The sequence below is a fragment of the Danaus plexippus genome, unplaced genomic scaffold, assembly GCF_018135715.1.
Source record: "Danaus plexippus unplaced genomic scaffold, MEX_DaPlex mxdp_38, whole genome shotgun sequence".
NCBI classification, from domain to species: Eukaryota; Metazoa; Arthropoda; class Insecta; order Lepidoptera; family Nymphalidae; genus Danaus; species Danaus plexippus.
In genome coordinates this window covers 420738-492826 of record NW_026869859.1, presented here as the reverse complement: position 1 = coordinate 492826, position 72089 = coordinate 420738, and the positions used below count along the sequence as shown (strand labels likewise).

General features: G+C 36.4%; 3 protein-coding genes across 3 annotated transcripts; 1 reads left to right on the top strand and 2 right to left on the bottom strand.

The window, feature by feature from the left end:
- Positions 1–5475: 5475 nt before the first annotated feature.
- On the bottom strand, positions 5476–11078 carry LOC133320597 (uncharacterized). The gene is made up of 2 exons (XM_061529247.1): positions 6531–11078; positions 5476–5595 (listed from the first exon to the last, which is right to left on the bottom strand). Exons 1-2 carry the CDS (start codon positions 11076–11078, stop codon positions 5476–5478), a joined length of 4668 nt encoding a protein of 1555 aa, XP_061385231.1.
- Positions 11079–22547: 11469 nt separating this feature from the next.
- Positions 22548–29031, top strand: LOC133320596 (uncharacterized). The gene is made up of 2 exons (XM_061529246.1): positions 22548–22633; positions 28548–29031. Exons 1-2 carry the CDS (start codon positions 22548–22550, stop codon positions 29029–29031), a joined length of 570 nt encoding a protein of 189 aa, XP_061385230.1.
- A 33190-nt stretch (positions 29032–62221) lies between these two features.
- Positions 62222–68540, bottom strand: LOC133320595 (uncharacterized). Its single transcript, XM_061529245.1, has 2 exons — positions 68455–68540; positions 62222–62705 (listed from the first exon to the last, which is right to left on the bottom strand). The coding sequence occupies exons 1-2, from the start codon at positions 68538–68540 to the stop codon at positions 62222–62224; spliced, it is 570 nt and encodes a 189-aa protein (XP_061385229.1).
- Positions 68541–72089: the final 3549 nt, after the last annotated feature.

Sequence of the window (72089 nt, the reverse complement as noted above, 5' to 3'; positions counted from 1 at the left end):
ACGTTTGTCTGGTAAAATTACATACTATTATTATCCAATAGCCAGTTATAATTAATTATTAGATGTCTATATGGCAAGGAGTATTCTTAAATTTCATCATTATATTCAGGCATATATAACATGATATGCAAAATATAGCATAGAGGAGCCTCTCGATATCCCCTCCTTAAATACCAAATTTTTCCGTAAATCGTTCGCTGTCCAAGGTGCACAGCTTTGGAACTCACTCCCACCTTCTGTTTACAAAGAGAGACCAAGTGCACCTGCATTTAAACATTAACTTAAGTGACATCTTCTGTCACTTTTACCTTCTGATATGTAATGTTTATTTATTCATACTATTTGTATATATTTATGTGAATATTTATGTATATATCTATGTAGGTATAATATCAAAATTTTCTATTATTATAATTTTTTTTGTTTGCTTATCTATATATAAATCTCTATATTTTTTTGCCTTCACTCTTTTTATTGTACCTATGTACACCACGCTTCTTTATGTAGTTTCCTTTATGAAAAGAGTTTCTCGTAGAGGTCTCTTTTAAGAGATAAGTTATCCTTTGTGCATCACATGTCTTTTATAATTAATTATGTAACTATTTCTTCTCTTGTTATATAAATATATAAATAAATAAATATTAAATGCTGTGAGTATAATAAATGGGGACACATGAGTGCATCATGCAGTAATAAACGGCCTAAACCTGACATTCGGTCCATTAAATTACCGATTAATATCATATCCGATTGTACGGTAGATTTGGATCTTCATTCTATTAACACGTCACCGTCATAAAATTAGGTTTTATGTCGGTTGTCACAGTGACCATATTAAATCCACTTATGTTTTATTAAAATAACAACAGATATCACCGATGCGTAAGAGTCTGTCAACGACCAAGACTTTATGATTTTCTAATGTCATGGTTATGGAAAATGTAACTGTGTGCTTCATTAATAATACTATCCGACTATGTGGCTGTGTCAATGACTAAAAACTGTGTGATCATATGGGTATGTATGTGGGTATGTAATTAATCATGTTTTGTATGCAATACTGAACGACGATCGTCCACTGCTCTACGAACTTGAAAATAATTCAAATTATTTTATGAAAGCAAAATTCACTTCCATAATGCAAGATTTTAGGAACACGCAAAAGAAACTTATATATCACAAGAACAAAATTATATTCATAAGAATAACGGGAAAAAATTAATAAATAAATAAGCTCTTATTAATGTAAATTAGGCCATGACACACGAACACACACAAACAAATAAATATCAATATATATTGATATGAAATATTTAAAACACACGTCCGTCCCAATATGTTCATATAGCACAAATTTCACTCTCAATTCATAGTGAAACATCACCTTCATAGATTTATGTTTCCCTGGTACGATGGTATGAGTTGCGGTACGAGACCAGTAAAAAAAATTTACTTTCGAAGCGGGCATTTCTTTTTCTATAAATGATAAGGCACTAAGTTCGTACAGCCACTTTCGTCTCTCTACTTCGAAATATACACTTAATCAATTTTGACTAAAATTTACTGAAAAAAAAACATATATAACGGCGTAGTTCTTATTATTCAAAAAACTAATAATTGTCGGTAGTTGAAATAATCAGGTGTTAGCCGCATAACCACCTGCGTAGCCACCTGTGTAAGTGTAGTCACAACAATGTTGGTCTACAATTAAGAATAAAGTCATTGATGACGTCAGTTATGCTGGCGTCACTCTTTTTAAAAACCACGGCCTGGACCGTACTTCGACATATACTCGTATGTATTTTCTGATTAGAAAATATGTATATGATTTCATTTTCATCTCGTCTGTCAATTGATCATGGTTGCTTGCTACAAAGGAATCACCAGAACTTCGAAAATTGGTCACGTTCGTTTCATAGTGCGGGAACCAGGACTTCATAAGTCTGAAGGAGTTGTACAATATGTTTCATGATTGCTGTGAAAAGTAAAACTTTATTGACCTGACTACAGTTACGTATAAATACATAATATGGGACTCACGTTTTTGATAACGTTGCATACTAGGAGAACAGACTTAAGTATTCTGATTTGTATACAATACTGATACGACTACCCACTGCTCTTAAATTTCAAGATATGTATGTAAGGCAGACTTTTAAGATTGACAAAATACATTGTTACAAAATGTATGTCTAAGAAAATCTCAGAAGAAAAAAAACTGTTTTTTACATTAGTTTTCAGTAAGCCTGATACAATTGCCCTTTATGGTCTCTGATTTTAGATATCTTAGTTTGATTTAATTTTGAAAACGGGAATTCCTTTCTTCATGATAGCCGACACTAAAATATAGTTTCGCCTTAGTTCGTGCATGCATGTTTGTCACAACGTCTGCACTATTAACCCTTTGAAATGCATATTTGTCTGTTTATCGTAGAACCAATTCTCTGGGTTTTCGTAGCATCCCCGTAGCAAATTGTGTAATAGTATTCTGTAACTTTATGAACACCTGGTACTTCATAATACGCAATAAACGTGACTTGAAACTACGGTTCACAATTTGTTTCTAAATTTAAACTTATTTTTTAAAGGAACGTGCATTATCCAGTAAAAAGTAAATAAAAGTAAAGATAGACAGGTAGTTTTATAAAGTAAAGGCAGAGATAAAAAACCATCTCTTATTTACTCATTAAATATTTCATACTTCATGTATGATTAAAAAATTAAAAATTAAATCCATACTATATACTATATACTATTATACTATATACTATATACTATTTTACTATATACTAATATTTTATTATTATTATTGCTGTTATTATTATTATTATTATATTATAAATGCGATAGTAACTCTGTCTGTCTGTCTGTTACGCTTTCACGCCTAAACCAGTGAACCGATTTTGATGAAATTTGGTATTTATCGCAAAAAATGGGGGAATGGGTAAAAAGAGGGGATGACTGTTCGTATGGAAAATCGTCATTTTTGAAGATATAACAGTGAAACTTTGTATTTAGACACTTTATTAGGAATGAAAGAACATAGGCTACTTTTTATAGCGAAAATTGGGGTAAAAACAGGTGATGAATGTTCGTATGGAAAATTGTCATTTTTAGAAATATAACAGTGAAACTATGTATTTAGACACCGCTTGTGTCGCTCTTAGTCTATCCCCTCACCCCAGACCCGTCCGGTATGGTAGTACCTGCCGGTAAAGCCCTGGGGATCACTGGAGCACTCAAGCCCCCCACCACGACAAGTTGACAGCCCCCGGGGGATCGTCGAATTAACCTACCCTAATCTACAATCATGTAATAAAGTGATGAAATACACATGTATTTCATCACTTAATATTTTCCAACCCGACCCCAAAAAAAAAAGATATAAATTTAATAAAACTCATCTGTCCCATATCGGTTTTTTTTCAATCTATAGTGTAAAATCACCCGCAAAGATCTATGTTCTCCTGGTAAGGTGATATGAGTAGCGTTGGAGCTACGAGAAATAAAAAAAATCTTTTTAACTTGCAAAGCTGGGAAATAACGATATTATTTTTAGACAAATGCCTTTAGTTTGTGAAGTCTATTTCGAGTCTCCACTTTCTTAACTACTAGATTTGGTAATAACTCCTTTTTGCTGATTCGCCTGAAACTAACCGAAAAAATCTATCGCTTTGATGAACATTAATTAATAAATAAATGATTATTATTTTTCTGATTTATTTATTTAGAATAACAATATAATATATTTTTTTAATTCTGTTTTTCTGCCTCTTATACATTTAATTAATCATTATTGTTTTAAATTAATTTTCTCGTTCTTTTTAAAACAAAACAAAACAAAGTTCAAGTCAGGTTTATTTCATAATATAATGTACCAGGTATTCATAAAGCTCCAGAGTACTGTGCTACGATTTGATACGAGATTTTTATGTAAAATAAAAAAAAAGTATATTGATCTCACTACAGATTAATGTATCATAGTATGGGAGTCACGTTCTTGATAGCGTTGCATACTAGAAGATCAAATTTAAGTATTCTGGTTTAATTATTAGGACGGCCCACTGTGGCTAATGTTCAATATAAAAAAGGAGGCTTTTAAGGTATACATAATATGTAGTTACAAAATGTATTCCTAAGAAGATTAAAAAACTTGTTTTTTTACATTTTCTTTCAATAATCGGAACAAGAAAAATGATTTAACTTATAGTCTTCTTAGTCTTAGTCTTAAATATTTATATATATTTTTTTTATATATTATATGTATATATTACTCCTTCCTTACTTACTTCCATTGTATTTAACTTTTATTTACTTGTTTGTTTCCTCTTGTTCATTAGGATTTCTCAGCACTTTCAAATGCTAATGTCATTAAATTATAGTTTGTTTCTTTAAAACTATTTGTACGCTATTAAAATTCCTAAAACCTTAAATTAAAAGAAGAAAAATGTTTAACTTTAAACACATCATTTTCTTTTATGAAGATTTTCAATATCTTACAATTATAATTCCGTGTAGAAGACTATAAGTTAAATCATTTTTCTTGTTCCCATTATTGAAAGAAAATGTAAAAAAAAAGTTTTTTAAACTTCTTAGGAATACATTCTGTAACTACATATTATGTATACCTTAAAAGCCTCCTTTATTTATATTGAACATTAGCCACAGTGGGCCGTCCTAATAATTAAACCAGAATACTTAAATTTGATCTTCTAGTATGCAACGCTATCAAGAACGTGACTCCCATACTATGATACATTAATCTGTAGTGAGATCAATATACTTTTTTTTTTATTTTACATAAAAATCTCGTATCAAATCGTAGCACAGTACTCTGGAGCTTTATGAATACCTGGTACATTATATTATGAAATAAACCTGACTTGAGCTATGTTTTGTTTTGTTTTGTTTTAAAAAGAACGAGAAAATTAATCCAAAACAATAATGATTAATTAAATGTATAAGAGGCAGAAAAACAGAATTAAAAAAATATATTTTATTGTTATTCTAAATAAATAAATCAGAAAAATAATAATCATTTATTTATTAATTAATGTTCATCAAAGCGATAGATTTTTTCGGTTAGTTTCAGGCGAATCAGCAAAAAGGAGTTATTACCAAATCTAGTAGTTAAGAAAGTGGAGACTCGAAATAGACTTCACAAACTAAAGGCATTTGTCTAAAAATAATATCGTTATTTCCCAGCTTTGCAAGTTAAAAAGATTTTTTTTATTTCTCGTAGCTCCAACGCTACTCATATCACCTTACCAGGAGAACATAGATCTTTGCGGGTGATTTTACACTATAGATTGAAAAAAAACCGATATGGGACAGATGAGTTTTATTAAATTTATATCTTTTTTTTTTTTGGAGTCGGGTTGAAAAATATTAAGTGATGAAATACATGTGTATTTCATCACTTTATTACATGATTGTAGATTAGGGTAGGTTAATTCGACGATCCCCCGGGGGCTGTCAACTTGTGGTGGTGGGGGGCTTGAGTGCTCCAGTGATCCCCAGGGCTTTACCGGCAGGTACTACCATACCGGACGGATCTGGGGTGAGGGGATAGACTAAGAGCGACACAAGCGGTGTCTAAATACATAGTTTCACTGTTATATTTCTAAAAATGACAATTTTCCATACGAACATTCATCACCTGTTTTTACCCCAATTTTCGCAATAAAAAGTAGCCTATGTTCTTTCATTCCTAATAAAGTGTCTAAATACAAAGTTTCACTGTTATATCTTCAAAAATGACGATTTTCCATACGAACAGTCATCCCCTCTTTTTACCCATTCCCCCATTTTTTGCCATAAATACCAAATTTCATCAAAATCGGTTCACTGGTTTAGGCGTGAAAGCGTAACAGACACACAGACAGAGTTACTATCGCATTTATAATATAATAATAATAATAATAATAATAACAGCAATAATAATAATGATAAAATATTAGTATATAGTAAAATAGTATATAGTATAATAGTATATAGTATATAGTATGGATTTAATTTTTTGTTTTTTTATTTTGTTTTTAATTATTTAATTTTTTATTTTTTATTTTTTAATCATACATGAAGTATGAAATATTTAATGAGTAAATAAGAGATGGTTTTTTATTTCTGCCTTTACTTTATAAAACTACCTGTCTATCTTTACTTTTATTTACTTTTTACTGGATAATGCACGTTCCTTTAAAAAATAAGTTTAAATTTAAAAACAAATTGTGAACCGTAGTTTCAAGTCACGTTTATTGCGTACTAGCTTTTGCCCGCGACTTCGTTCGCGTGGACTTCAGGTTCGTCCCGTCTAGTCTAGTAATAAGTAAGAAATACGGTAACTAAGCACTGCAGAGCCCTAATCATAGGCCTATAGGTAGCTACTGCAGTATGCTCCTATAAACTACATTTAACGATCTTTTTCCTTCAGCATAAACATGCAGATTCTTCGTTTTGGAAACACGTGAGCAAGCCACATAGAGCTGACCGTGAGAAAAACATGGCGTGCCCAAATGTAGGCCTGCTACCTTCAAGGTTTGACCCTGCGATTTGTTGATCGTCATTGAAAATGCGACTTTTAATGGGAACTGCAGGCGTTTAAAATTGAATGGCAAGTTGTTGGGTATGATTGGGATGCGCGGTATAAGAACATTGTCTCCCTTGGCTTCTCCAGTTAAAATTGTAGCCTTCACTATATGCCTTCCTAATTCGGTAACTCGCAACCGAGTACCGTTGCATAATCTTGGCGCACCCAGGTTACGCATTAACAAAACGGGTACACCTACCTTTAATTCCAACTTGTGTGATGGCACCCCGGACAACTCTAAAGAGTTTAGGAACTCTACGGGATAACTTGTAGTGTCATCGGATGACATAACTGTGTCAATGGAATTATACACTGATGTTTCGCTGTTTATTTCGGCCAAGATTTTTTTATTTATTTTCGCAACAATCTGATTTTTTGGTGCCAATATGGTTCTTTCACACAACCAATTTTCGTCAAGAATATTTTGTTGCAGATTCGGAAAAACTTGTTCAATAAGTTCGTTTTCTGTCTCCACAGCATGACAAAATTGCTGTGTGAAAAGAACCATACCTACTTGGTCGGTGTTTAGGTGGCCTTCACCAATTTCTAGCAGTTTTTGAGCATATGCTCCTGATTCGACATCGCTGAATAACTGGACTCGCATGTTAGTGGTAAGATAAAGCTTTTCAACTTTAGACCACAGATATGAGGCTTTTAGACATGCGTTAATTTCATCTGCTGCAGTGCCTCTCTCGATAATAGGTAAAGTCTGTCTAAAATCCCCTGCCAATAACACTACCACACCACCCATCAACTTTCGATTGCTGTGAATATCTTGTAGACAGCGATCAAGCGCCTCAATGGCGCGTTTGTGTGACATAGTGCACTCGTCCCACACGATCAGCATACATTGTTGCAAGAGGGCGCCACGGGCACTGCTCTTACTGATGTTGCACGTTGGGGTTTCTTCGCTCGCCAGATTAAGAGGTAATTTAAAAACCGAATGTGCCGTTCGTCCACCGCTCAGCAATGTTGCAGCGATCCCAGAGGAAGCCACCGCTAATGCAACTTTACGGTCCTTACGAATTTTTGCTAGAAGCAAATTAAGCAAAAATGTTTTACCTGTACCGCCCGGGGCGTCAAGAAAGAAAAGGCCGCCTTTGTCAAGCTCAACTCGTTGTAATATTTTGTTATAAATGTTTTTTTGTTCGGGTAGCAGGCGTGGTTCAGTTTCGCTGACCTGAGCGTCTAATAAAGCAATATCGTAGCTTAGCTCTTTGATCAAATCGGTCGACAACTCTCCTCGACGCTCTGGTGTAGGCATACCGAAGTCAGACAATTTCTTACCGGAAATCGTTATTATTTTGTCCTCTATATGTCTCAGTGCTTCATTGAAACATAGATCATTGTTGACTTGATCCATCCTTTCAAATCTTTGCAAGATATCCTCCGATAATGCAGATTTATACTTATCCCATAGTTGAAGAGGATTGGATAAACCGCAAGTGCATATCAATATTGCAAATAGTTCTCTTATTTGCGAAGGAGAGCGACACAGCACTGCCTCTTCCATTGTGGCATCCCAGTGGTTGTCATCTTCCAACAACCCCAACTTCTCACACGCTTGTCGAAAAGTTTGAAGTTCTTGGCCGTCAACTGTTTTTAGATCCAAAAAGCTAGTGGGGCCCTGTACTACATTCAGCAGCATTCGCAAACAGTAACATTCGAAGTTACTAACATGCACTGTGTAAATGCGCCCAAGAGCATCTCCTGCCTTCACACCTGGCCAGCCGTCGACAGGTGTGCCTTGTAAACGACGTTTCCATTCTTTCGACGACACGTTCCATGTATAGTAGCGGGGTACGTCAACATAAAGTAATGTTTTTGCAAATGCGTCATTTTGGCAAAGCAGGAAAAATGCAGTTAGTGTCGTCTTAGGTGGTGCGGCCATTCTCTCTCTAAAATTGTTTTCAGTGAAGTAAATCCGCTGACCATTAGGCAGATGAACCGCAAGGTGAGTGACTGTTGGGTGTCTTTCATGCAGAGGCAGACCCAAGATCCGCCACGCTGCTTCGTTACTACTAACATATCTACCGGCTCGATACGTTTGCACCTCATCTCTCGGGTCAATATTAACATTCCCTTGCTGTCGAATGTTAAAAATAGCCTGGTCGCTGCCTTTGTTTATATATTTACAAATATATTTTATCGCCTGTACCGTATTGCAGAACTCTACATTTATGTGACAGTTATAAATTTTAGACAGAAGAGGAGAATATGGGACAATCCAGCTATTGTCAACCAATACTTCCTGTGTTCCACCTCGGGTTTTTAGAGTTATCGTACGGCCGCCATCTCCTGGTGTTCTACGCCTGTACAAAGGATAGCCTTTGTCGTTAGTTTGAGTATCTTTCAAAAGCGCCCTTGGATACTTTTTGGTGCATTTTCCTTCTTTCATGCATGGTGATGACGGATTTAGTGCACCACAGGGACCGTGAATCATATTTTTGGTTACAGTATCGTAGAGTTTTCGATCACTTTCTGGATTTGGTATCTCCGCACTTATGACTTCATCAATTTGGTTGGGGCGTAATTTTTCCGTCAACCACAGCAGTAAGTGCACGTGAGGCAGACCTCTTTTTTGCCACTCGATCGAGTACATGAAACACTTCATATCTCCAAATATTTTACCTTTTGTAAGTAGAGCAACCAATTTTTGTACTTTTATTTTAAATAACCTGGCTGTTAAGTCATGTCTGTCTGTTGCATTTTGACCTGGAATGAGCTCTTTAGTAATTTCTGGCCAAGCGGGATTACATGTCATTGTAATAAACAGATCAGGCCTCCCGTAGTTACGCACGTATGTGAACGCATCCTGCGTGTACTCATGAAGATATCTCGGGCTATTTACAAATGACGATGGGAGTATTACCAATTGACCCAAATTGTTTGGATCTAAATCCGCATCATTCCTGACCGCGTCTTGTAAATGTATATAGTTTTCTGCTCGCAGTTTTGTTTGGTTTAAAGCAATAAACCTTAAGCGCTCACTCTCCACTTTGACATACATGTCCACCAAAAACTGAAGCAAGAGAAGCCTACATCGAAGCAATAAATTAAAATTGTTGCGACGTACCATCATATGATATGCATAAAAGTCTTTGCACGACACTTTTTTGTTCGGTATAGGCTGTTTTGTAACTGGGTTTGTCTGAGGAATATCAAAACTGTACCCCTCTTGTCCTTTCCAAAAAATTATCGGGTACTCGAGAGCATCATAAAATCTATGAGTGTCCGGAACTCTAGTAAGCCGGCCATCGTGCGCCTGAATAACAATGTCCCGAGACGCAGTTTGTTCAGTACTAACTACTACGGCAGCTATTTCGTTTGTGGTCGGGGCATTGAATCGTCTTTCGTGTTCACCACGTGGTACACGATCTGGGTGTATCACGACCTTGTAATTATCGCTAGTCACTCTATCTTTAGCCATTTTAAATTCATGCACTAAAACGTTGTGATCATGTAGAACTTTTTGTATTTTTTGAACTGTGTTTCTTTCCACACCTGGTACGTACTCAGAACGCCTATCAACTTGTGCTTCCTCATCACCCATGAAATAAACTTGCAAAAATTTTGGTTGCGTATTAGCAGCAGGAAGCAAAGAGCCAATTGTGTGGTATATTTGCCCTTGGATTGTAAAAGTCGGGCAAAATCCTGGCATCGACACAATGTTATCAGCTCCAAAAGATGTCATATGGAAGCATGTATTGTATTTTCTTATGTTTTTTAAAAAACGGCGAGACTCATCTGTTTCATTTGAAAAAAGTTCTTTAAGAGGTTCAACACGCTCGTCTATTGAAGGAAGAACTACTTTTCCTCCCGAACAACACATGCCTGCAGCTTCCTCTTTCCATTTAAGAGCACCGCAAAATCTGCATTCTTTATTCATCGCTTCTATTTTTATAAGCTTGTGGCTTTCGTAATCAAGAGTTTCATCGTACTCAAATGCAGCTTTATCAAATACTCCCCACGCGTTTCTTGTAAATATTAATCGTCGCTGTTGTGCCCTTTCAGCAACAGCGCATCTGCAAGCTTCAGCAGCTTCAACAGTTTCAGTAGCTCTTTGGGACCCTATGTAAGTCGCTTGCTGAAGACGCCGAGCTTGAGACTGTTCGGGTGTCTCAGAAGCCCGTTGAGATGCCAGATATTCAGCGTTCTGTTGACGTCGAGCTTGAGACTGTTCGGGTGTCTCCGCAGCCCGTTGAGATGCTAGATACTCAGCATGCTGTCGACGTCGATCCTGGGACTGTTCGGGTGTCTCAGAAGCCCGTTGAGATGCCAGATATTCAGCGTTCTGTTGACGTCGAGCTTGAGACTGTTCGGGTGTCTCTGCAGCCCGTTGAGATGCTAGATACTCAGCATGCTGTCGACGTCTATCTTGGGACTGCTCTGGTGTCTCAGCAGCTCTTTGAGCTGCCTCACGCTCTGCTTGTTTAAGCCTTCGCAGTTCGGCTTGTGGAAACGTCTCGTTAAGTCTAGCTACTTTCATAGTTCGAGCTTTATTAGAGCTTTGGGAAAGATTAGACTTACGCTTTCGCGGCATAATTCTTAAGTACGTGTTGTTTCTATACTTCCAAAAAATACAGTACGGTAGTTATTGTTATGATTGTACTTTAATGCAATCCTTGCCTAATTAATTAACCTATCTATATAGTAATTCAATTATCAATGAAGTAATTCGTTATAATTAACCTATTTATATAATTTGTTATAATTAACTGTAAGTAACCTATCTATATAGTAATTGAATTATCAATGAAGTAATTCGTTATATAATTAACCTATTTATATAATTTGTTATAATTAACTGTAAGTAACCTATCTATATAGTAATTGAATCATCAATGAAGTAATTCGTAAAAATGAAGTATCTTTTTGTACGTGTAACTCCTAACCAAAAAGAAACCTGGCAATAACTAATCTTAGGCCTATATTACTTAAAGTAGGCGACCATACGTTTTTATCAAATCGCTAGTGCCTTGAAAATTCGCAAAACGGACACAACCGTCAACGACGTCTGCCCTCACGCGTCTGCCCGCGTTCGGGTCGCGCACTCAGCGATGAGCCACTTCTTCCCCACCGCACCTACCCCGCTCCCCCCACGCCCCGTTCGCCTGGCGCCGCTGCCGGTATTTATCACCGAAACGGTATTTATCGCCGAAATTGCTATGACTCTGCATTTTAAATCTGTGATATCTTCGAAAATATTTATTTAATTTACATGCTGTAAAAAGCCATATTGATCTTTATTAAATGCACAATGTATTTAAGATACTTAATTGGATAAGGATTAATACTGTATTGCTTAAAATCGCTTCGTAAATAAGCCATTATTTCTCGTACAAAGTAAAGGATAAAAAATGGTTATTGTGGGTTATTCCTAAGAGATAAACATATACCATACATAGACCTTTTTAAATTGTACAATACTGTAGTAAATTGTTTTGATCTATCTTGTAGGATTCAGTCAGCGTTTGCAATGTAAGCGCAAAAAATGTGGTTTTTTTTACGACCTCACATTAAAAACCTCAAAAATTGTAGCCTATGTGTTATTCTGATGTATAAGCTATATTGTGGTAAAGTTTCATTCAAATCCATTCAGTAGTTTTTATGTGAAAGAGTAACAAATATCCATACATCCATACTTACAAACTTTCGCCTTTATAATAGTAGTAGGATTATGAAGTACCAGGTGTTCATAAAGCTACAGAATACTATTACACAATTTGCTACGGGGATGCTACGAAAACCCAGAGAATTGGTTCTACGATAAACATACAAATATGCATTTCAAAGGGTTAATAGTGCAGACGTTGTGACAAACATGCATGCACGAACTAAGGCGAAACTATATTTTAGTGTCGGCTATCATGAAGAAAGGAATTCCCGTTTTCAAAATTAAATCAAACTAAGATATCTAAAATCAGAGAGCATAAAGGGCAATTGTATCAGGCTTACTGAAAACTAATGTAAAAAACAATTTTTTTTCTTCTGAGATTTTCTTAGACATACATTTTGTAACAATATATTTTGTCAATCTTAAAATTCTGCCTTACATACATATCTTGAAAACTATGAGCAGTGGGTAGTCGTATCAGTATTGTATACAAATCAGAATACTTAAGTCTGTTCTCCTAGTATGCAACGTTATCAAAAACGTGAGTCCCATATTATGTATTTATACGTAACTATAGTCAGGTCAATAAAGTTTTACTTTTCACAGCAATCATGAAACATATTGTACAACTCCTTCAGACTTATGAAGTCCTGGTTCCCGCACTATGAAACAAACGTGACCAATTTTCGAAGTTCTGGTGATTCCTTTGTAGCAAGCAACCATGATCAATTGACAGACGAGATGAAAATGAAATCATATACATATTTTCTAATCAGAAAATACATATATGTCGAAGTACGGTCCAGGCCGTGGTTTTTAAAAAGAGTGACGCCAGCATAACTGACGTCATCAATGACTTTATTCTTAATTGTATACCAACATTGTTGTGACTACACTTACACAGGTGGCTACGCAGGTGGTTATGCGGCTAACACCTGATTATTTCAACTACCCACAATTATTAGTTTTTTGAATAATAAGAACTACGCCGTTATATATGTTTTTTTTTTCAGTAAATTTTAGTCAAAATTGATTAAGTGTATATTTCGAAGTAGAGAGACGAAAGTGGCTGTACGAACTTAGTGCCTTATCATTTATAGAAAAAGAAATGCCCGCTTCGAAAGTAAATTTTTTTTTATTGGTCTCGTACCGCAACTCATAACATCGTACCAGGGAAACATAAATCTATGAAGGTGATGTTTCACTATGAATTGAGAGTGAAATTTGTGCTATATGAACATATTGGGACGGACGTGTGTTTTAAATATTTCATATCAATATATATTGATATTTATTTGTTTGTGTGTGTTCGTGTGTCATGGCCTAATTTACATTAATAAGAGCTTATTTATTTATTATTTTTTTCCCGTTATTCTTATGAATATAATTTTGTTCTTGTGATATATAAGTTTCTTTTGCGTGTTCCTGAAATCTTGCATTATGGAAGTGAATTTTGCTTTCATAAAATAATTTGCATTTCAGTTCAGTATTGCATACAAAACATGATTCCTGAATTAATGTTCATCTGTAATACAAGGTTATAAGGTCAGGGTATATAAAACTATCAAGGTGACCTTTCTCCGCTTTAATCTCATGCTTATGTTTGCCCGTTGTTTAATTTTTTTGGGTAATTTAAGTGTTGCATTTTTTTTTTAGCAAAATGATTTTTCTTTAAAAACATAAAAAACAAAAGAAACTTTAATAAGCTAACATAAGAAGCATATATATAATATGTATTTCATAACTTTATTACATGATTGTAGATTAGGGTAGGTTATTTAGACGATCGACCTCACAGAGGCACTCCTTTATCTTATACCTTGAAAGATTTCAAGTTTTGTAGATAAAAAGGATAAGAGATCATAAATTCTTAAAATTAATTTAGAGTCATCTCAGAGTCTCAGAATTCCAAAGCACCGAGAGAATTTTTTCAGCTTTGTCTAAAAAAGCCTGATTATAAATATAAATTATAAATACGTACACATTTACATACATATATACTTATATATTAATATTATACATAATATCTCTACAAAATATTTGAAGCGTAGTAGTACTCTTTTCCTTTAGTGACTTTACTAGTGCCCTTATTACTAAAATAAACGTGAGTACCTAATAATATCTTGCATTCACATTCATAGACGATTCACGACGAGCAATTTTTTTATATTCTCAAGGTATTTTTTTTTATTTTGTAAACCTTGATCAGAAAGGAATTTTATACAAAAATAACCAATCGGACCATACTTTCTACAAAAAGAATTAATCCAGAAAAATTTCAATGTAATTTTCAAACTGTCTGTTTAATGCAGAGATGATTCTCAATAAAAATAATTAATCAATCTAGAAAAGAAAAGTCGATGGATCTCCTTCACAAAGCTGATTTTGATTTATTGATTGATTTCATAACACCGCCGCAACTCACTAACTAACTCACTAACATCTTACCAGGAGAACATAAAACCAAGCCGATGATGCTTCACGGGAAGATAAAAGTGAAACTTTTCATTCATATGTATTTATTACACATTAAACTTATGTTTGTGGGTCGGTCATTATTATGTTTCTGTGAGCTTGGGCTGACTGGCTTTATCGATTTTTCATCCTATTGCTTTTAAAATGTAGTGATTCACAGCGATACGCTAGTCACAATCAGCTGACTCTCACTGCTATGGAATGTCTGCCTCCATCTGCCGCTAGAAGATTGAGGTCATAATTAAAAGAAAAAAAACAAATATTTACAATTATCTCTACTTGTACTATGTATCAGTCTAACATCGTATTTGCCATTAAACTTAATAAATACTCCATTGCATAGTAATTTCATAAAAAAAAAAAATTCAAACAAGAAAATTCAAATTTTCGAGAAAAAGAAACAAAAAATTCAAAGAAAGTTTTCTGAACCATTGCCTCTCAATTTATGTTCTCCTGGTTGACAGTGTTATGAACAACGTGACTGTTACGTTCTGTTACCTAACTCGAAACATCTTACCAGGAGAACATAAAACTGTGTAGTTAGTTCTATAGTGTGCTTTTGCTACGAAATACTCGTGTCTTATGATTTCCTGGTTTCCCATCCGCTGAGATAAACGTGACTGACTGTGGCTTGTTTGTTTGTTTGTTTGTTTGTTTGCTTGCTTGTTTCGTTTGCACAACAAACTACGTGAAGTTTGTTACGTACGCGCTACATATTATAAAATAAATGAACATCGCCGGGGCAACATCGTTGTATGGATAAGATATCATATAACAAGTAACGCCGCTGACTCCGCGGAACGAACCCCAAGCCGTGTGAACCAGAAGATTCCTGATACCAAACAAGCTATGGAATGGGATTGCTATCCTAACATCGGGGCAATCATGTAGTTTTAGGTATAGGTTATAAGTTTTAATATGTAATTTTTATTATAATATACATATAAGTAAGTTTCGTAGTTTTCCTGGAACCTCCGGTTGCCACCTTATATAATTAGTTACTTCTTTATTTGGTGACTGGGGAGTTGGTTTAAAACGTAAAATAAACCGTTTTGAAATTTTGTGAGTAACTTTATTTTATAAATTTAAACTACTTACTTTTTTTAAAATAATACTGTGGAATATTTGATTATTTCATAATAGAAGGCAAATTTCGTCTCAACTTCCATATTAAATAAATAATAAATTAATGAGAAAATATTATCTCCTTGAAAATCATCTGCTCACAGGCATTGCATTTAAATGAGGGCTTGCGAAAAAAAAATTGTCTCAAGTATCATGAAGAAAAGGAATTCCCGTATTCCCGTATAATTAACTCAAAAAAAGGGTGAATAAGACCGAATGACAAACTCCAAAATTCTGTTTACCACGAGACTTCACATTGGCTCCTTTCTATAAATAAAATGATCGTTTTAAATCTTTAAAGACTTACTAAATAATTCTTTAAAAATTTTAAGGATATTTTCACTATAATATTGTTTAACAAAGTTTTCTAAGTAGATCTTAATCCAACAAATGACAACTAAAAGGATGTGCAGTCTTGTCAATTTGCAGCTATTATAAGTTTCGAATTACTTGTGGTATTAGAAATCGGTGGCGGGAATAGGGGTTGTTTTATTTCAACAAAATTATATTCATTTATACGTTGAAGCAATCGCATGAAAAGCTTCTTAAAAGCGATATCACATGGCATAAAGGGCAATTGTACCAAGCGTGGTGGTTTCAGTGTGGTCATAATTTTATATTTCTTCACAACTGGAAAAATACATATGTGAATATACTTATATATATGTTCTCTTTGTTTTCGTAGTATTCTCGTACCACTCTCGTAGCATTGTGCCTTAAGATTATGAATACCTAGAACTTCATTTTATGAAATAAAGTTTGTTTCTTCGTAGTTTTTTTTTCTTATGAAACGAATAAAACAAAGAAAAAATATATATTTTTAAAATTTTAAAAACTATAAATATACTTTTATATATAACAAAACATGTATATGAATGATAAATAATAAAAATAAATCAAAAGGGTTATACGTAGAAAAAGTGAATTGTTTGAAATATACATACACAGATTACTTTCAACTAAAGCAGAAAGAAGCTTGTTTCAATAGTTATTCTGTCTGGTGACTCTGAGTTCCCACTGAATTTACTATCGGAACATAAACAGAACAAGGATATTCTATTATTTCTTTTATTTCGGTTTAAGGAGTTTGACAATGTGTAAATTTTAATGATATGAAGTGTACATTGAAGTTGTACGAGTACATATTCTTATGAATTCTTAGATTTCGAAGCGTCCTCGTATCAATTGATACCATAGTACTTTACCTTTATAAAACTACATGGTGCTCCTTACTAAAGGTAGTCTGTTAAAGTAATCGTAAAACACGTCACGTTTCTACATCGCGGTATCAGTTAACACAGAATGTCTGGAGGTGTTTTAGTTCATATTGCACATAAATGTAATAAATAAATAATAATAAATATTATAATACTAAATATAAATATTATAATATATTGTAATACTAAATATTGTACTAAAATCCTAAATATTAAACAGTCTCAAAATACTAGCTATAGTTTGTATTCGCAAATTTTTGTAGATCTCCGAAATGGATCTGATAAACACGTCTTATTATGAACTAAACGTGAATATTGGCTTCGAGATTGCCATGACAGCGTCGTGACGCCACGAGAGCGACTTAATGCTTTTCCTAGTATAGACTCTATAGTTACTTTATTGAGTAATTGGCCCCATGCTGTAAAGAAAAAAAAAAAATTCAAATAATTTAATCTAGTAAAATTTTGATATGGTTTTGAAAGCGTTTTTGGTTTTTGGTTTCTGAAAGTCATTTCAAACAAGCTAATGATGTCAGTAGCAGAAAATTTTGTAATAAAATAATTTCAAAATAAAATCAACTATTTAATCATTTATATTTTGCATTGTATTTCGAGTCTTCAATCCAAATTCTTTCACTCAATTAATATTCACGGCTTAAAAACTACTCTTTCCAAATATAACTCAAAACTTGTCCGACGTTGATAAATTTGTTAATTTGTAATTTTTTTAATCATACATAAAGTATGAAAATATTTAACACCTAAATAAGATTCGGTTTTTTATCTTTATAAAACCACCTGTCTTTCTTTATCCCTATTTACTTTTTGCTGGATGATGCACGTTCCTTTTAAAACAAGTTAAAATTTAAAAACAAATTGTGAACCGTAGTTTCAAGTCACGTTTATTGCGTATTATGAAGTACCAGATGTTCATAAAGCTACAGAATACTATTACACAATTTGCTACGGGGATGCTACGAAAACCCAGAGAATTGGTTCTACGATAAACATACAAATATGCATTTCAAAGGGTTAATAGTGCAGACGTTGTGACAAACATGCATGCACGAACTAAGGCGAAACTATATTTTAGTGTCGGCTATCATGAAGAAAGGAATTCCCGTTTTTAAAATTAAATCAAACTAAGATATCTAAAATCAGACAGCATAAAGGGCAATTGTATCAGGCTTACTGAAAACTAATGTAAAAAACAGTTTTTTTTCTTCTGAGATTTTCTTAGACATACATTTTGTAACAATGTATTTTGTCAATCTTAAAAGTCTGCCTTACATACATATCTTGAAAACTAAGAGCAGTGGGTGGTCGTATCAGTATTGTATACAAATCAGAATACTTAAGTTTGTTCTCCTAGTATGCAACGCTATCAAAAACGTGAGCCCCTACTATGTATTTATACGTAACTGTAGTAAGGTCAATAAAGTTTTACTTTTCACAGCAATCTTGAAAAATATTGTACTACTCCTTCAGACTTATGAAGTCATGGTTCCCGTACTATGAAACAAACGTGACCAATCTTCGAAGTTCTGGTTGGTTCCTTTGCAACCATGATCAATTGATAGACGAGATGAAAATGAAATCATTCATATACATGTTTTCTAATCAGAAAATAAATAATAAAATATTTAATTAATTAATATAATATTAATTGATTTAGATTATAATTAATCAATGTTTTTCAAATACACGTATGTCGGAGTAGGGTCCAGGCCGTGGTTTTTAAAAAGTGTGACGCCAGCATAACTGACGTCATCAATGACTTTATTCTTGATTGTAGACCAACATTGTTGTGACTACACTTACACAAGTGGCTACGCAGGTGGTTATGCGGCTGACACCTGATAATTTCAACTACCCTCAATTATTAGTTTTTCAAATAATAAGAATTACACCGACATATGTTTTTTTTCAGTTAATTTTAGTCAAAATTGATTCGAAGTGGAGGGACGAAACTAAGTGCCATTATCATTTATAGAAAAAGAAATGCCAGCTTCGAAAGTTAAATTTTTTGTACTGGTCTCGTAGCTCCAACGGAACTCATAACATCCTACCAGGGAAACATAAATCTATGAAGGTGATGTATCACTATGAATTGAGAGTGAAATTTATGCTATATGAACATATTGGGACAGACGTGTGTTTTAAATATTTCATATATTGAATATATATTGATATTTATTGATATTTATTTGTTTGTCTATGTTCGTGTGTCATAACCCAATTTACATTTATTAGAGCTTATTTATTTATTAATTTTTTCCTGTTATTCTTATGAATATATTTTTGTTCCTATCATATATAAGTTTCTTTTGCGTGTTCCTGAAATCTCGTTTTATGGAAGTGAATTGAATTCATAAAATAATTTGCATTATTTTCAAGTTCGTAGAGCAGTGGACGATCATCGTTCAGTATTGCATACAAAACATGATTCCTCAATTAATGTTCATCTGTAATACAAGGTTATAAAGTCAGGGTATATAAAAATTTTAATTATTATTATAAAACTATTAACTATTATTATTTATTATCACTAAGGTGATCTTTCTCCCCATTAATCTCAAGCTCTAGTTGGTTTGTATAATTTTAAGTTTCATATATTTTTTTATTAAAATTATTAATAAATGCTAGATTTATTAATAATTTTATTCAATGCTTCCAATTTGCGTGTAACTTAATTATAACTGTAATTAACTGTATGATGATAACTTTAATAAACTCAGTTTAACGTATGAGAAGAAATGTGGGAAAAATTCCTCTAGCTAAGCTGTATTGGTTGCATAACACCAACTCATAACATCCTACTAAGAGAACATACAACCGCGTAGGTGATGTTTCACAAGGGGGTGGAAGTGAAACTATCTATCTATATTTAATATAGTCTACTTGTTTGTGTGATGGTTGTCTTTTATGTATGTGTAAGTTTGGTATGACTGGCTTGCTAGCTGGCTCTTTGATAATTACGAATATTGACATCGCACTATTATTTATTCTTACTTCAAAGTTAAATTCATAACGAGGGCAAAGTGGACAGAAAATTCAAAATAGTTTAGTTTTTCCCTGAGTTATTCACTAAACACAAATTGTATTCAAAATTTTGAAGCTTCTATATAAACTAGAAGCGCCTTACAGTTTGGATGATGGGTCAGTCAGTGAATGAAAAAATTTAACAAAACTAAGAACTTTGTCTAGTTGTAATGCTTGAGCTACTTTTTTCTTGCTTACCAGAAATATAGGCGTCAAGTTTAATGCGAAATGTACTTATAGGTCGAAAATGTCCCGAAATAATTTGAGAAAAGTGTAATACGGCCATGCCGCTTTTTTATTTTTGCTCGACTTGGCGGTTCACTATCGTACAAACAGGTAAATTTTACAATTCATTTTTCAGACAATATCGAATTTTATCTATAGTAACAAAATAGTTTTAAATCCAATCACCACTTCATTAAGTCAATATATATTTTTAGTTATAATTATTTAAAATAATTTAAATTGTGATATTCTTGATGATTCTAAGCTTAACGATATTTATATTCTAATATTTATTGGAAACTCTTATGATGGTTAAACTAGCGCCATCTGTATATTTGTTATAATAGTGTAAATTAATGTTAATAATGTTTCTGTACAGTAATTTAAATGTCCAAATACTTGACAATTGGTTTTATAATTTATAATGAGAGCTTCTGCATGTTTTACGTAATGTTCAGTGTTTTATAAAAAAGCTTGGATCTACGATAATTATCTAACTTCACGTTTAAATTGGCCTTTCCTCGTTTATGATTTTAATAAAACCCTTTTGTCAAAGTTAGATGCAGGCGTCATAAAGATGTTGAAGTTGTGGCTCGGGCTCGCGCTAACGGCTGATTCATCGGCTTTATTTAGGGATCGCAATAGTTTTGGGATGAGTCTAAAAAGGCCATCGGAGCTCTATAAACACCTGAGAGTTTCCAAGAGGTACATCTTGGGGAAATCCCAGGATGACGTCGTTACATCGCTCCCAAAAGACAAAGATGCCCCAGAGCTAGAGTCAAGGCTTCAATTCCACAAGCAGTTTATGATAGGAGCGCAAAGTAACAGAGTAGGGTTAGGATCAAGTAGGAAGGTCCAAGATACGGATATATTGAAGTCTTTTATTCGACAAGACGAGAATGATAAATATAAGATCCATGCAATAAGTTTAGAAATGCAGAACGAGTGGTTAGACATAGGAGATTTTTGCATCCCATTAGCACTAAAATGGCGCACCTTAATCCATGATTGGTCGCCAGCATTGCTAAAATTCTATCTCAATGCATTCCAGATGACTCTCCCAGATCAGAGTAATTTAGTAAGATGGGGTAAAGGTACCGAAAAGACTTGCTATATCTGTGGGAAGGCAGTTGGAACTGCTAGGCACTTGTTAGTGGGATGTAAGGTACTCCTCGATAGCGGTCAATACTCGCGTCGTCACGATAGGGTTCTGGAAATCATACGTGAAGCGGTTAGTGTTTCGGTAGCCAGAGCGCAAAAAGGAATAACCACAAACGAGCGATCAGTAGGTTTTGTGAGAGAGGGCATTAGGACTATAAAAACAAATGTCAAGCCTTACTCCATCCTTAAAGCGGCTACGGATTGGACTATAATGATGGATACGTGTGAAAAACAATACAAAATCCCCGAGGATATTTGTGCGTCGGCCTCCAGACCGGACATATTCATGTATTCGCGAATCTTAAAGCGCGTTGTGATGATAGAGCTTACGGTTCCTTGGGAAACCAACATCCCAAAGACCATACCATCAAGGTCAACAAATATTACGAGCTCACAAACGAACTCACTCGAAATAGGTTCGTCGTGGATTTATATGCGGTAGAAGTGGGAGCGAGAGGTATAACGGCTAAATCTCTCTACAACCTACTAAAAGACTTGGGCCTGTCCAGAACTCACATCAATTCTTTCTTGGAACGTACTTCGAAGGCAGCCCTAGTAGGTTCTTGTCAAATATGGTTAGGTAGGGAGAGGAGCTTGGACAGTGGAGGTGAGCGTTTAACGCGCGTTAGTTAGGGGCCCCTTAAACCTACACCTGGGTCGCAAGTCCCAGGCGCTGTTAAAGCTCCACTCCCTGCAACGCAATGGACCCGGCACCCGCACGGTGAATCCATTGAATGCTAAGAGGTTTCGTCTCTTCGTCTTATGGAAACTCTTATGAGGGAAACTAGCGCCCTCTGTATGATATTGTAACTTACCCTCACCTAAAAATGTTACCTTTGAATATTATAAATAGGATGTAAGTGCTAGACTGGGGGATTTCTGGTACGAGTTGTGGAGCAATAGACATCTAAGTGGAAGTACTGCCTTATTTATTTTTAACAAGTCAGAAGTATACGGATCGTTCGCGAGATATCCTGTCAACTGGAAATAATGAAGATGAACCGCTGCCACATGTCACAAAGAAGCCTGAAGAAAAAAGAAACAAGAAAACCTCTCCGATCTACAGATACCTGAACGTTTAGACCACCTGGAGAAAATGATTGAAGTTACTAGCCAGTGTGAGATGGCAACGCAATTACAACCTGGACCCTATACAAATAACAAGGAGATGCTGAAGCTCAAGTAAGAAGCTTAAATATGATGATAAAAAAAGAGCTTTAATATACAACATGACAAGCAACTTGGAAGGAAACTCTCTGCTACGGTTTGAACACTAATAAAACATCGATGTGACCTGGAGCGAGTGGAAAAGACTTTTCCCTCTCAAGCGCGGATTCGCTGCGAAACTACACGACATGGTTGCAACTAACAAACGTCAGGATGCACAGGTGATACTTTTATTTTTCAAAAAGCCAGCTCTTGGAGAGTCATGTGAGTTAAGTGATCATATAATCTGCCACGTAATTTGAAAGCTGGAACCCGAGGCACAGGTTCTAAAGCCACCGGTTCTTAAGATACTTAATTATTTAACGGATACTATAGTTGAACCCTCACAATTAACAAATAATTTAACTTTTGATAAAGTTCAGGGCCTAAATGTTTTTCATGTGGACTCACATCGTCCCAATGTATATCATCCCAATGTAGGGAAAACGTCCGATGTAATAATTATAATAAAATTGTTCATAAAACGGAATATTGCAGATTTAAAAAGTCCGATCACTGTGGTAAAGTAGGTTATGAAGAGAAAGACTGTTATTTTAAAAATCTATCGGCTCCAAATAGTTCTTATGTCAAACCTAACAATAAATTCGATGAAAAGAAATCTAAATTGTTAGCCCGATTGATGTGGATCACCAAAATTTCGTAAAATTATTATTGCTAACGGTTTTAAATTGACTGCATATATTGACTTTAATAATACTATAACAGTATCAGCGGCTCTAAAAAATCAATTTAAAATATAATATATGTCAAACAAGCATAAAAGGTTATGGGCGTCAAATTATAACACCAGAAGGTGAAACTCTATAGTAGCTTTTGAATTTTGAATTTGAACATAGATGGCGTCGGGGCTAGCACATCGGTTTTGATAGTCTTGTGATAACCTACAAGACACCGACATGATAATAGGGCGGGCCTTTAGTGAATTACCGGGAATATGTGTTATGATAGCGACGGATACTTTAACATTTTCCTACAATAATAGCACTGTTAATATGGAACTACCATTTTCAAATCATAATGACGTCCATCTATCAAAAATAGAATTAAGGGTACCTCATGACCTGAAAATTGTTAATGGATTAATCAAAATTTTAGTTTATACGGACCAATTTGTCGACAATATGTCGATGGTGTTCTGTGAAACTTGAACGGTCTGAATATAGGTGCCTTGGTAAAGAAATTGATATTCCAGAACAAATAACTGAAATAAATGGTAACCGGGGGTATATCGACGTAAACGACTTAATATATTAACCGATAACATTATTTGCTACACTTTGCATTACTCGAGGTTCTGAATATAAATCGGGTAATATTAAAATCGATACAGATGTGTCAAGATCGGACCTAGACAATCTTCAAAATCTTAAATAAATTTGATCATTGTTTTGATGATCATGCAGGGGTAGGAGATTTGATATAGAAATAAAAATTGAACTAACCACTTAAGTTCCCTTTTATCATCACCCGTATCGTATGTCAATAAAAGAGTGATGAATTTTATGCTGAATAAGTATAGATTTGAATTCGCTTCCTCATTATCAACGATATTTTATTATTTTCAAAAACTATCCCGCAGGCGTTGGAAAATTGAGAACTAATTTTGATTTTATTGAGCAAATATGGTGTAATATTGCGTCGGGACAAATGTTCATTCTTAAAAGCAAGTATCGATTACTTAGGTCACATCATATCGTGTGGAGAGATCCGACCATAGCCAAATAAATTAAAAGCACTAAATGAATTTAGAGAACCAAATAATATTCACGATTTAAGAAGATTTATTGGGTGTAAGCTGGTTACTTCCGTAAATTCATTAAATCTTTCGAGAATAGAATTCGTCCGCTATGTATTTTACTACGAAATACCAATTGTGGAAATGGGGGGAAGAAGAACAAAATTCGTTTATTGGTATAAACGAGCTTTAAAATCTGAACCAGTACTGGCTGTATATAATTCCGAACTTGAAACACAGTTAAACATATATGCATCAAGTCATGGAGTTGGTGGTATTTTATTTTAAAAACAGTTGAAAGGTGAATTAAAACCTATAGCATATTTCAGTAAACAAACCACATCCATAGAACAAAAATATCACTCGTATGAACTTAAAGCAATGGCAGTTGTGTTTAGTATTAGAAAATTTCGTGTATATCTCTTGGGTCGACCTTTTAAAATATTTACCGATTGTCAGGCTCTCAGTAGTTACCAAGGATAGGACGATGATGGCTAGAACTACAAAGTTACAATTTTGAAGTGCAATATAGACCAGAAATACAAATTCGACACGTAGACTCGCTGAATCGCAATGCTCTACCTTTACAACATATTACAACAGAAAATTGGATTATAGCAGTGCAAAATGATGATCTTGAATTACAAGTCATTATTAACATAAATAATTATGAATATAAGGAGTTGTATCTATTAAAAGACGGTATTCTGCATAGAAAAGTAGACGAGAATAAAATCGCAAAAATGTTTCATGATAATGGTCACATGAATGCAACCAGGGTTATTGAGATTGTTCAGAGACAATATTAGTTCGAAAAACTAAAATGATTTGTTACTAAATATGTGAAGGTATGCATTCCATGTCAATTTGCCAAAAAAAAAAACCATTTGGGAAACGAGGCTTTTTAAATCCCATTGAAAAACGGAATATTCCGTGGCATCTCAATAATTTGGTCCCTTGTGTAAATTCGTTAAACCAAAATTGTTACTTATTGGTAGTAATAGACGCTTTCAGTAAATTTGTTTGACTGCAACCTGTTCCTAATACTTTTACAATTCACGTAATACATACAATGAATTTTCTTACGCTCGTTTTCGGACTGCCTACTCGACTAATAACAGACCGTGGGAAGGCTTTTACCAACCAAGAGTTTTCAAACTATTGCACCCTTAAACAAATTCGGAATATATTAAATGCAGTTCCCTGTCTAAGAGCAAATGGGCAAGTCGAACGTAGTAATCGCACCATTCTTCAATCATTAACAGCGTATACTGGTGAAAATGAGATAGACTGGGAACAATTTATTCCATAAGTGGAAAAGAGGCATCCATTACAGCATAAACAGCAGTACCCAGAAATGTCCTTTAGAATTACTATATGGATATAAGCCTCGATTTGAACTGCATTTTATACTGTAAAACAAAAAACAAAACTCAAATATCCGAGTTGCGTTCTCAAGCTCAAAAAAATAATATTAACGTTTCTATAAAAAGTAAAGAGGGGTACGATAGAAAAGACTTAATTATACAAAATTCTTTTAGGCGATTTAGTACAAATTCAGCGTAGCATAATAATAATAATAAAAAAAGGATCACGATGGAAAACTTGTCAACAGATATGCCAGATTTTATAAAGTTGCAAAATATATGATAACGATCATTATAGGGTGACATCCTTGAATAAAGGCGGATAAGATATTATAATGTTATAGCGGGGGACAAAATGAAAAGTTTCTAATACAACATGTTAGTAGTGGTGATAATACGGACAAAGAAAGTTGAAAGAAATAAGTAAATAATGGTGCATGGTGTAGGTAGATATGATGAAGAATTTTAACCATCAAATGTAATTATTTTCGAAAATTATTTATAATTTTATTAAACCATATTAAAAACTGACTGTCAATATACAATTATTACATAAAAACGATGAAACGAACAGTAAAATATATACTAGTATGTATATACACAAAATCACTTACCGCGTACTGTTCCAGATTTCACATAAAACGACGCACAAAATGAATTTAAACTTACTGCTTGCACTAAAACCCACATACAAAATGAATCTAAAAATTGAAACTTTACATGGACTACATGTACTACAATAACATGCTACCTACAAGTAAAAAAAAAGTACTTGATTATGTAAAGTCATGAATTAAAAGAATATTTGAATTATCGTTATAAAAATATATGTATATCTTAAATTAATATAGAATTTAAATATAAAATATTTAATAAAAATACAAAATATTTAATACAAATAATTAAATACAAATGTCATTATTCTGTATAGTGAATCTAATGATGATGATATTTGACTAAGAAAGAAAATGTTTCAGCTATCTAATGTAATTGATATTTTTCTTTTCATCAAAGGTTAAATCCAAAGTAAATCACTTACAATATGGAGAGTAAGTGATATATATTTACGCTTTATAAAGTGAAAATTCAATGTGTAATCATAATAATGATGTTAAAACATAATTGAATATGTTGAGTCGCATACCATGCAAGAGTAAAAATTATGAAATACTAATACTTGGCAAAAATTTGTTAATACCAAGCTGGTGTGTCCCATGGAAATAAGAGTTCTAACTGGTTTGTCCAGTATTAAAAGCATCCAGGGGTGTCCGGTGCTAAGAAAAAGAGAATCCATGTAGGTGTGTCCCATGGAAATAAAATTAATTAATCCATATTGGCCCTATCGTGCTTTCCGCTACTGGAGTCATTCCTAAACACTCACACCAAAGTCAAAAATTCTGGATTTACCACCACTCGCATACATCACCATGCAAAAAGCTGCTATTTTGAATACCTGTCGAATAGTACGTGAATTTTTGGAATCTGTTAATGAGTTGACTGACATTTTCACTTCCCAGAAACACTTGGTCACTGACCCGTGTGACTGGAATATTTGCCCCATTATTAGGGAGATTAATATTTTAAAATAAAAATAGTTTAAATAAATAAAATTGAAGAGTATCATGGTGTATCCAGTGCTAAATAAAATGAATAGCCATGATGGTGGGTCCCATGGTATTGAGATCAAATTGTTTTGTCCAGTGAATAAAGTTCTAAAAAAAAGGGCTTTATGGTGTGTCCATTATGATAAGTCCAGTGCCAAGTTAAACAAGAAAAATAGCCATGTTGATGTGTCCCATGGAAATATAATCACTCTTGTTTTGGTTTTATAAGCATCCTGGTGTGTCCGATGCTAAGAAAAAAAAAGAGTCCATGTAGGTGTCCCATGGAAATATTATCGAATTGGTTTGTTCATTGATCTAGTTTCAAAAGCATCTTGTGTGTCCGGTGCATAAAACAGAAATAGATAAATTAAGGTTTATTGAGAACTTTGTACTGCTGTATTGTTATAATTCTATTACGAGGACGTAATATGCTGTCAATATGGCCGATCGTTTAATTAATTTTTTGGGGAATCTTCTGTAAAGTAGCACATTAATATCATGAAGTTTGTACTATACATGCAGTAAAATATTTTTGGAAAATAAGTTGTTATTTACAGTTATAAAATTTCTTCAATAAAAACAACCTCAATTTTTGATTCTAGGACTTTTACAAACCTGGAAATTGATATTTTAAATTGTAACATAGTTCACAATACCATTACGAGGTCGTAAATTTGTGAATCAGGAAAGGCCGAGTGTTAGTTATAATTATTTAAAATAATTTAAATTGTGATATACTTGATGATTCTAAGCTTAACGATATTTATATTCTAATATTTATTGAAACTCTTGTGATGGTTAAACTAGCGCCATCTGTATATTTGTTATAACAGTGTAAATTAATGTTAATAATGTTTCTGTACAGTAATTTAAATGTCCAAATACTTGACAATTGGTTTTATAATTTATAATGAGAGCTTCTGCATGTTTTACGTAATGTTCATTTAAATTTATGGAACACTTATAGGAAACTAACGCCCTCTGTATGACATGTAACTTACCCTCACCTAAAATGTTACCTTTGAATATTATAAATAGGATGTAAGTACTAGACTGGGGGATTTCTGATACGAGTTGTGGAGCAACAAACATCTAAGTGGAAGTACTGCCTTATTTATTTCTAACAATATGTACAAAATTTCTATTTAATTATTGTCGGCTAGGTATGCGTGTTCATATTGTACGGGACTACGAACAGTTGTGGTTAGCTGTCCCGTCACAGCGGCCAAGAGAATAAAAGAGGTTAAAAGGCTCCTGGTGGGCTGGGTTTCGGCGCAGGTGAGGCTGCTGGAGCCCCGACCTCTAAGGTGCTTCCGATGCCACATTGGGGACCATGTGAGCGCTAAATGCACCTCGGAGGTGGACCGCAGCGATCTCTGCTTCCGCTGTGGTCAACCCGGTCATAGGGCTAGTTCGTGCACTGCCCCGCTGCACTGTGATGCATGTGCAGCCGCCGGCAAGCCGGCTGACCATCGGGTAGGGGGCAAGTCCTGCTCCCCTCCCGTCAAATCCAGGGGCAGGGGTAAGTTCTCTGCCTCCAACGTTGACTCTGCTGTTGTTCCCGCCGCCGTTGCCGCAGTCGCCACCACTCCCGATACTGCTGCTATCGCCGCTGCCACCACGGAGGAGGCCGTGATGGACTGTTAATAATGGCTCCATTACGCATACTTCAGGCGAATATTAACCACTGCGCTGCTGCTCAGGATCTTCTGCTCCAGAGCATGGCGGAGTGGTCGATAAATGTCGCTGTAGTCTCAGAGCCGTACTTCGTTCCACCCAACGATCACTGGGTGGTGGACCTGGATGACTCGGTGACTATCATCTCGTCGGCTACCAATGGCACCCCGACCCTAGAGAGGCCTCAGAGAAGCAGGGGCTGCGTTGCTGCTCGGTTTGGAGATATCGCTGTGGTGGGCGTTTACTTCTCTCCGAACCGATCTCTCTCCGAGTTTCACAACTCCCTTAGGGATTTGGTTAACGTCGTTAACGAGTTCCGTTCTCTCACTGTGCTCGTCCTAGGGGACTTCAATGCCAAGAACTTGGCTTGGGGTTCTCGGCTCACCGACGTACGGGGTAGGATGGTGGAAGACTGGGCTTTAGAGACAGGCCTCGTTATTCTAAACCAGGGTTCTGTGCCTACGTGCGTGCGGATGCAGGGTGAGTCGGTAGTGGACATCTCGTTTGCCAGCCCAACTCTGTCATCGCGCGTCGTTGACTGGCGCGTCATGGAGGACGTGGAGACGTATTCCGACCACCGGTATATCCGGTTCGACGTCTTTGCCGAGTCCGAAGACCCGCCGGTCAGGCAGGCGCCCTGTGGAACGCGATGGGCCCTGAGGCAGCTAGACCGAGAGTTGTTTCTCGAAGCCGCAATTGTGCAGGCCTGGGTAATTCCACCAGAAAGGCCTGCCGAAGTCAATGAGGAGGCAAGATGGCTCCAGGACGCCATGTCCAGGATGTGTGACGTAGCGATGCCTCGGGTCCGGCCAGGTCAGCGCAAGGGGCAAGTGTATTGGTGGTCTCGGAAACTGGCTGCTCTACGCGGTGAGTGCATCGCAGCGCGACGCCGATACACCAGGCACCGCAAGCTCCGCATTCAGGTTCTGGACGCTGAAACTAGACAGGCGGAATTGTACGAGGAGAACAGGGCTGCGAAAGCTACTCTCAGGGTGGAAATCCGGCGGGCCAAAGACCAGGCCCGCCAGGAGATGCTGGAGAGTCTGAACAGAGACCCGTGGGGACAGCCTTATCGAATGGTGCGGAATAAACTTCGCACCATGGCTCAACCGCTAACTCAGACACTTCGGCCGGAGGTGGTGGAGGCAGTGGTGAGCACATTATTCCCCCGACTGCAAAGGGAGTACACCCCTCCGACAATGACTCCGCAACCTGGAGTGCCTTATGCGGATTCTGACGAGGATGACGACAGTACTCCGGTGGTGACCGAGGTAGAATTGAGAGCAGCGGTGCGGCGATTGGGCACCAAGAAAACCGCCCCAGGACCTGACGATCTGCCTGCTAAGGCATGGGTCTTGGCGTCGGAGCCTTTAAAGCCTCGACTAATTGGTCTCTTCAGTGCATGTTTGGAGAGGGGCCAGTTCCCGCTGTCTTGGAAGACAGGTAAACTGGTTCTCGTGAGGAAGCCGGACCGCCCTGCGGACTCTCCGTCCGCGTACCGGCCTATCATGCTGCTGGATGAGGTGGGAAAGCTCTTCGAAAGAATACTTTCGAACCGCCTCGTCGCGCACCTGACCGGCAGAGGGCCGGATCTAGCAGACAACCAGTTCGGTTTTTGCAAAGGGCGTTCCACGGTAGATGCAATCATGCGCGTGAGGGACCTCACGACGGGGTCTGCAGTGGCCAGAGGGAGGGTTGTCGTGGCGATGTCTCTGGATATCGCAAACGCCTTCAACTCGCTGCCCTGGAGCTGCATCCTAGAGGCACTCCGATATCACCGGGTGCCTACCTACCTCCGCCGTGTAGTCGAGGCTTACCTGATGGAGAGGTCTGTCATCTACCCTGGTCAGCGAGGCGAGTGGAAGCGCAGAGATATGTCGCGCGGTGTTCCACAGGGCTCGGTTCTGGGCCCGCTCTTGTGGAATATTGGGTACGACTGGGTGCTGCGCACCGACCTTCCCGGAGGCGTCAGAGTGGTTTGTTATGCTGACGACACGCTGGTTCTAGCCAATGGGAGTTCGCACCAGGAGGCGGCCAACCTGATGACATGTGCAGTTGAAACACTCGTTTCTAAGATCCGGCAGTTAGGACTCGAGGTGGCGCTCCATAAGTCCGAGGCCATGAGCTTTTACAGCCAGCGGAATGCACCACCTGCAGGTGGGTCCTGAATAACGGCGGGAGGGGTTACCATCGGCGTCGAGTCGACGATGAAGTACCTAGGTCTTGTCCTCGATAGCCGGTGGAACTTCGCGGAACACTTCCGACGTTTGGCTCCTAAGCTGGAACGGACAGGGGCTGCGCTCAAGCGGCTCCTTCCTAACTTGGGGGGTCCGAATGCCTCCTGCCGGAGGTTATATTTGGGAATCATGCAGTCCATGGTCCTCTACGGAGCCCCTGTGTGGGCGCTAAATCTGAGCCGGCGTCCAGCTCGTACGCTGATCGCGTCCCAGAGGGTTATGGCCATTCGGATAATCCGTGGTTATCGCACTATTTCCGGAGAGGCTGCGAACCTCCTTGCCGGATCACCGCCCTGGGATCTAGAGGCGAAGGCGCTTGCGCAGGTCTTCAGTTTGCGTGCTGAAGCTTGTCGCCAGGGCCAAGCTCCGCTGCCGTGCCAGATCAGAGCGTGGCAAGATGAACTCCAGCGTGATCTCATGACACAGTGGAAGGAACGATTGTCTCAGCCGAAGGCTGGGCTCGCTACTATCGCAGCGGTAAAACCAATCTTTGAGGAGTGGCTGGAGAGACGCTACGGCGTGCTCACCTTCCGCCTGACGCAGGTGCTTTCCGGGCACGGATGTTTTGGGAGGTACCTGTTTCGGATACGAAGGAGGAGACGCCCGGGTGTCGACATTGCGACGACCAGCCAGAGGACACGGTGGAGCATACGGTGGCGGAGTGCCCAGCTTGGGCTGAGCACCGCCGTGTCCTCAGGGTAGCCATCGGCGGCGGTGACCTCTCGCGTGCGGCTTTAGTTCAGGCCATGGTGCGGAGCAAGAGGCACTGGGAAGCCGTCTCCTCCTTTTGCGAAGCAGTCATGCTAGCTAAGGAGGACGCGGAGCGCATGAGGGAACGATCCTCTTCACGCGCCAGACGCTGCAGGGGACGCTCCAGGCGTTGGGGATCGCGAGATGACCTTCAGCCACCGTAAGCGCGGGTCTGCGGACGGCGAGCAAGGGTAGCTTGTCGCCCGATCAGAACCAGACCTAAGCGTACGGCGCGTAGCGTACCGCGCGCGCCTCAAAGAGACATCTGACCACCACAGATGGGGCCCGAGAGCCGTTGCAAGCCGGGTTGCGGGTGCAAGCGAAATGATGTACCGCGGCCTGGCTCGGAGCAGGAGAAGGTACGGGGGGGTCTTTAGTCAGTAAGAGTCTGACACTCCCTCTTGCCCCACCCAGGACAAGAGGGGTCATATGATGATTTTCCCCTTTATAAAAAAAAAAAAAAAAAAAAGGTATGCGTGTTCATATTGTATCATATCTTATGTCTATCCAACGACGATCCCTATGTACACTACGGGGTTCTGTAACCTCTCGCACAAATCGGTAGATTTAAAATTCTCTCTTTAGATAAACGAAATGTATGTAATGAAACTAGTATTTTTCGGATAAACTACGCGTGATTTATTTTTGTAAAAAACTACATACTCCCGACGTTTCGGTTACTTTTCAGCAACCGTGATCACGGGCAGACGAGATGTCAGATGTGATCACGGTTGCTGAAAAGTAACCGAAACGTCGGGAGTATGTAGTTTTTACAAAAATAAATCACGCGTAGTTTATCCGAAAAATACTAGTCTCATTACATACATTTCGTTTATCTAAAGAGAGAATTTTAAATCTACCATTTGTGCGAGAGGTTAGAGAACCTCGTAGTGTACATAGGGATCGTCGTTGGATAGACCTAAGATATGATACAATATGAACACGCATACCTAGCCGACATTAATTAAATAGAAATTTTGTACATATTGTTAGAAATAAATAAGGCAGTACTTCCACTTAGATGTCTATTGCTCCACAACTCGTACCAGAAATCCCCCAGTCTAGCACTTACATCCTATTTATAATATTCAAAGGTAACATTTTTAGGTGAGGGTAAGTTACAATATCATACAGAGGGCGCTAGTTTCCCTCATAAGAGTTTCCATAAAATTATAAAACACTGAACATTACGTAAAACATGCAGAAGCTCTCATTATAAATTATAAAACCAATTGTCAAGTATTTGGACATTTAAATTACTGTACAGAATTATTATTAACATTAATTTACACTATTATAACAAATATACAGATGGCGCTAGTTTAACCATCATAAGAGTTTCCAATAAATATTAGAATATAAATATCGTTAAGCTTAGAATCATCAAGAATATCACAATTTAAATTATTTTAAATAATTATAACTAAAAATATATATTGACTTATTGAAGTGGTGATTGGATTTAAAACTATTTTGTTACTATAGATAAAATTCGATATTGTCTGAAAAATGAATTGTAAAATTTACCTGTTTGTATATACGATAGTGAACCGCCAAGTCGAGCAAAAATAAAAAAGCGGCATGGCCGTATTACACTTTTCTCAAATTATTTCGGGACATTTTCGACCTATAAGTACATTTCGCATTAAACTTGACGCCTATATTTCTGGTAAGCAAGAAAAAAGTAGCTCAAGCATTACAACTAGACAAAGTTCTTAGTTTTGTTAAATTTTTTCATTCACTGACTGACCCATCATCCAAACTGTAAGGCGCTTCTAGTTTATATAGAAGCTTCAAAATTTTGAATACAATTTGTGTTTAGTGAATAACTCAGGGAAAAACTAAACTATTTTGAATTTTCTGTCCACTTTGCCCTCGTTATGAATTTAACTTTGAAGTAAGAATAAATAATAGTGCGATGTCAATATTCGTAATTATCAAAGAGCCAGCTAGCAAGCCAGTCATACCAAACTTACACATACATAAAAGACAACCATCACACAAACAAGTAGACTATATTAAATATAGATAGATAGTTTCACTTCCACCCCCTTGTGAAACATCACCTACGCGGTTGTATGTTCTCTTAGTAGGATGTTATGAGTTGGTGTTATGCAACCAATACAGCTTAGCTAGAGGAATTTTTCCCACATTTCTTCTCATACGTTAAACTGAGTTTATTAAAGTTATCATCATACAGTTAATTACAGTTATAATTAAGTTACACGCAAATTGAAAGCATTGAATAAAATTATTAATAAATCTAGCATTTATTAATAATTTTAATAAAAAATATATGAAACTTAAAATTATACAAACCAACTAGAGCTTGAGATTAATGGGGAGAAAGATCACCTTAGTGATAATAAATAATAATAGTTAATAGTTTTATAATAATAATTAAAATTTTATATACCCTGACTTTATAACCTTGTATTACAGATGAACATTAATTGAGGAATCATGTTTTGTATGCAATACTGAACGATGATCGTCCACTGCTCTACGAACTTGAAAATAATGCAAATTATTTTATGAATTCAATTCACTTCCATAAAACGAGATTTCAGGAACACGCAAAAGAAACTTATATATGATAGGAACAAAATATATTCATAAGAATAACAGGAAAAAATAATAAATAAATAAGCTCTAATAAATGTAAATTGGGTTATGACACACGAACATAGACAAACAAATAAATATCAATAAATATCAATATATATTCAATATATGAAATATTTAAAACACACGTCTGTCCCAATATGTTCATATAGCATAAATTTCACTCTCAATTCATAGTGATACATCACCTTCATAGATTTATGTTTCCCTGGTAGGATGTTATGAGTTCCGTTGGAGCTACGAGACCAGTACAAAAAATTTAACTTTCGAAGCTGGCATTTCTTTTTCTATAAATGATAATGGCACTTAGTTTCGTCCCTCCACTTCGAATCAATTTTGACTAAAATTAACTGAAAAAAAACATATGTCGGTGTAATTCTTATTATTTGAAAAACTAATAATTGAGGGTAGTTGAAATTATCAGGTGTCAGCCGCATAACCACCTGCGTAGCCACTTGTGTAAGTGTAGTCACAACAATGTTGGTCTACAATCAAGAATAAAGTCATTGATGACGTCAGTTATGCTGGCGTCACACTTTTTAAAAACCACGGCCTGGACCCTACTCCGACATACGTGTATTTGAAAAACATTGATTAATTATAATCTAAATCAATTAATATTATATTAATTAATTAAATATTTTATTATTTATTTTCTGATTAGAAAACATGTATATGAATGATTTCATTTTCATCTCGTCTATCAATTGATCATGGTTGCAAAGGAACCAACCAGAACTTCGAAGATTGGTCACGTTTGTTTCATAGTACGGGAACCATGACTTCATAAGTCTGAAGGAGTAGTACAATATTTTTCAAGATTGCTGTGAAAAGTAAAACTTTATTGACCTTACTACAGTTACGTATAAATACATAGTAGGGGCTCACGTTTTTGATAGCGTTGCATACTAGGAGAACAAACTTAAGTATTCTGATTTGTATACAATACTGATACGACCACCCACTGCTCTTAGTTTTCAAGATATGTATGTAAGGCAGACTTTTAAGATTGACAAAATACATTGTTACAAAATGTATGTCTAAGAAAATCTCAGAAGAAAAAAAACTGTTTTTTACATTAGTTTTCAGTAAGCCTGATACAATTGCCCTTTATGCTGTCTGATTTTAGATATCTTAGTTTGATTTAATTTAAAAACGGGAATTCCTTTCTTCATGATAGCCGACACTAAAATATAGTTTCGCCTTAGTTCGTGCATGCATGTTTGTCACAACGTCTGCACTATTAACCCTTTGAAATGCATATTTGTATGTTATCGTAGAACCAATTCTCTGGGTTTTCGTAGCATCCCCGTAGCAAATTGTGTAATAGTATTCTGTAGCTTTATGAACATCTGGTACTTCATAATACGCAATAAACGTGACTTGAAACTACGGTTCACAATTTGTTTTTAAATTTTAACTTGTTTTAAAAGGAACGTGCATCATCCAGCAAAAAGTAAATAGGGATAAAGAAAGACAGGTGGTTTTATAAAGATAAAAACCGAATCTTATTTAGGTGTTAAATATTTTCATACTTTATGTATGATTAAAAAAATTACAAATTAACAAATTTATCAACGTCGGACAAGTTTTGAGTTATATTTGGAAAGAGTAGTTTTTAAGCCGTGAATATTAATTGAGTGAAAGAATTTGGATTGAAGACTCGAAATACAATGCAAAATATAAATGATTAAATAGTTGATTTTATTTTGAAATTATTTTATTACAAAATTTTCTGCTACTGACATCATTAGCTTGTTTGAAATGACTTTCAGAAACCAAAAACCAAAAACGCTTTCAAAACCATATCAAAATTTTACTAGATTAAATTATTTGAATTTATTTTTTTTCTTTACAGCATGGGGCCAATTACTCAATAAAGTAACTATAGAGTCTATACTAGGAAAAGCATTAAGTCGCTCTCGTGGCGTCACGACGCTGTCATGGCAATCTCGAAGCCAATATTCACGTTTAGTTCATAATAAGACGTGTTTATCAGATCCATTTCGGAGATCTACAAAAATTTGCGAATACAACCTATAGCTAGTATTTTGAGACTGTTTAATATTTAGGAATTTAGTACAATATTTAGTATTACAATATATTATAATATTATATTTAGTATTATAATATTTATTATTATTTATTTATTACATTTATGTGCAATATGAACTAAAACACCTCCAGACATTCTGTGTTAACTGATACCGCGATGTAGAAACGTGACGTGTTTTACGATTACTTTAACAGACTACCTTTAGTAAGGAGCACCATGTAGTTTTATAAAGGTAAAGTACTATGGTATCAATTGATACGAGGACGCTTCGAAATCTAAGAATTCATAAGAATATGTACTCGTACAACTTCAATGTACACTTCATATCATTAAAATTTACACATTGTCAAACTCCTTAAACCGAAATAAAAGAAATAATAGAATATCCTTGTTCTGTTTATGTTCCGATAGTAAATTCAGTGGGAACTCAGAGTCACCAGACAGAATAACTATTGAAACAAGCTTCTTTCTGCTTTAGTTGAAAGTAATCTGTGTATGTATATTTCAAACAATTCACTTTTTCTACGTATAACCCTTTTGATTTATTTTTATTATTTATCATTCATATACATGTTTTGTTATATATAAAAGTATATTTATAGTTTTTAAAATTTTAAAAATATATTTTTTCTTTGTTTTATTCGTTTCATAAGAAAAAAAAAACTACGAAGAAACAAACTTTATTTCATAAAATGAAGTTCTAGGTATTCATAATCTTAAGGCACAATGCTACGAGAGTGGTACGAGAATACTACGAAAACAAAGAGAACATATATATAAGTATATTCACATATGTATTTTTCCAGTTGTGAAGAAATATAAAATTATGACCACACTGAAACCACCACGCTTGGTACAATTGCCCTTTATGCCATGTGATATCGCTTTTAAGAAGCTTTTCATGCGATTGCTTCAACGTATAAATGAATATAATTTGTTGAAATAAAACAACCCCTATTCCCGCCACCGATTTCTAATACCACAAGTAATTCGAAACTTATAATAGCTGCAAATTGACAAGACTGCACATCCTTTTAGTTGTCATTTGTTGGATTAAGATCTACTTAGAAAACTTTGTTAAACAATATTATAGTGAAATATCCTTAAAATTTTTAAAGAATTATTTAGTAAGTCTTTAAAGATTTAAAACGATCATTTTATTTATAGAAAGGAGCCAATGTGAAGTCTCGTGGTAAACAGAATTTTGGAGTTTGTCATTCGGTCTTATTCACCCTTTTTTTGAGTTATTATACGGGAATACGGGAATTCCTTTTCTTCATGATACTTGAGACAATTTTTTTTTCGCAAGCCCTCATTTAAATGCAATGCCTGTGAGCAGATGATTTTCAAGGAGATAATATTTTCTCATTAATTTATTATTTATTTATATGGAAGTTGAGACGAAATTTGCCTTCTATTATGAAATAATCAAATATTCCACAGTATTATTTTAAAAAAAGTAAGTAGTTTAAATTTATAAAATAAAGTTACTCACAAAATTTCAAAACGGTTTTTTTACGTTTTAAACCAACTCCCCAGTCACCAAATAAAGAAGTAACTAATTATATAAGGTGGCAACCGGAGGTTCCAGGAAAACTACGAAACTTACTTATATGTATATTATAATAAAAATTACATATTAAAACTTATAACCTATACCTAAGACTACATGATTGCCCCGATGTTAGGATAGCAATCCCATTCCATAGCTTGTTTGGTATCAGGAATCTTCTGGTTCACACGGCTTGGTGTTCGTTCCGCGGAGTCAGCGGCGTTACTTGTTATATGATATCTTATCCATACAACGATGTTGCCCCGGCAATGTTCATTTATTTTATAATATGTAGCGCGTACGTAACAAACTTCACGTAGTTTGTTGTGCAAACGAAACAAGCAAGCAAACAAACAAACAAACAAACAAACAAACAAGCCACAGTCAGTCACGTTTATCTCAGCGGATGGGAAACCAGGAAATCATAAGACACGAGTATTTCGTAGCAAAAGCACACTATAGAACTAACTACACAGTTTTATGTTCTCCTGGTAAGATGTTTCGAGTTAGGTAACAGAACGTAACAGTCACGTTGTTCATAACACTGTCAACCAGGAGAACATAAATTGAGAGGCAATGGTTCAGAAAACTTTCTTTGAATTTTTGTTTCTTTTTCTCGAAAATTTGAATTTTCTTGTTTGAATTTATTTTTTTACGAAATTACTATGCAATGGAGTATTTATTAAGTTTTATGACAAATACGATGTTAGACTGATACATAGTACAAGTAGAGATAATTGTAAATATTGTTTTTTTTTTTTTTTAATTATGACCTCAATCTTCTAGCGGCAGATGGAGGCAGACATTCCATAGCAGTGAGAGTCAGCTGATTGTGACTAGCGTATCGCTGTGAATCACTACATTTTAAAAGCAATAGGATGAAAAATCGATAAAGCCAGTCAGCCCAAGCTCACAGAAACATAATAATGACCGACCCACAAACATAAGTTTAATGTGTAATAAATACATATGAATGAAAAGTTTCACTTTTATCTTCCCGTGAAGCATCATCGGCTTGGTTTTATGTTCTCCTGGTAAGATGTTAGTGAGTTAGTTAGTGAGTTGCGGCGGTGTTATGAAATCAATCAATAAATCAAAATCAGCTTTGTGAAGGAGATCCATCGACTTTTCTTTTCTAGATTGATTAATTATTTTTATTGAGAATCATCTCTGCATTAAACAGACAGTTTGAAAATTACATTGAAATTTTTCTGGATTAATTCTTTTTGTAGAAAGTATGGTCCGATTGGTTATTTTTGTATAAAATTCCTTTCTGATCAAGGTTTACAAAATAAAAAAAATACCTTGAGAATATAAAAAATTGCTCGTCGTGAATCGTCTATGAATGTGAATGCAAGATATTATTAGGTACTCACGTTTATTTTAGTAATAAGGGCACTAGTAAAGTCACTAAAGGAAAAGAGTACTACTACGCTTCAAATATTTGTAGAGATATTATGTATAATATTAATATATAAGTATATATGTATGTAAATGTGTACGTATTTATAATTTATATTTATAATCAGGCTTTTTTAGACAAAGCTGAAAAAATTCTCTCGGTGCTTTGGAATTCTGAGACTCTGAGATGACTCTAAATTAATTTTAAGAATTTATGATCTCTTATCCTTTTTATCTACAAAACTTGAAATCTTTCAAGGTATAAGATAAAGGATGCCTCTGTGAGGTCGATCGTCTAAATAACCTACCTAATCTACAATCATGTAAAAGTTATGAAATACATATTATATATAGCTTATGTTAGCTTATTAAAGTTTTTGTTTTTAGTTTTTAAAGAAAAATCATTTTGCTAAAAAAAAAATGCAACACTTAAAATACCCAAAAAAATTAAACAACGTGCAAACATAAGCATGAGATTAAAGCGGAGAAAGGTCACCTTGATAGTTTTATATACCCTGACCTTATAACCTTGTATTACAGATGAACATTAATTCAGGAATCATGTTTTGTATGCAATACTGAACTGAAATGCAAATTATTTTATGAAAGCAAAATTCACTTCCATAATGCAAGATTTCAGGAACACGCAAAAGAAACTTATATATCACAAGAACAAAATTATATTCATAAGAATAACGGGAAAAAATAATAAATAAATAAGCTCTTATTAATGTAAATTAGGCCATGACACACGAACACACACAAACAAATAATATCAATATATATTGATATGAAATATTTAAAACACACGTCCGTCCCAATATGTTCATATAGCACAAATTTCACTCTCAATTCATAGTGAAACATCACCTTCATAGATTTATGTTTCCCTGGTACGATGTTATGAGTTGCGGTACGAGACCAATAAAAAAAAATTTACTTTCGAAGCGGGCATTTCTTTTTCTATAAATGATAAGGCACTAAGTTCGTACAGCCACTTTCGTCTCTCTACTTCGAAATATACACTTAATCAATTTTGACTAAAATTTACTGAAAAAAAAAACATATATAACGGCGTAGTTCTTATTATTCAAAAAACTAATAATTGTGGGTAGTTGAAATAATCAGGTGTTAGCCGCATAACCACCTGCGTAGCCACCTGTGTAAGTGTAGTCACAACAATGTTGGTCTACAATTAAGAATAAAGTCATTGATGACGTCAGTTATGCTGGCGTCACTCTTTTTAAAAACCACGGCCTGGACCGTACTTCGACATATATGTATTTTCTGATTAGAAAATATGTATATGATTTCATTTTCATCTCGTCTGTCAATTGATCATGGTTGCTTGCTACAAAGGAATCACCAGAACTTCGAAATTGGTCACGTTTGTTTCATAGTGCGGGAACCAGGACTTCATAAGTCTGAAGGAGTTGTACAATATGTTTCATGATTGCTGTGAAAAGTAAAACTTTATTGACCTGACTACAGTTACGTATAAATACATAATATGGGACTCACGTTTTTGATAACGTTGCATACTAGGAGAACAGACTTAAGTATTCTGATTTGTATACAATACTGATACGACTACCCACTGCTCTTAGTTTTCAAGATATGTATGTAAGGCAGACTTTTAAGATTGACAAAATATATTGTTACAAAATGTATGTCTAAGAAAATCTCAGAAGAAAAAAAATTGTTTTTTACATTAGTTTTCAGTAAGCCTGATACAATTGCCCTTATGCTCTCTGATTTTAGATATCTTAGTTTGATTTAATTTTGAAAACGGGAATTCCTTTCTTCATGATAGCCGACACTAAAATAGTTTCGCCTTAGTTCGTGCATGCATGTTTGTCACAACGTCTGCACTATTAACCCTTTGAAATGCATATTTGTATGTTTATCGTAGAACCAATTCTCTGGGTTTTCGTAGCATCCCCGTAGCAAATTGTGTAATAGTATTCTGTAGCTTTATGAACACCTGGTACTTCATAATCCTACTACTATTATAAAGGCGAAAGTTTGTAAGTATGGATGTATGGATGTTTGTTACTCTTTCACGTAAAAACTACTGAATGGATTTGAATGAAACTTTACCACAATATAGCTTATACATCAGAATAACACATAGGCTACAATTTTTGAGGTTTTTAATGTGAGGTCGTAAAAAAAACCACATTTTTTGCGCTTACATTGCAAACGCTGACTGAATCCTACAAGATAGATCAAAACAATTTACTACAGTATTGTACAATTTAAAAAGGTCTATGTATGGTATATGTTTATCTCTTAGGAATAACCCACAATAACCATTTTTATCCTTTACTTTGTACGAGAAATAATGGCTTATTTACGAAGCGATTTTAAGCAATACAGTATTAATCCTTATCCAATTAAGTATCTTAAATACATTGTGCATTTAATAAAGATCAATATGGCTTTTTACAGCATGTAAATTAAATAAATATTTTCGAAGATATCACAGATTTAAAATGCAGAGTCATAGCAATTTCGGCGATAAATACCGTTTCGGTGATAAATACCGGCAGCGGCGCCAGGCGAACGGGGCGTGGGGGGAGCGGGGTAGGTGCGGTGGGGAAGAAGTGGCTCATCGCTGAGTGCGCGACCCGAACGCGGGCAGACGCGTGAGGGCAGACGTCGTTGACGGTTGTGTCCGTTTTGCGAATTTTCAAGGCACTAGCGATTTGATAAAAACGTATGGTCGCCTACTTTAAGTAATATAGGCCTAAGGTTAGTTATTGCCAGGTTTCTTTTTGGTTAGGAGTTACACGTACAAAAAGATACTTCATTTTTACGAATTACTTCATTGATGATTCAATTACTATATAGATAGGTTACTTACAGTTAATTATAACAAATTATATAAATAGGTTAATTATATAACGAATTACTTCATTGATAATTCAATTACTATATAGATAGGTTACTTACAGTTAATTATAACAATTATATAAATAGGTTAATTATAACGAATTACTTCATTGATAATTGAATTACTATATAGATAGGTTAATTAATTAGGCAAGGATTGCTTAAAGTACAATCATAACAATAACTAACGTACTATTTTTTGGAAGTATAGAAACAACCGTACTTAAGAATTATGCCGCGAAAGCGTAAGTCTAATCTTTCCCAAAGCTCTAATAAAGCTCGAACTATGAAAGTAGCTAGACTTAACGAGACGTTTCCACAAGCCGAACTGCGAAGGCTTAAACAAGCAGAGCGTGAGGCAGCTCAAAGAGCTGCTGAGACACCAGAGCAGTCCCAAGATAGACGTCGACAGCATGCTGAGTATCTAGCATCTCAACGGCTGCAGAGACACCCGAACAGTCTCAAGCTCGACGTCAACAGAACGCTGAATATCTGGCATCTCAACGGGCTTCTGAGACACCCCGAACAGTCCCAGGATCGACGTCGACAGCATGCTGAGTATCTAGCATCTCAACGGGCTGCGAGACACCCGAACAGTCTCAAGCTCGACGTCAACAGAACGCTGAATATCTGGCATCTCAACGGGCTTCTGAGACACCCGAACAGTCTCAAGCTCGGCGTCTTCAGCAAGCGACTTACATAGGGTCCCAAAGAGCTACTGAAACTGTTGAAGCTGCTGAAGCTCGCAGATGCGCTGTTGCTGAAAGGGCACAACAGCGACGATTAATATTTACAAGAAACGCGTGGGGAGTATTTGATAAAGCTGCATTTGAGTACGATGAAACTCTTGATTACGAAAGCCACAAGCTTATAAAAATAGAAGCGATGAATAAAGAATGCAGATTTTGCGGTGCTCTTAAATGGAAAGAGGAAGCTGCAGGCATGTGTTGTTCGGGAGGAAAAGTAGTTCTTCCTTCAATAGACGAGCGTGTTGAACCTCTTAAAGAACTTTTTTCAAATGAAACAGATGAGTCTCGCCGTTTTTTAAAAACATAAGAAAATACAATACATGCTTCCATATGACATCTTTTGGAGCTGATAACATTGTGTCGATGCCAGGATTTGCCCGACTTTTACAATCCAAGGGCAAATATACCACACAATTGGCTCTTTGCTTCCTGCTGCTAATACGCAACCAAAATTTTTGCAAGTTTATTTCATGGGTGATGAGGAAGCACAAGTTGATAGGCGTTCTGAGTACGTACCAGGTGTGGAAAGAAACACAGTTCAAAAAATACAAAAAGTTCTACATGATCACAACGTTTTAGTGCATGAATTTAAAATGGCTAAAGATAGAGTGACTAGCGATAATTACAAGGTCGTGATACACCCAGATCGTGTACCACGTGGTGAACACGAAAGACGATTCAATGCCCCGACCACAAACGAAATAGCTGCCGTAGTAGTTAGTACTGAACAAACTGCGTCTCGGGACATTGTTATTCAGGCGCACGATGGCCGGCTTACTAGAGTTCCGGACACTCATAGATTTTATGATGCTCTCGAGTACCCGATAATTTTTTGGGAAAGGACAAGAGGGGTACAGTTTTGATATTCCTCAGACAAACCCAGTTACAAAACAGCCTATACCGAACAAAAAAGTGTCGTGCAAAGACTTTTATGCATATCATATGATGGTACGTCGCAACAATTTTAATTTATTGCTTCGATGTAGGCTTCTCTTGCTTCAGTTTTTGGTGGACATGTATGTCAAAGTGGAGAGTGAGCGCTTAAGGTTTATTGCTTTAAACCAAACAAAACTGCGAGCAGAAAACTATATACATTTACAAGACGCGGTCAGGAATGATGCGGATTTAGATCCAAACAATTTGGGTCAATTGGTAATACTCCCATCGTCATTTGTAAATAGCCCGAGATATCTTCATGAGTACACGCAGGATGCGTTCACATACGTGCGTAACTACGGGAGGCCTGATCTGTTTATTACAATGACATGTAATCCCGCTTGGCCAGAAATTACTAAAGAGCTCATTCCAGGTCAAAATGCAACAGACAGACATGACTTAACAGCCAGGTTATTTAAAATAAAAGTACAAAAATTGGTTGCTCTACTTACAAAAGGTAAAATATTTGGAGATATGAAGTGTTTCATGTACTCGATCGAGTGGCAAAAAAGAGGTCTGCCTCACGTGCACTTACTGCTGTGGTTGACGGAAAAATTACGCCCCAACCAAATTGATGAAGTCATAAGTGCGGAGATACCAAATCCAGAAAGTGATCGAAAACTCTACGATACTGTAACCAAAAATATGATTCACGGTCCCTGTGGTGCACTAAATCCGTCATCACCATGCATGAAAGAAGGAAAATGCACCAAAAGTATCCAAGGGCGCTTTTGAAAGATACTCAAACTAACGACAAAGGCTATCCTTTGTACAGGCGTAGAACACCAGGAGATGGCGGCCGTACGATAACTCTAAAAACCCGAGGTGGAACACAGGAAGTATTGGTTGACAATAGCTGGATTGTCCCATATTCTCCTCTTCTGTCTAAAATTTATAACTGTCACATAAATGTAGAGTTCTGCAATACGGTACAGGCGATAAAATATATTTGTAAATATATAAACAAAGGCAGCGACCAGGCTATTTTTAACATTCGACAGCAAGGAATGTTAATATTGACCCGAGAGATGAGGTGCAAACGTATCGAGCCGGTAGATATGTTAGTAGTAACGAAGCAGCGTGGCGGATCTTGGGTCTGCCTCTGCATGAAAGACACCCAACAGTCACTCACCTTGCGGTTCATCTGCCTAATGGTCAGCGATTTACTTCACTGAAAACAATTTTAGAGAGAGAATGGCCGCACCACCTAAGACGACACTAACTGCATTTTCCTGCTTTGCCAAAATGACGCATTTGCAAAAACATTACTTTATGTTGACGTACCCCGCTACTATACATGGAACGTGTCGTCGAAAGAATGGAAACGTCGTTACAAGGCACACCTGTCGACGGCTGGCCAGGTGTGAAGGCAGGAGATGCTCTTGGGCGCATTTACACAGTGCATGTTAGTAACTTCGAATGTTACTGTTTGCGAATGCTGCTGAATGTAGTACAGGGCCCCACTAGCTTTTTGGATCTAAAACAGTTGACGGCCAAGAACTTCAAACTTTTCGACAAGCGTGTGAGAAGTGGGGTTGTTGGAAGATGACAACCACTGGGATGCCACAATGGAAGAGGCAGTGCTGTGTCGCTCTCCTTCGCAATAAGAGAACTATTTGCAATATTGATATGCACTTGCGGTTTATCCAATCCTCTTCAACTATGGGATAAGTATAAATCTGCATTATCGGAGGATATCTTGCAAAGATTTGAAAGGATGGATCAAGTCAACAATGATCTATGTTTCAATGAAGCACTGAGACATATAGAGGACAAAATAATAACGATTTCCGGTAAGAAATTGTCTGACTTCGGTATGCCTACACCAGCGTCGAGGAGAGTTGTCGACCGATTTGATCAAAGAGCTAAGCTACGATATTGCTTTATTAGACGCTCAGGTCAGCGAAACTGAACCACGCCTGCTACCCGAACAAAAAAACATTTATAACAAAATATTACAACGAGTTGAGCTTGACAAAGGCGGCCTTTTCTTTCTTGACGCCCCGGGCGGTACAGGTAAAACATTTTTGCTTAATTTGCTTCTAGCAAAAATTCGTAAGGACCGTAAAGTTGCATTAGCGGTGGCTTCCTCTGGGATCGCTGCAACATTGCTGAGCGGTGGACGAACGGCACATTCGGTTTTTAAATTACCTCTTAATCTGGCGAGCGAAGAAACCCCAACGTGCAACATCAGTAAGAGCAGTGCCCGTGGCGCCCTCTTGCAACAATGTATGCTGATCGTGTGGGACGAGTGCACTATGTCACACAAACGCGCCATTGAGGCGCTTGATCGCTGTCTACAAGATATTCACAGCAATCGAAAGTTGATGGGTGGTGTGGTAGTGTTATTGGCAGGGGATTTTAGACAGACTTTACCTATTATCGAGAGAGGCACTGCAGCAGATGAAATTAACGCATGTCTAAAAGCCTCATATCTGTGGTCTAAAGTTGAAAAGCTTTATCTTACCACTAACATGCGAGTCCAGTTATTCAGCGATGTCGAATCAGGAGCATATGCTCAAAAACTGCTAGAAATTGGTGAAGGCCACCTAAACACCGACCAAGTAGGTATGGTTCTTTTCACACAGCAATTTTGTCATGCTGTGGAGACAGAAACGAACTTATTGAACAAGTTTTTCCGAATCTGCAACAAAATTTCTTGACGAAAATTGGTTGTGTGAAAGAACATATTGGCACCAAAAAATCAGATTGTTGCGAAAATAAATAAAAAAATCTTGGCCGAAATAAACGCGAAACATCAGTGTATAATTCCATTGACACAGTTATGTCATCCGATGACACTACAAGTTATCCCGTAGAGTTCCTAAACTCTTTAGAGTTGTCCGGGGTGCCATCACACAAGTTGGAATTAAGGTAGTGTACCCGTTTGTGAATGCGTAACCTGGATGCGCCAAGATTATGCAACGGTACTCGGTTGCGAGTTACCGAATTAGTTATAATTAACTGTATAACCCTATATATATAGTAATGAATATTATCAATGAAGTATTCGTAAAAATGAAGTATCTTTTTGTACGTGTAACTCCTAACCAAAAAGAAACCGGCAATAACTAACCTTAGGCCTATATTACTTAAAGTAGGCGACCATAACGTTTTTATCAAATCGCTAGTGCCTTGAAAATTCGCAAAACGGACACAACCGTCAACGACGTCTGCCTCACGCGTCTGCCCCGCGTTCGGGTCGCGCACTCAGCGATGAGCACTTCTTCCCCACCGCCACCTACCCCGCTCCCCCCACGCCCCGTTCGCCTGGCGCCGCTGCCGGTATTTATCACCGAAACGGTATTTTATCGCCGAAATTGCTATGACTCTGCATTTTAAATCTGTGATATCTTCGAAAATATTTATTTAATTTACATGCTGTAAAAAGCCATATTGATCTTTATTAAATGCACAATGTATTTAAGATACTTAATTGGATAAGGATTAATACTGTATTGCTTAAAATCGCTTCGTAAATAAGCCATTATTTCTCGTACAAAGTAAAGGATAAAAAATGGTTATTGGGTTTATTCCTAAGAGATAAACATATACCATACATAGACCTTTTTAAATTGTACAATACTGTAGTAAATTGTTTTGATCTATCTTGTAGGATTCAGTCAGCGTTTGCAATGTAAGCGCAAAAAATGTGTTTTTTTTACGACCTCACATTAAAAACCTCAAAAATTGTAGCCTATGTGTTTCTGATGTATAAACTATATTGTGGTAAAGTTTCATTCAAATCCATTCAGTAGTTTTTACGTGAAAGAGTAACAAACATCCATACATCCATACTTACAAACTTTCGCCTTTATAATAGTAGTAGGATTATGAAGTACCAGGTGTTCATAAAGCTACAGAATACTATTACACAATTTGCTACGGGGATGCTACGAAAACCCAGAGAATTGGTTCTACGATAAACATACAAATATTTCAAAGGTTAATAGTGCAGACGTTGTGACAAACATGCATGCACGAACTAAGGCGAAACTATATTTTAGTGTCGGCTATCATGAAGAAAGGAATTCCCGTTTTCAAAATTAAATCAAACTAAGATATCTAAAATCAGAGAGCATAAAGGGCAATTGTATCAGGCTTACTGAAAACTAATGTAAAAAACATTTTTTTCTTCTGAGATTTTCTTAGACATACATTTTGTAACAATATATTTTGTCAATCTTAAAAGTCTGCCTACATACATATCTTGAAAACTAAGAGCAGTGGGTAGTCGTATCAGTATTGTATACAAATCAGAATACTTAAGTCTGTTCTCCTAGTATGCAACGTTATCAAAAACGTGAGTCCCATATTATGTATTTATACGTAACTGTAGTCAGGTCAATAAGTTTTACTTTTCACAGCAATCATGAAACATATTGTACAACTCCTTCAGACTTATGAAGTCCTGGTTCCCGCACTATGAAACAAACGTGACCAATTTTCGAAGTTCTGGTGATTCCTTTGTAGCAAGCAACCATGATCAATTGACAGACGAGATGAAAATGAAATCATATACATATTTTCTAATCAGAAATACATACGAGTATATGTCGAAGTACGGTCCAGGCCGTGGTTTTAAAAAGAGTGACGCCAGCATAACTGACGTCATCAATGACTTTATTCTTAATTGTAGACCAACATTGTTGTGACTACACTTACACAGTGGCTACGCAGGTGGTATGCGGCTAACACCTGATTATTTCACTACCGACAATTATTAGTTTTTTGAATAATAAGAACTACGCCGTTATATATGTTTTTTTTTTCAGTAAATTTAGTCAAAATTGATTAAGTGTATATTTCGAAGTAGAGAGACGAAAGTGGCTGTACGAACTTAGTGCCTTATCATTTATAGAAAAAGAAATGCCCGCTTCGAAAGTAAATTTTTTTTTATGGTCTCGTACCGCAACTCATACATCGTACCAGGGAAACATAAATCTATGAAGGTGATGTTTCACTATGAATTGAGAGTGAAATTTGTGCTATATGAACATATTGGGACGGACGTGTGTTTTAAATATTTCATATCAATATATATTGATATTTATTTGTTTGTGTGTGTTCGTGTGTCATGGCCTAATTTACATTAATAAGAGCTTATTATTTATTATTTTTTTTTCCCGTTATTCTTATGAATATAATTTTGTTCTTGTGATATATAAGTTTCTTTTGCGTGTTCCTGAAATCTTGCATTATGGAAGTGAATTTTGCTTTCATAAAATAATTTGCATTATTTTCAAGTTCGTAGAGCATGGACCATCGTCGTTCCGTATTGCATACAAAACATGATTCCTGAATTAATGTTCATCTGTAATACAAGGTATAAGGTCAGGGTATATAAAACTATCAAGGTGATCTTTCTCCGCTTTAATCTCATGCTTATGTTTGCCCGTTGTTAATTTTTTTTTGGGTAATTTAAGTGTTGCATTGCATTGCATTGCAAAGATTTCATTTTTTAGAAAAAAGGATAAGAGATCATAAATTATTAAAATTAATTAGAGTCATCTCAGAGTCTCAGAATTCCAAAGCACCGAGAGAATTTTTTCAGCTTTGTCTAAAAAAGCCTGATTATAAATATAAATTATAAATACGTACACATTTACATACATATATACTTATATATTAATATTATACATAATATCTCTACAAAATATTTGAAGCGGTAGTACTCTTTTCCTTTAGTGACTTTACTAGTGCCCTTATTACTAAAATAAACGTGAGTACCTAATAATTCTTGCATTCACATTCATAGACGATTCACGACGAGCAATTTTTTTATATTCTCAAGGTATTTTTTTATTTTGTAAACCTTGATCAGAAAGGAATTTTATACAAAAATAACCAATCGGACCATACTTTCTACAAAAAGAATTAATCCAGAAAAATTTCAATGTAATTTTCAAACTGTCTGTTTAATGCAGAGATGATTCTCAATAAAAATAATTAATCAATCTAGAAAAGAAAAGTCGATGGATCTCCTTCACAAAGCTGATTTTGATTTATTGATTGATTTCATAACACCGCCGCAACTCACTAACTAACTCACTAACATCTTACCAGGAGAACATAAAACCAAGCCGATGATGCTTCACGGGAAGAAAAGTGAAACTTTTCATTCATATGTATTTATTACACATTAAACTTATGTTTGTGGGTCGGTCATTATTATGTTTCTGTGAGCTTGGGCTGACTGGCTTTATCGATTTTTCATCCTATTGCTTTTAAAATGTAGTGATTCACAGCGATACGCTAGTCACAATCAGCTGACTCTCACTGCTATGGAATGTCTGCCTCCATCTGCCGCTAGAAGATTGAGGTCATAATTAAAAGAAAAAAAAAAAAATATTTACAATTATCTCTACTTGTACTATGTATCAGTCTAACATCGTATTTGTCATAAAACTTAATAAATACTCCATTGCATAGTAATTCCGTAAAAAAATAAATTCAAACAAGAAAATTCAAATTTTCGAGAAAAGAAACAAAAATTCAAAGAAAGTTTTCTGAACCATTGCCTCTCAATTTATGTTCTCCTGGTTGACAGTGTTATGAACAACGTGACTGTTACGTTCTGTTACCTAACTCGAAACATCTTACCAGGAGAACATAAAACTGTGTAGTTAGTTCTATAGTGTGCTTTTGCTACGAAATACTCGTGTCTTATGATTTCCTGGTTTCCCATCCGCTGAGATAAACGTGACTGACTGTGGCTTGTTTGTTTGTTTTTTGTGTTTGTTGTTTGTTTGCTTGCTTGTTTCGTTTGCACAACAAACTACGTGAAGTTTGTTACGTACGCGCTACATATTATAAAATAAACCATTGCCGGGGCAACATCGTTGTATGGATAAGATATCATATAACAAGTAACGCCGCTGACTCCGCGGAACGAACACCAAGCCGTGTGAACCAGAAGATTCCTGATACCAAACAAGCTATGGAATGGGATTGCTATCCTAACATCGGGGCAATCATGTAGTCTTAGGTATAGGTTATAAGTTTTAATATATAATTTTTATTATAATATACATATAAGTAAGTTTCGTAGTTTTCCTGGAACCTCCGGTTGCCACCTTATATAATAGTTACTTCTTTATTTGGTGACTGGGGAGTGGTTTAAAACGTTAAAAACCGTTTTGAAATTTTGTGAGTAACTTTATTTTATAAATTTAAACTACTTACTTTTTTTAAAATATACTGTGGAATATTTGATTATTTCATAATAGAAGGCAAATTTCGTCTCAACTTCCATATTAAATAAATAATAAATAAAAGAGAAAGTATTATCTCCTTGAAAATCATCTGCTCACAGGCATTGCATTTAAATGAGGGCTTGCGAAAAAAAAAATGTCTCAAGTATCATGAAGAAAAGGAATTCCCGTATTCCCGTATTAACTCAAAAAAAGGTGAATAAGACCGAATGACAAACTCCAAAATTCTGTTTACCACGAGACTTCACATTGGCTCCTTTCTATAAATAAAATGATCGTTTTAAATCTTTAAAGACTTACTAAATAATTCTTTAAAAATTTTAAGGCTATTTTCACTATAATATTGTTTAACAAAGTTTTCTAAGTAGATCTTATCCAACAAATGACAACTAAAAGGATGTGCAGTCTTGTCAATTTGCAGCTATTATAAGTTTCGAATTACTTGTGGTATTAGAAATCGGTGGCGGGAATAGGGGTGTTTTATTTCAACAAAATTATATTCATTTATACGTTGAAGCAATCGCATGAAAAGCTTCTTAAAAGCGATATCACATGGCATAAAGGGCAATTGTACCAAGCGTGGTGGTTTCAGTGTGGTCATAATTTTATATTTCTTCACAACTGGAAAAATACATATGTGAATTATTATATGTTCTCTTTGTTTTCGTAGTATTCTCGTACCACTCTCGTAGCATTGTGCCTTAAGATTATGAATACCTAGAACTTCATTTTATGAAATAAAGTTTGTTTCTTCTTCGTAGTTTTTTTTTCTTATGAAACGAATAAAACAAAGAAAAATATATATTTTTAAAATTTTAAAAACTATAAATATACTTTTATATATAACAAAACATGTATATGAATGATAATAATAAAAAAAATCAAAAGGGTTATACGTAGAAAAAGTGAATTGTTTGAAATATACATACACAGATTACTTTCAACTAAAGCAAAAGAAGCTTGTTTCAATAGTTATTCTGTCTGGTGACTCTGAGTTCCCACTGAATTTAGGAACATAAACAGAACAAGGATATTCTATTATTTCTTTTATTTCGGTTTAAGGAGTTTGACAATGTGTAAATTTTAATGATATGAAGTGTACATTGAAGTTGTACGAGTACATATTCTTATGAATTCTTAGATTTCGAAGCGTCTTCGTATCAATTGATACCATAGTACTTTACCTTTATAAAACTACATGGTGCTCCTTACTAAAGGTAGTCTGTTAAAGTAATCGTAAAACACGTCACGTTTCTACATCGCGGTATCAGTTAACACAGAATGTCTGGAGGTGTTTTAGTTCATATTGCACATAAATGTAATAAATAAATAATAATTAATATATATAAATATATTGTAATACTAAATATTGTACTAAATTCCTAAATATTAAACAGTCTCAAAATACTAGCTATAGGTTGTATTCGCAAATTTTTGTAGATCTCCGAAATGGATCTGATAAACACGTCTTATTATGAACTAAACGTGAATATTGGCTTCGAGATTGCCATGACAGCGTCGTGACGCCACGAGAGCGACTTAATGCTTTTCCTAGTATAGACTCTATAGTTACTTTATTGAGTAATTGGCCCCATGCTGTAAAGAAAAAAAATAATTCAAATAATTTAATCTAGTAAAATTTTGATATGGTTTTGAAAGCGTTTTTTTGGTTTTGGTTTCTGAAAGTCATTTCAAACAAGCTAATGATGTCAGTAGCAGAAAATTTTGTAATAAAATAATTTCAAAATAAAATCAACTATTTAATCATTTATATTTTGCATTGTATTTCGAGTCTTCAATCCAAATTCTTTCACTCAATTAATATTCACGGCTTAAAAACTACTCTTTCCAAATAACTCAAACTTGTCCGACGTTGATAATTTGTTAATTTGTAATTTTTTTAATCATACATAAAGTATGAAAATATTTACACCTAAATAAGATTCGGTTTTTTATCTTTATAAAACCACCTGTCTTTCTTTATCCCTATTTACTTTTTGCTGGATGATGCACGTTCCTTTTAAAACAAGTTAAAATTTAAAAACAAATTGTGAACCGTAGTTTCAAGTCACGTTTATTGCGTATTATGAAGTACCAGATGTTCATAAGCTACAGAATACTATTACACAATTTGCTACGGGGATGCTACGAAAACCCAGAGAATTGGTTACGATAAACTACAAATATGCATTTCAAAGGTTATAGTGCAGACGTTTGACAACATGCATGCACGAACTAAGGCGAAACTATATTTTAGTGTCGGCTATCATGAAGAAGGATTCCCGTTTTTAAATTAAATCAAACTAAGATATCTAAAATCAGAGAGCATAAAGGGCAATTGTATCAGGCTTACTGAAACTAATGTAAAAAACAGTTTTTTTTCTTCTGAGATTTTCTTAGACATACATTTTGTAACAATGTATTTTGTCAATCTTAAAAGTCTGCCTTACATACATATCTTGAAAACTAAGAGCAGTGGGTGGTCGTATCAGTATTGTATACAAATCAGAATACTTAAGTTTGTTCTCCTAGTATGCAACGCTATCAAAAACGTGAGCCCCTACTATGTATTTATACGTAACTGTAGTAAGGTCAATAAAGTTTTACTTTTCACAGCAATCTTGAAAATATTGTACTACTCCTTCAGACTTATGAAGTCATGGTTCCCGTACTATGAAACAAACGTGACCAATCTTCGAAGTTCTGGTTGGTTCCTTTGCAACCATGATCAATTGATAGACGAGATGAAAATGAAATCATTCATATACATGTTTTCTAATCAGAAAATAAATAATAAAATATTTAATTATTAATATAATATTAATTGATTTAGATTATAATTAATCAATGTTTTTCAAATACACGTATGTCGGAGTAGGGTCCAGGCCGTGGTTTTTAAAAAGTGTGACGCCAGCATAACTGACATCATCAATGACTTTATTCTTGATTGTAGACCAACATTGTTGTGACTACACTTACACAAGTGGCTACGCAGGTGGTTATGCGGCTGACACCTGATAATTTCAACTACCCTCAATTATTAGTTTTTCAAATAATAAGAATTACACCGACATATGTTTTTTTTCAGTTAATTTTAGTCAAAATTGATTCGAAGTGGAGGGACGAAACTAAGTGCCATTATCATTTTATAGAAAAAGAAATGCCAGCTTCGAAAGTTAAATTTTTTGTACTGGTCTCGTAGCTCCAACGGAACTCATAACATCCTACCAGGAAACATAAATCTATGAAGGTGATGTATCACTATGAATTGAGAGTGAAATTTATGCTATATGAACATATTGGGACAGACGTGTGTTTTAAATATTTCATATATTGAATATATATTGATATTTATTGATATTTATTTGTTTGTCTGTGTTCGTGTGTCATAACCCAATTTACATTTATTAGAGCTTATTTTTATTAATTTTTTTCCTGTTATTCTTATGATATATTTTTGTTCCTATCATATATAAGTTTCTTTTGCGTGTTCCTGAAATCTCGTTTTATGGAAGTGAATTGAATTCATAAAATAATTTGTATTATTTTCAAGTTCGTAGAGCAGTGGACGATCATCGTTCAGTATTGCATACAAACATGATTCCTCAATTAATGTTCATCTGTAATACAAGGTTATAAAGTCAGGTTATATAAAATTTTAATTATTATTATAAAACTATTACTATTATTATTTATTATCACTAAGGTGATCTTTCTCCCCATTAATCTCAAGCTCTAGTTGGTTTGTATAATTTTAAGTTTCATATATTTTTTTATTAAAATTATTAATAATGCTAGATTTATTAATAATTTTATTCAATGCTTCCAATTTGCGTGTAACTTAATTATAACTGTAATTAACTGTATGATGATAACTTTAATAAACTCAGTTTAACGTATGAGAAGAAATGTGGGAAAAATTCCTCTAGCTAAGCTGTATTGGTTGCATAACACCAACTCATAACATCCTACTAAGAGAACATACAACCGCGTAGGTGATGTTTCACAAGGGGGTGGAAGTGAAACTATCTATCTATATTTAATATAGTCTACTTGTTTGTGTGATGGTTGTCTTTTATGTATGTGTAAGTTTGGTATGACTGGCTTGCTAGCTGGCTCTTTGATAATTACGAATATTGACATCGCACTATTATTTTCTTACTTCAAAGTTAAATTCATAACGAGGGCAAAGTGGACAGAAAATTCAAAATAGTTTAGTTTTTCCCTGAGTTATTCACTAAACACAAATTGTATTCAAAATTTTGAAGCTTCTATATAAACTAGAAGCGCCTTACAGTTTGGATGATGGGTCAGTCAGTGAATGAAAAAATTTAACAAACTAAGAACTTTGTCTAGTTGTAATGCTTGAGTTACTTTTTTCTTGCTTACCAGAAATATAGGCGTCAAGTTTAATGCGAAATGTACTTATAGGTCGAAAATGTCCCGAAATAATTTGAGAAAAGTGTAATACGGCCATGCCGCTTTTTATTTTTGCTCGACTTGGCGGTTCACTATCGTACAAACAGGTAAATTTTACAATTCATTTTTCAGACAATATCGAATTTTATCTATAGTAACAAAATAGTTTTAAATCCAATCACCACTTCAATAAGTCAATATATATTTTTAGTTATAATTATTTAAAATAATTTAAATTGTGATATTCTTGATGATTCTAAGCTTAACGATATTTATATTCTAATATTTATTGGAAACTCTTATGATGGTTAAACTAGCGCCATCTGTATTTTGTTATAATAGTGTAAATTAATGTTAATAATGTTTCTGTACAGTAATTTAAATGTCCAATACTTGACAATTGGTTTTATAATTTATAATGAGAGCTTCTGCATGTTTTACGTAATGTTCAGTGTTTTATAATTTTATGGAAACTCTTATGAGGGAAACTAGCGCCCTCTGTATGATATGTAACTTACCCTCACCTAAAAATGTTACCTTTGAATATTATAAATAGGATGTAAGTGCTAGACTGGGGGATTTCTGGTACGAGTTGTGGAGCAATAGACATCTAAGTGGAAGTACTGCCTTATTTATTTCTAACAATATGTACAAAATTTCTATTTAATTAATGTCGGCTAGGTATGCGTGTTCATATTGTATCATATCTTAGGTCTATCCAACGACGATCCCTATGTACACTACGAGGTTCTCTAACCTCTCGCACAAATTGGTAGATTTAAAATTCTCTCTTTAGATAAACGAAATGTATGTAATGAGACTAGTATTTTTCGGATAAACTACGCGTGATTTATTTTTGTAAAAACTACATACTCCCGACGATTCGGTTACTTTTCAGCAACCGTGATCACATCTGACATCTCGTCTGCCCGTGATCACGGTTGCTGAAAAGTAACCGAAACGTCGGGAGTATGTAGTTTTTTACAAAAATAAATCATCAAAGTTTATCCGAAAAATACTAGTTTCATTTAAATGAATTAAACTCGCGAAAATCTTAGATCTCATTATGTATGTAATGTATGACTAATTATACATACCCACATGATCACACAGTTTTTAGTCATTGACACAGCCACATAGTCGGATAGTATTATTAATGAAGCACACAGATACATTTTCCATAACCATGACATTAGAAAATCATAAAGTCTTGGTCGTTGACAGACTCTTACGCATCGGTGATATCTGTTGTTATTTTAATAAAACATAAGTGGATTTAATATGGTTACTATGACAACCGACATAAAACCTAATTTTATGACGGTGACGTGTTAATAGAATGAAGATCCAAATCTCCAGTGCAATCGGATATGATATTATTCGGTAATTTAATGGACCGAATGATTAATTGTGAATTTGCAATGCGAATGTAAGACACTCCGTCTCTGCTTAATACATCGGTGCCTATAACTACCGGAGTATTCAAAAACGTACTCGGTACTTATATTATTTGGTATTTCCGCGCCACAAAAACCACGCAACAGTGGAATGCACGCATGTAGTTTGCATGAAAAATGCTTAGCTAAATCAGAGCTTATTACGAGATGTATGAACCGGTATCCATTAATACATCTGTCGGGATGCCACCTAGTACCGCCGTTATTACGTCACGATTATTAATGTCAGTTACGACTTCTCGACAAAAATTTACGTTACCCGAGTTCGATCGTCCTTAAGCAAAACAGTTCGGTTCACTATGACCGACTTTCTTACAGAAGTTACAAGCTACGGATTTAATTGAAACGAATTAGTCCTTGAGGATTGAGGCAGAGGCAAGTTTCGTGGCTTAGTTTTATTAATGTCAGGTTTAGGCCGTTTATTACTGCATGATGCACTCATGTGTCCCCATTTATTATACTCACAGCATTTAATATTCATTTATTTATATATTTATATACCAAGAGAAGAAATAGTTACATAATTAATTATGAAAGAAATGTGATGCACAAATGATAACTTATCTCTTAAAGAGACCTCTACCAGAAACCCTTTTCATAAAGGAAACTACATAAAAAAGCATGGTGTGCATAGGTACAATAAAAATAGTGAAGGAAAAAAAATATAGAGGTATATACATACAAAAAAAATATAATCATAGAAAATTTTGATATTATACATACATATGTAGATATATACATAATATACACATAAATATATACAAATAGTATGAAAAATAAACATTACATATCAGAAGGTAAAAGTGACAGAAGATGTCACTTAAGTTAATGTTTAAATACAGGTGCACTTGGACTCTCTTTGTAAACAGAAGGTGGGAGTGAGTTCCAAAGCTGTGCACCTTGGACAGAGAAGGATTTACGGAAAAAATTGTATTAAAGGAAGGGATATCACGAGGCTCCACTATGCTATATTTTGCATATCATGTTATATATCCCTGAATATAATGGTGAAATTTAAGAATACTCCTTGCCATAAAGACATCTAATAATTAATTATAACTGGCTATTGGATAATAATAGTATGTAATTTTACCAGACAAACATTTCATTATATACTTTTGTTGTTTGACGAATTCCTGATCAGCAACCATGATCAGCAACCGTGATCACATCTGACATCTCGTCTGCCCGTGATCACGGTTGCTGAAAAGTAACCGAAACGTCGGGAGTATGTAGTTTTTTACAAAAATAAATCACGCGTAGTTTATCCGAAAAATACTAGTTTCATTACATACATTTCGTTTATCTAAAGAGAGAATTTTAAATCTACCGATTTGTGCGAGAGGTTACAGAACCCCGTAGTGTACATAGGGATCGTCGTTGGATAGACATAATATATGAAACAATATGAACACGCATACCTTTTTTTTTTTTTTTTTTATAAAGGGGAAAATCATCATATGACCCCTCTTGTCCTGGGTGGGGCAAGAGGGAGTGTCAGACTCTTACTGACTAAAGACCCCCCCGTACCTTCTCCTGCTCCGAGCCAGGCCGCGGTACATCATTTCGCTTGCACCCGCAACCCGGCTTGGCAACGGCTCTCGGGCCCCATCTGTGGTGGTCAGATGTCTCTTTGAGGCGCGCGCGGTACGCTACGCGCCGTACGCTTAGGTCTGGTTCTGATCGGGCGACAAGCTACCCTTGCTCGCCGTCCGCAGACCCGCGCTTACGGTGGCTGAAGGTCATCTCGCGATCCCCAACGCCTGGAGCGTCCCCTGCAGCGTCTGGCGCGTGAAGAGGATCGTTCCCTCATGCGCTCCGCGTCCTCCTTAACTAGCATGACTGCTTCGCAAAAGGAGGAGACGGCTTCCCAGTGCCTCTTGCTCCGCACCATGGCCTGAACTAAAGCCGCACGCGAGAGGTCACCGCCGCCGATGGCTACCCTGAGGACACGGCGGTGCTCAGCCCAAGCTGGGCACTCCGCCACCGTATGCTCCACCGTGTCCTCTGGCTGGTCGTCGCAATGTCGACACCCGGGCGTCTCCTCCCTTCGTATCCGAAACAGGTACCTCCCAAAACATCCGTGCCCGGAAAGCACCTGCGTCAGGCGGAAGGTGAGCACGCCGTAGCGTCTCTCCAGCCACTCCTCAAAGATTGGTTTTACCGCTGCGATAGTAGCGAGCCCAGCCTTCGGCTGAGACAATCGTTCCTTCCACTGTGTCATGAGATCACGCTGGAGTTCATCTTGCCACGCTCTGATCTGGCACGGCAGCGGAGCTTGGCCCTGGCGACAAGCTTCAGCGCGCAAACTGAAGACCTGCGCAAGCGCCTTCGCCTCTAGATCCCAGGGCGGTGATCCGGCAAGGAGGTTCGCAGCCTCTCCGGAAATAGGGCGATAACCACGGATTATCCGAATGGCCATAACCCTCTGGGACGCGATCAGCGTACGAGCTGGACGCCGGCTCAGATTTAGCGCCCACACAGGGGCTCCGTAGAGGACCATGGACTGCATGATTCCCAAATATAACCTCCGGCAGGAGGCATTCGGACCCCCCAAGTTAGGAAGGAGCCGCTTGAGCGCAGCCCCTGTCCGTTCCAGCTTAGGAGCCAAACGTCGGAAGTGTTCCGCGAAGTTCCACCGGCTATCGAGGACAAGACCTAGGTACTTCATCGTCGACTCGACGCCGATGGTAACCCCTCCCGCCGTTATTCGGGACCCACCTGCAGGTGGTGCATTCCGCTGGCTGTAAAAGCTCATGGCCTCGGACTTATGGAGCGCCACCTCGAGTCCTAACTGCCGGATCTTAGAAACGAGTGTTTCAACTGCACATGTCATCAGGTTGGCCGCCGCCTGGTGCGACCTCCCATTGGCTAGCACCAGCGTGTCGTCAGCATAACAAACCACTCTGACGCCTCCGGGAAGGTCGGTGCGCAGCACCCAGTCGTACCCGATACTCCACAAGAGCGGGCCCAGAACCGAGCCCTGTGGAACACCGCGCGACATATCTCTGCGCTTCCACTCGCCTCGCTGACCAGGGTAGATGACAGACCTCTCCATCAGGTAAGCCTCGACTACACGGCGGAGGTAGGTAGGCACCCGGTGATATCGGAGTGCCTCTAGGATGCAGCTCCAGGGCAGCGAGTTGAAGGCGTTTGCGATATCCAGAGACATCGCCACGACAACCCTCCCTCTGGCCACTGCAGACCCCGTCGTGAGGTCCCTCACGCGCATGATTGCATCTACCGTGGAACGCCCTTTGCAAAAACCGAACTGGTTGTCTGCTAGATCCGGCCCTCTGCCGGTCAGGTGCGCGACGAGGCGGTTCGAAAGTATTCTTTCGAAGAGCTTTCCCACCTCATCCAGCAGCATGATAGGCCGGTACGCGGACGGAGAGTCCGCAGGGCGGTCCGGCTTCCTCACGAGAACCAGTTTACCTGTCTTCCAAGACAGCGGGAACTGGCCCCTCTCCAAACATGCACTGAAGAGACCAATTAGTCGAGGCTTTAAAGGCTCCGACGCCAAGACCCATGCCTTAGCAGGCAGATCGTCAGGTCCTGGGGCGGTTTTCTTGGTGCCCAATCGCCGCACCGCTGCTCTCAATTCTACCTCGGTCACCACCGGAGTACTGTCGTCATCCTCGTCAGAATCCGCATAAGGCACTCCAGGTTGCGGAGTCATTGTCGGAGGGGTGTACTCCCTTTGCAGTCGGGGGAATAATGTGCTCACCACTGCCTCCACCACCTCCGGCCGAAGTGTCTGAGTTAGCGGTTGAGCCATGGTGCGAAGTTTATTCCGCACCATTCGATAAGGCTGTCCCCACGGGTCTCTGTTCAGACTCTCCAGCATCTCCTGGCGGGCCTGGTCTTTGGCCCGCCGGATTTCCACCCTGAGAGTAGCTTTCGCAGCCCTGTTCTCCTCGTACAATTCCGCCTGTCTAGTTTCAGCGTCCAGAACCTGAATGCGGAGCTTGCGGTGCCTGGTGTATCGGCGTCGCGTTGCGATGCACTCACCGCGTAGAGCAGCCAGTTTCCGAGACCACCAATACACTTGCCCCTTGCGCTGACCTGGCCGGACCCGAGGCATCGCTACGTCACACATCCTGGACATGGCGTCCTGGAGCCATCTTGCCTCCTCATTGACTTCGGCAGGCCTTTCTGGTGGAATTACCCAGGCCTGCACAATTGCGGCTTCGAGAAACAACTCTCGGTCTAGCTGCCTCAGGGCCCATCGCGTTCCACAGGGCGCCTGCCTGACCGGCGGGTCTTCGGACTCGGCAAAGACGTCGAACCGGATATACCGGTGGTCGGAATACGTCTCCACGTCCTCCATGACGCGCCAGTCAACGACGCGCGATGACAGAGTTGGGCTGGCAAACGAGATGTCCACTACCGACTCACCCTGCATCCGCACGCACGTAGGCACAGAACCCTGGTTTAGAATAACGAGGCCTGTCTCTAAAGCCCAGTCTTCCACCATCCTACCCCGTACGTCGGTGAGCCGAGAACCCCAAGCCAAGTTCTTGGCATTGAAGTCCCCTAGGACGAGCACAGTGAGAGAACGGAACTCGTTAACGACGTTAACCAAATCCCTAAGGGAGTTGTGAAACTCGGAGAGAGATCGGTTCGGAGAGAAGTAAACGCCCACCACAGCGATATCTCCAAACCGAGCAGCAACGCAGCCCCTGCTTCTCTGAGGCCTCTCTAGGGTCGGGGTGCCATTGGTAGCCGACGAGATGATAGTCACCGAGTCATCGAGCTCTGAGACTACAGCGACATTTATCGACCACTCCGCCATGCTCTGGAGCAGAAGATCCTGAGCAGCAGCGCAGTGGTTAATATTCGCCTGAAGTATGCGTAATGGAGCCATTATTAACAGTCCATCACGGCCTCCTCCGTGGTGGCAGCGGCGATAGCAGCAGTATCGGGAGTGGTGGCGACTGCGGCAACGGCGGCGGGAACAACAGCAGAGTCAACGTTGGAGGCAGAGAACTTACCCCTGCCCCTGGATTTGACGGGAGGGGAGCAGGACTTGCCCCCTACCCGATGGTCAGCCGGCTTGCCGGCGGCTGCACATGCATCACAGTGCAGCGGGGCAGTGCACGAACTAGCCCTATGACCGGGTTGACCACAGCGGAAGCAGAGATCGCTGCGGTCCACCTCCGAGGTGCATTTAGCGCTCACATGGTCCCCAATGTGGCATCGGAAGCACCTTAGAGGTCGGGGCTCCAGCAGCCTCACCTGCGCCGAAACCCAGCCCACCAGGAGCCTTTTACCCTCTTTTATTCTCTTGGCCGCTGTGACGGGACAGCTAACCACAACTGTTCGTAGTCCCGTACAATATGAACACGCATACCTAGCCGACAATAATTAAATAGAAATTTTGTACATATTGTTAGAAATAAATAAGGCAGTACTTCCACTTAGATGTTTGTTGCTCCACAACTCGTATCAGAAATCCCCCACTCTAGTACTTACATCCTATTTATAATATTCAAAGGTAATATAAAACCAATTGTCAAGTATTTGGACATTTAAATTACTGTACAGAAACATTATTAACATTAATTTACACTGTTATAACAAATATACAGATGGCGCTAGTTTAACCATCACAAGAGTTTCCAATAATATTAGAATATAAATATCGTTAAGCTTAGAATCATCAAGTATATCACAATTTAAATTATTTTAAATAATTATAACTAACACTCGGCCTTTCCTGATTCACAAATTTACGACCTCGTAATGGTATTGTGAACTATGTTACAATTTAAAATATCAATTTCCAGGTTTGTAAAAGTCCTAGAATCAAAATTGAGGTTGTTTTTATTGAAGAAATTTTATAACTGTAAATAACAACTTATTTTCCAAAATATTTTACTGCATGTATAGTACAAACTTCATGATATAATGTGCTACTTTACAGAAGATTCCCCAAAAATTAATTAAACGATCGGCCATATTGACAGCATATTACGTCCTCGTAATAGAATTATAACAATACAGCAGTACAAAGTTCTCAATAAACCTTAATTTATCTATTTCTGTTTTATGCACCGGACACAACAAGATGCTTTTGAAACTAGATCAATGAACAAACCAATTCGATAATATTTCCATGGGACACCTACATGGACTCTTTTTTTTCTTAGCATCGGACACACCAGGATGCTTATAAAACAAAACAAGAGTGATTATATTTCCATGGGACACATCAACATGGCTATTTTTCTTGTTTAACTTGGCACTGGACTTATCATAATGGACACACCATAAAGCCCTTTTTTTTAGAACTTTATTCACTGGACAAAACAATTTGATCTCAATACCATGGGACCCACCATCATGGCTATTCATTTTATTTAGCACTGGATACACCATGATACTCTTCAATTTTATTTATTTAAACTATTTTTATTTTAAAATATTAATCTCCCTAATAATGGGGCAAATATTCCAGTCACACGGGTCAGTGACCAAGTGTTTCTGGGAAGTGAAAATGTCAGTCAACTCATTAACAGATTCCAAAAATTCACGTACTATTCGACAGGTATTCAAAATAGCAGCTTTTTGCATGGTGATGTATGCGAGTGGTGGTAAATCCAGAATTTTTGACTTTGGTGTGAGTGTTTAGGATGACTCCAGTAGCGGAAAGCACGATAGGGCCAATATGGATTAATTAATTTTATTTCCATGGGACACACCTACATGGATTCTCTTTTTCTTAGCACCGGACACCCCTGGATGCTTTTAACACTGGACAAACCAGTTAGAACTCTTATTTCCATGGGACACACACAGCTTGGTATTAACAAATTTTTGCCAAGTATTAGTATTTCATATTTTTACTCTTGCATGGTATGCGACTCAACATATTCAATTATGTTTTAACATCATTATTATGATTACACATTGAATTTTCACTTTATAAAGCGTAATATATATCACTTACTCTCCATATTGTAAGTGATTTATTTGGATTTAACCTTTGATGAAAAGAAAAATATCAATTACATTAGATAGCTGAAACATTTTCTTTCTTAGTCAAATATCATCATCATTAGATTCACTATACATTATGACATTTGTATTTAATTATTTGTATTAAATATTTTGTATTTTTATTAAATATTTTATATTTAATTCTATATTAATTTAAGATATACATATATTTCTATAACGATAATTCAAATATTCTTTTAATTCATGACTTTACATAATCAGTACTTTTTTTTTACTTGTAGGTAGCATGTTATTGTAGACATGTAGTCCATGTAAAGTTTCATTTTTAGATTCATTTTGTATGTGGTTTTAGTGCAAGCAGTAAGTTTAAATTCATTTTGTGCGTCGTTTTATGTGAAATCTGGAACAGTACGCGGTAAGTGATTTTGTGTATATACATACTAGTAATATTTTACTGTTCGTTTCATCGTTTTTATGTAATAATTGTATATTGACCGTCAGCTTAATATGATTTAATAAAATTATAAATAATTTTCGAAAATAATTACATTTGATGGTTAAAATTCTTCATCATATCTACCTACACCATGCACCATTATTTACTTATTTCTTTCAACTTTCTTTGTCCGTATTATCACCACTACTAACATGTTGTATTAGAAACTTTTCATTTGTCCCCCGCTATAACATTATAATATCTTATCCGCTTTATTCAAGGATTTCACCCTATAATGATCGTTATCATATATTTCAACTTTATAAAATCTGGCATATTTGTTGACAAGTTTTCCACTCGTTAATCCTTTTTTTATTATTATTATTACTACGCTGATTTGTACTTCGCCTAAAAGAATTTTGTATAATAAGTCTTTTCTATCGTACCCCTCTTTACTTTTTATAGAAACGTTAATATTATTTTTTTGAGCTTGAGAACGCAACTCGGATATTTGAGTTGTTTTTTTGTTTTACAGTATAAAATGCAGTTCAAATCGAGGCTTATATCCATATAGTAATTCTAAAGGACATTTCTGGGTACTGCTGTTTATGCTGTAATGGATGCCTCTTTTCCACTTATGGATTAAATTGTTCCCAGTCTATCTCATTTTCACCAGTATACGCTGTTAATGATTGAAGAATGGTGCGATTACTACGTTCGACTTGCCCATTTGCTCTTAGACAGGGAACTGCATTTAATATATTCCGAATTTGTTTAAGGGTGCAATAGTTTGAAAACTTTTGGTGGTAAAAGCCTTCCCACGGTCTGTTATTAGTCGAGTAGGCAGTCCGAAAACGAGCGTAAGAAAATTCATTGTATGTATTACGTGAATTGTAAAAGTATTAGGAACAGGTTGCAGTCAAACAATTTACTGAAAGCGTCTATTACTACCAATAAGTAACAATTTTGGTTTAACGAATTTACACAAGGGACCAATTATTGAGATGCCACGGAATATTCCGTTTTTCAAGGGATTTAAAAAGCCTCGTTTCCCAAATGGTTTTTTTTTTTTTGGCAAATTGACATGGAATGCATACCTTCACATATTTAGTAAAATCATTTTAGTTTTCGAACTAATATTGTCTCTGAACAATCTCATAACCCTGGTTGCATTCATGTGACCATATCATTAAACATTTTTGCGATTTTATTCTCGTTACTTTTCTATGCAGAATACCGTCTTTAATAGATACAACTCCTATATTCATAATTTTATGTTATTAATAATGACTTGTAATTCAAGATCATCATTTTGCACTGCTATAATCCAATTTTCTGTTGTAATATGTTGTAAAGGTAGAGCATTGCGATTCAGCGAGTCTACGTGTCGAATTTGTATTTCTGGTCTATATTGCACTTCAAAATTGTAACTTTGTAGTTCTAGCCATCATCGTCCTATCCTTGGTAACTACTGAGAGCCTGACAATCGGTAAATATTTTAAAAGGTCGACCCAAGAGATATACACGAAATTTCTAATACTAAACACAACTGCCATTGCTTTAAGTTCATACGAGTGATTTTTTGTTCTATGGATGTGGTTTGTTTACTGAAATATGCTATAGGTTTAATTCACCTTTCAACTGTTTTTAAAATAAAATACCACCAACTCCATGACTTGATGCATATATGTTTAACTGTGTTTCAAGTTCGGAATTATATACAGCCAGTACTGGTTCAGATTTTAAAGCTCGTTTATACCAATAACGAATTTTGTTCTTCTTCCCCCATTTCCACAATTGGTATTTCGTAGTAAAATACATAGCGGACGAATTCTATTCTCGAAAGATTTAATGAATTTACGGAAGTAACCAGCTTACACCCATAAATCTTCTTAAATCGTGAATATTATTTGGTTCTCTAAATTCATTTAGTGCTTTTAATTTATTTGGCTATGGTCGGATCTCTCCACACGATATGATGTGACCTAAGTAATTGATTCTTGCTTTTAAGAATGAACATTTGTCCCGACGCAATATTACACCATATTTGCTCAATAAAATCAAAATTAGTTCTCAATTTTCCAACGCCTGCGGGATAGTTTTTGAAAATAATAAAATATCGTTGATAATGAGGAAGCGAATTCAAATCTATACTTATTCAGCATAAAATTCATCACTCTTTTATTGACATACGATACGGGTGATGATAAAAGGGAACTTAAGTGGTTAGTTCAATTTTTATTTCTATATCAAATCTCCTACCCCTACATGATCATCAAAACAATGATCAAATTTATTTAAGATTTTGAAGATTGTCTAGGTCCGATCTTGACACATCTGTATCGATTTTAATATTACCCGATTTATATTCAGAACCTCGAGTAATGCAAAGTGTAGCAAATTGTTATCGGTTAATATACTAAGTCGTTTACGTCGATATACCCCCGGTTACCATTTATTTCAGTTATTTGTTCTGGAATATCATTTCTTTACCAAGACACCTATGTTCAGACCGTTCAAGTTTCACAGAACACCATCGACATATTGTCGACAAATTGGTCCGTATAAACTAAATTTTGATTAATCCATTAACAATTTTCAGGTCATGAGGTACCCTTAATTCTATTTTTGATAGATGGACGTCATTATGATTTGAAAATGGTAGTTCCATATTAACAGTGCTATTATTGTAGGAAATGTTAAAGTATCCGTCGCTATCATAACACATATTCCCGGTAATTCACTAAAGGCCCGCCCTATTATCATGTCGGTGTCTTGTAGGTTATCACAAGACTATCAAACCGATGTGCTAGCCCCGACGCCATCTATGTTCAAATTCAAAATTCAAAAGCTACTATAGAGTTTCACCTTCTGGTGTTATAATTTGACGCCCATAACCTTTTATGCTTGTTTGACATATATTATATTTTAAATTGATTTTTTAGAGCCGCTGATACTGTTATAGTATTATTAAAGTCAATATATGCAGTCAATTTAAAACCGTTAGCAATAATAATTTTACGAAATTTTGGTGATCCACATCAATCGGGCTAACAATTTAGATTTTTTTCATCGAATTTATTGTTAGGTTTGACATAAGAACTATTTGGAGCCGATAGATTTTTAAAATAACAGTCTTTCTCTTCATAACCTACTTTACCACAATGATCGGACTTTTTAAATCTGCAATATTCCGTTTTATGAACAATTTTATTATAATTATTACATCGGACGTTTTCCCTACATTGGGATGATATACATTGGGATGATGTGAGTCCACATGAAAAACATTTAGGCCCTGAATCTTTATCAAAAGTTAAATTATTTGTTAATTTTGAGGGTTCAACTATAGTATCCGTTAAATAATTAAGTATCTTAAGAACCGGTGGCTTTAGAACCTGTGCCTCGGGTTCCAGCTTTCAAATTACGTGGCAGATTATATGATCACTTAACTCACATGACTCTCCAAGAGCTGGCTTTTTGAAAAAAAAAGTATCACCTGTGCATCCTGACGTTTGTTAGTTGCAACCATGTCGTGTAGTTTCGCAGCGAATCCGCGCTTGAGAGGGAAAAGTCTTTTCCACTCGCTCCAGGTCACATCGATGTTTTATGGTGTTCAAACCGTAGCAGAGTTTTTCCTTCCAAGTTGCTTGTCATGTTGTATATTAAAGCTCTTTTTTATCATAATATTTAAGCTTCTTACTTGAGCTTCAGCATCTCCTTGTTATTTGTATAGGGTCCAGGTTGTAATTGCGTTGCCATCTCACACTGGCTAGTAACTTCAATCATTTTCTCCAGGTGGTCTAAACGTTCAGGTATCTGTAGATCGGAGAGGTTTTCTTGTTTCTTTTTTCTTCAGGCTTCTTTGTGACATATGGCAGCGGTTCATCTTCATTATTTCCAGTTGACAGGATATCTCGCGAACGATCCGTATACTTCTGACTTGTTAAAAATAAATAAGGCAGTACTTCCACTTAGATGTCTATTGCTCCACAACTCGTACCAGAAATCCCCCAGTCTAGCACTTACATCCTATTTATAATATTCAAAGGTAACATTTTTAGGTGAGGGTAAGTTACAATATCATACAGAGGGCGCTAGTTTCCCTCATAAGAGTTTCCATAAGACGAAGAGACGAAACCTCTTAGCATTCAATGGATTCACCGTGCGGGTGCCGGGTCCATTGCGTTGCAGGGAGTGGAGCTTTAACAGTGCCTGGGACTTGCGACCCAGGTGTAGGTTTAAGGGGCCCCTAACTAACGCGCGTTAAACGCTCACCTCCACTGTCCAAGCTCCTCTCCCTACCTAACCATATTTGACAAGAACCTACTAGGGCTGCCTTCGAAGTACGTTCCAAGAACGAATTGATGTGAGTTCTGGACAGGCCCAAGTCTTTAGTAGGTTGTAGAGAGATTTAGCCGTTATACCTCTCGCTCCCACTTCTACCGCATATAAATCCACGACGAACCTATTTCGAGTGAGTTCGTTTGTGAGCTCGTAATATTGTTGACCTTGATGGTATGGTCTTTGGGGGTGTTGGTTTCCCAAGGAACCGTAAGCTCTATCATCACAACGCGCTTTAAGATTCGCGAATACATGATATGTCCGGTCTGGAGGCCGACGCACAAATATCCTCGGGATTTTGTATTGTTTTTTCACACGTATCCATCATTATAGTCCAATCCGTAGCCGCTTTAAGGATGGAGTAAGGCTTGACATTTGTTTTATAGTCCTAATGCCCTCTCTCACAAAACCTACTGATCGCTCGTTTGTGGTTATTCCTTTTTGCGCTCTGGCTACCGAAACACTAACCGCTTCACGTATGATTTCCAGAACCCTATCGTGACGACGCGAGTATTGACCGCTATCGAGGAGTACCTTACATCCCACTAACAAGTGCCTAGCAGTTCCAACTGCCTTCCCACAGATATAGCAAGTCTTTTCGGTACCTTTACCCCATCTTACTAAATTACTCTGATCTGGGAGAGTCATCTGGAATGCATTGAGATAGAATTTTAGCAATGCTGGCGACCAATCATGGATTAAGGTGCGCCATTTTAGTGCTAATGGGATGCAAAAATCTCCTATGTCTAACCACTCGTTCTGCATTTCTAAACTTATTGCATGGATCTTATATTTATCATTCTCGTCTTGTCGAATAAAAGACTTCAATATATCCGTATCTTGGACCTTCCTACTTGATCCTAACCCTACTCTGTTACTTTGCGCTCCTATCATAAACTGCTTGTGGAATTGAAGCCTTGACTCTAGCTCTGGGGCATCTTTGTCTTTTGGGAGCGATGTAACGACGTCATCCTGGGATTTCCCCAAGATGTACCTCTTGGAAACTCTCAGGTGTTTATAGAGCTCCGATGGCCTTTTTAGACTCATCCCAAAACTATTGCGATCCCTAAATAAAGCCGATGAATCAGCCGTTAGCGCGAGCCCGAGCCACAACTTCAACATCTTTATGACGCCTGCATCTAACTTTGACAAAAGGGTTTTATTAAAATCATAAACGAGGAAAGGCCAATTTAAACGTGAAGTTAGATAATTATCGTAGATCCAAGCTTTTTTATAAAAACTGAACATTACGTAAAACATGCAGAAGCTCTCATTATAAATTATAAAACCAATTGTCAAGTATTTGGACATTTAAATTACTGTACAGAAACATTATTAACATTAATTTACACTATTATAACAAATATACAGATGGCGCTAGTTTAACCATCATAGAGTTTCCAATAAATATTAGAATATAAATATCGTTAAGCTTAGAATCATCAAGAATATCACAATTTAAATTATTTTAAATAATTATAACTAAAAATATATATTGACTTATTGAAGTGGTGATTGGATTTAAAACTATTTTGTTACTATAGATAAAATTCGATATTGTCTGAAAATGAATTGTAAAATTTACCTGTTTGTACGATAGTGAACCGCCAAGTCGAGCAAAAATAAAAAAGCGGCATGGCCGTATTACACTTTTCTCAAATTATTTCGGGACATTTTCGACCTATAAGTACATTTCGCATTAAACTTGACGCCTATATTTCTGGTAAGCAAGAAAAAAGTAACTCAAGCATTACAACTAGACAAAGTTCTTAGTTTTGTTAAATTTTTTCATTCACTGACTGACCCATCATCCAAACTGTAAGGCGCTTCTAGTTTATATAGAAGCTTCAAAATTTTGAATACAATTTGTGTTTAGTGAATAACTCAGGGAAAAACTAACTATTTTTGAATTTTCTGTCCACTTTGCCCTCGTTATGAATTTAACTTTGAAGTAAGAATAAATAATAGTGCGATGTCAATATTCGTAATTATCAAAGAGCCAGCTAGCAAGCCAGTCATACCAAACTTACACATACATAAAAGACAACCATCACACAAACAAGTAGACTATATTAATATAGATAGATAGTTTCACTTCCACCCCCTGTGAAACATCACCTACGCGGTTGTATGTTCTCTTAGTAGGATGTTATGAGTTGGTGTTATGCAACCAATACAGCTTAGCTAGAGGAATTTTTCCCACATTTCTTCTCATACGTTAAACTGAGTTTATTAAAGTTATCATCATACAGTTAATTACAGTTATAATTAAGTTACACGCAAATTGGAAGCATTGAATAAATTATTAATAAATCTAGCATTTATTAATAATTTTAATAAAAAAATATATGAAACTTAAAATTATACAAACCAACTAGAGCTTGAGATTAATGGGAGAAAGATCACCTTAGTGATAATAAATAATAATAGTTAATAGTTTTATAATAATAATTAAAATTTTTATATAACCTGACTTTATAACCTTGTATTACAGATGAACATTAATTGAGGAATCATGTTTTGTATGCAATACTGAACGATGATCGTCCACTGCTCTACGAACTTGAAAATAATGCAAATTATTTTATGAATTCAATTCACTTCCATAAAACGAGATTTCAGGAACACGCAAAAGAAACTTATATATGATAGGAACAAAAATATTCATAAGAATAACAGGAAAAAATTAATAAATAAATAAGCTCTAATAAATGTAAATTGGGTTATGACACACGAACATAGACAAACAAATAAATATCAATAAATATCAATATATTTCAATATATGAAATATTTAAAACACACGTCTGTCCCAATATGTTCATATAGCATAAATTTCACTCTCAATTCATAGTGATACATCACCTTCATAGATTTATGTTTCCCTGGTAGGATGTTATGAGTTCCGTTGGAGCTACGAGACCAGTACAAAAAATTTAACTTTCGAAGCTGGCATTTCTTTTTCTATAAATGATAATGGCACTTAGTTTCGTCC

What these genes read in the sequence shown, in the direction of transcription:
- LOC133320595 (XM_061529245.1), bottom strand. Translation starts at nt 68,540, where the DNA reads ATGATTGAAGTTACTAGCCAGTGTGAGATGGCAACGCAATTACAACCT. An exon ending in AAGGAGATGCTGAAGCTCAA is followed by an intron (nt 62,706 to 68,454) that starts GTAAGAAGCTTA and finishes ATTGTCGGCTAG; the next exon opens with GTATGCGTGTTCATATTGTA.
- LOC133320597 (XM_061529247.1), bottom strand. Translation starts at nt 11,078, where the DNA reads ATGAAAGTAGCTAGACTTAACGAGACGTTTCCACAAGCCGAACTGCGA. An exon ending in CGCAGGGTCAAACCTTGAAG is followed by an intron (nt 5,596 to 6,530) that starts GTAGCAGGCCTA and finishes CTATGTATTTAG; the next exon opens with ACACCGCTTGTGTCGCTCTT.
- LOC133320596 (XM_061529246.1), top strand. Translation starts at nt 22,548, where the DNA reads ATGATTGAAGTTACTAGCCAGTGTGAGATGGCAACGCAATTACAACCT. An exon ending in AAGGAGATGCTGAAGCTCAA is followed by an intron (nt 22,634 to 28,547) that starts GTAAGAAGCTTA and finishes ATTGTCGGCTAG; the next exon opens with GTATGCGTGTTCATATTGTA.